The 65836-nt window shown below is 43.4% G+C and overlaps 1 protein-coding gene across 2 annotated transcripts; it reads right to left on the reverse strand.

The window, feature by feature from the left end:
- Positions 1-26554: 26554 nt before the first annotated feature.
- On the reverse strand, positions 26555-54158 carry USP18 (ubiquitin specific peptidase 18). Of its 2 annotated transcripts, XM_022577103.2 has the most exons (11): positions 53771-54156; positions 45228-45335; positions 43981-44077; positions 42366-42511; positions 37194-37273; positions 36785-36931; positions 36334-36429; positions 35731-35898; positions 31211-31342; positions 30697-30746; positions 26555-28811 (listed from the first exon to the last, which is right to left on the reverse strand). In XM_022577103.2, the coding sequence occupies exons 2-11, from the start codon at positions 45229-45231 to the stop codon at positions 28766-28768; spliced, it is 966 nt and encodes a 321-aa protein (XP_022432811.2). In that variant the 5' UTR covers positions 45232-45335; positions 53771-54156; the 3' UTR covers positions 26555-28765. The 2 variants fall into 2 exon arrangements, with proteins under 2 accessions (XP_022432811.2, XP_022432812.2); XM_022577104.2 differs by lacking the exon at positions 31211-31342 and having other exon boundaries at positions 53771-54158.
- Between the last annotated feature and the right edge of the window lie 11678 nt (positions 54159-65836).

Below are 65836 nucleotides of genomic sequence, written 5' to 3' on the forward strand. Positions count from 1 at the left end.
AACATAGGAGCACCCCAATACCTAAGGCAAATACTAACAGCCATTAAAGGGGAAATCGACAGTAACACATTCATAGTAGGGGACTTTAACATCCCACTTTCACCAATGGACAGATCATCCAAAATGAAAATAAATAAGGAAACACAAGCTTTAAATGATACATTAAACAAGATGGACTTAATTGATATTTACAGAACATTCCATCCAAAAACAACAGAATATACATTTTTCTCAAGTGCTCATGGAACATTCTCCAGGATAGATCATATCTTGGGTCACGAATCAAGCCTTGGTAAATTTAAGAAAATTGAAATTGTATCAAGTATCTTTTGCGACCACAACGCTATGAGACTAGATATCAATTACAGGAAAAGATCTGTAAAAAATACAAACACATGGAGGCTAAACAATACACTACTTAATAACGAAGTGATCACTGAAGAAATCAAAGAGGAAATCAAAAAATACCTAGAAACAAATGACAATGGAGACACGACGACTCAAAATCTATGGGATGCAACAAAAGCAGTTCTAAGAGGGAAGTTTATAGCAATACAATCCTACCTTAAGAATCAGGAAACATCTCGAATAAACAACCTAACCTTGCACCTAAAGCAATTAGAGAAAGAAGAACAAAAAAACCCCAAAGTTAGCAGAAGGAAAGAAATCATAAAAATCAGATCAGAAATAAATGAACAAGAAATGAAGGAAACGATAGCAAAGATCAATAAAACTAAAAGCTGGTTCTTTGAAAGGATAAACAAAATTGATAAACCATTAGCTAGACTCATCAAGAAAAAAAGGGAGAAGACTCAAATCAATAGAATTAGAAATGAAAAAGGAGAAGTAACAACTGAAACTGCAGAAATACAAAAGATCATGAGAGATTACTACAAGCAACTCTATGCCAATAAAATGGACAACCTGGAAGAAATGGACAAATTCTTAGAAAGGCACAACCTGCCAAGACTGAATCAGGAAGAAATAGAAAATATGAACAGACCAATCACAAGCACTGAAATTGAAACTGTGATTAAAAATCTTCCAACAAGCAAAGGCCCAGGACCAGATGGCTTCACAGGCGAATTCTATCAAACATTTAGAGAACAGCTATCACCTATCCTCCTCAAACTCTTCCAAAATATATCAGAGGGAGGAACACTCCCAAACTCATTCTACGAGCCCACCATCACCCTGATACCAAAACCAGACAAGGATGTCACAAAGAAAGAAAACTACAGGCCAATACCACTGATGAACATAGATGCAAAAATCCTCAACAAAATACTAGCAAACAGAATCCAGCAGCACATTAAAAGGATCATACACCATGATCAAGTGGGGTTTATTCCAGGAATGCAAGGATTCTTCAATATACGCAAATCAATCAATGTGATACACCATATTAACAAATTGAAGGAGAAAAACCATATGGTCATCTCAATAGATGCAGAGAAAGCTTTCGACAAAATTCAACACCCATTTATGATAAAAACCCTCCAGAAAGTAGGCATAGAGGGACCTTTCCTCAACACAATAAAGGCCATATATGACAAACCCACAGCCAACATCGTCCTCAATGGTGAAAAACTGAAAGCATTTCCACTAAGATCAGGAACAAGACAAGGTTGCCCACCCTCACCACTCTTATTCAACATAGTTTTGGAAGTTTTAGCCACAGCAATCAGAGAAGAAAAGGAAATAAAAGGAATCCAAATCGGAAAAGAAGAAGTAAAGCTGTCACTCTTTGCAGATGACATGATACTATACATAGAGAATCCTAAAGATGCTACCAGAAAACTACTAGAGCTAATCAATGAATTTGGTAAAGTAGCAGGATACAAAATTAATGCATAAAAATCTCTGGCATTCCTATACACTAATGATGAAAAATCTGAAAGTGAAATTAAGAAAACACTCCCATTTACCACTGCAACAAAAAGAATAAAACATCTAGGAATAAACCTACCTAAGGAGACAAAAGACCTGTATGCAGAAAATTACAAGACACTGATGAAAGAAATTAAACATGATACAAATAGATGGAGAGATATACCATGTTCTTGGATTGGAAGAATCAACATTGTGAAAATGACTCTACTACCCAAAGCAATCTACAGATTCAATGCAATCCCTATCAAACTACCACTGGCATTTTTCACAGAACTAGAACAAAAAATTTCACAATTTGTATGGAAACACAAAAGACCCCGAATAGCCAAAGCAATCTTGAGAACGAAAAACGGAGCTGGAGGAATCAGTTTCCTGACTTCAGACTATACTACAAAGCTACAGTAATCAAGACAGTATGGTACTGGCACAAAAACAGAAATATAGATCAATGGAACAGGATAGAAAGCCCAGAGACAAACCCACGCACATATGGTCACCTTATCTTTGATAAAGGAGGCAGGAATGTACAGTGGAGAAGGGACAGCCTCTTCAATAAGTGGTGCTGGGAAAACTGGACAGCTACATGTAAAAGTATGAGATTAGATCACTCCCTAACACCATACACAGAAATAAGCTCAAAATGGATTAAAGACCTAAATGTAAGGCCAGAAACAATCAAACTCTTAGAGGAAAACATAGGCAGGACACTCTATGACATAAATCACAGCAAGGTCCTTTTTGACCCACCTCCTAGAGAAATGGAAATAAAAACAAAAATATACAAATGGGACCTAATGAAACTTCAAAGCTTTTGTGCAGCAAAGGAAACCATAAAGAAGACCAAAAGATAACCCTCAGAATGGGAGAAAATATTTGCAAATGAAGCAACTGACAAAGGATTAATCTCTAAAATTTATAAGCAGCTCATGCAGCTTAATAACAAAAAAACAAACAACCCAATCCAAAAATGGGCAGAAGACCTAAATAGACATTTCTCCAAAGAAGATATACAGACTGCCAACAAACACATGAAAGAATGCTCAACATCACTAATCATTAGAGAAATGCAAATCAAAACTACAATGAGATATCATCTCACACCAGTCAGAATGGCCATCATCAAAAAACCTAGAAACAATAAATGCTGGAGAGGGTGTGGAGAAAAGGGAACCCTCTTACACTGTTGGTGGGAATGTAAATTGATACAGCCACTGTGGAGAACAGTATGGAGGTTCCTTAAAAAACTACAAATAGAACTACCATATGACCCAGCAATCCCACTACTGGGCATATACCCTGAGAAAACCATAATTCAAAAAGAGTTATGTACCAAAATGTTCATTGCAGCTCTATTTATAATAGCCCAGAGATGGAAACAACCTAAGTGTCCATCATCGGATGAATGGATAAAGAAGATGTGGCACATATATACAATGGAATATCACTCAGCCATGAAAAGAAACGAAATTGAGCTATTTGTAATGAGGTGGATAGACCTAGAGTCTGTCATACAGAGTGAAGTAAGTCAGAAAGAGAGAGACAAATACCATATGCTAACACGTATATGTGGAATTTAAGAAAAAAAAATGTCATGAAAAACCTAGGGGTGAAACGGGAATAAAGACACAGACTTACTAGAGAATGGACTTGAGGCTATGGGGAGGGGGAACGGTAAATTGTGACAAAGCGAGAGAGAGGCATGGACATATATACACTACCAAACGTATGGTAGATAGCTAGTGGGAAGCAGCAGCATAGCACAGGGAGATCAGCTCGGTGCTTTGTGACCGCCTGGAGGGGTGGGATAGGGAGGGTGGGAGGGAGGGAGACGCAAGCGGGAAGAGATATGGGAACATATGTATATATATAACTGATTCATTTTGTTGTGAAGCTGAAACTAACATACCATTGTAAAGCAATTATACTCCAATAAAGATGTTAAAATGAAAAAAGAAAAAAAAATAAAAAATAATAATAATAAATAAAGAAGTCCACAAAAAAAAAAGAAAGAAAATGATACCTATCTTTCAGCTCCCCCATTTCTGAGAAGTATAAAATCTATAATTTATTATTACCAAAGGGGAAAGGTGGGAGGAGGGATAAATTAACAGTTTAGGATTAACACATACACACTGCTATGTATAAAATAGATCATCAACAAGGAACTACTGTATAGCACAGGGAACTACACTCAATATTTTGCAATAACCTATAAGGGGAAATAATCTGAAAAAGAATAGATATTTTTATTGACATCGTCTATCAATGACAGTTAAAATGTAACCTAAGGGAAGCCGATGGTGAGTGCTTCTGACCCTGAAGACTTCAATCATCTAAAGTTTGGCCTCTGCCTACTTCCCAAGGCCCTTAATGAACATACGTGTAGCCGTAGCTTAAAAAATTCCCCAGTTTGGGGTTCGGGGAGACACTGATTTGGAAGAATCCCTGGTGTTCTCCTTACATGCACGGGACCCTTCCTACTGCTAAAACATGCCTGTCACACCCAGAGGATAGCACACCGTTTGATTGGGAAGAGTGTGGAAAAGGCATCTCATCTCCTCATCTCCTGGTGCTCGGGTTCACCCCTCCAGCGTCTTTCCTAACAATCTCCCCACATGGGGATGTCAGCACTGTCAACATCCTGTTGCACACAGTTTGGAATTTGTCCAGAGGATGAAGCAGAAGGAGGAGGAACAATGAGAGACAAGTCCTAGGTGTTCGGACAGGCACATGTCACTCTAATTTCCAATCAGGAAGACGAATTGACCAAAGGCTAGGATTGCCCATGGAAACAGAATACGGCTCGAGGAAATCCCACTGTTTTGTGGCCAGTTCCCATAAACACAAGTTGAAAAATGGAACTCAGGGGCACTAAAATTCGCGAAACTGCAGAGTTGAAAATATCTATCACTGAAAAATGTCTTGAGGAAAGTCACAGAAAAGGACTTGTAAGCAAGGGAGAATGGCAGGAAAGGGATTTGAAGAGGTAGAAAGGACTCGCCATTAAGCACAAGAAAAGGGGCTGAACATTGCCAACCATGCAGTTGGCCAAAAAGGGTGTATGCGTTTTTTCTGAATATATTCAAGAAAAGGGCATACACCCTTTTTAGCCAACCAAACAGGTGGACACTGGAAATCAATACTACAAAAGGTATCACTTTGCATCAGTCAGAATACCCATCCTCATAAAGTGTAAACACCAGAAATGCAGGACAGGGCGAGGAGAAAAGGGAGCCCTGTGAGGCTAATAGTGGAAATGTAAATTGCCAACGGCCACTCTGGAGAAGTGTATTGCGTTTACTAAAGCATCTAAAAAGTGAGCTACAGAGCATAGGGCACTTGCACTCATGGGCGTATATCTTGGGAAAAACAAAAATCGACAGGTCACAGGCACCCCAATGTTTACCGCCTCTCTGTTTAAAAGAGCCTCGACTTGGATGTAACCTAAATGTCCCTGGAAGAAAAAAATGGATAAAAGAGATGTGGAACTTATGTAAAGTGGAATATTACTCAGCCCGGAAATCAATGAAATAAGGCCAGTTGCAACAACTCCAGAGGAGTTACGTACGATCATTCTAAGTGACATAATTCAAAAAGAAAAAGACAGATATCATAAGATATCACTTAAAGGTGGAATCAAAAATGGCTACACATGAAATAAATTACAAAACAGAAACATAGTCAAATATGTAGAAAACACACATAAGGCTTCTAAAGGGGAAAGGTGGGGAGGGATGAGGCATTATCCAGGAGGTTGAAATTAGCAAAGATACTGTTCCAAATACCAAATTGATAATCGACAAGGCCTACACGGTACCTCAAAGAACTGCACTCAGCACACTCAAGTCACCAGAAAAGAATATATCCAACTGGTAAGAATCTGAAAAAGAATTTATTGATGTCTCTCTGTACGTGAATCAAGTGGATGTACAGCAGCAAGAAACAGAGCATTGGAAATCAGCTGTAACCAATATAGTAATAAATTTTAAAAAATAAAAGACAGTGAGACAGAGAAAAATTCTTACAACTTTTGCTCAGGGGCTGTGATGCAACATGGATTGAACACATCTAGACCCACAGCAGGATGAGACATAAGGCTGGAAACTGTTCGCGCTAGAAGAATTAGTGAGGTTGGGTGAGGAAATGCAGACTCTTTAAAGTAATACTGCCTGGTACCCATTCCATGGGTCTCAAATCTGCAGGTTCAAGGGAATCTTCCTACAGCTAAAACATGCATGGGAAACCCAGAGGATGGTACACTGTGTGATCGGGAAAGGTGTCTAAAATACACCTCATTTTTCATCTCCTGGTGCTCGGATTCGCCATTCCAGCCACTTTACTAACAATCTCCCCACTTGGAGAATCAGCGCCTTTAACCTCCTGTTTCGCACAGTTTGCAATTTGTGCAGAGGATGAACGGGAAAAGGGGGAACCAATGAGAGACTAGCTGTAGGGGTTTGCACGGGCACATGTCACTCTAATTTCCCATCAGGAAGAAAAATTAACCAAAGACTCAGCCTGCTGCCCCGGAACCAGAATAGGACCTGAAGCAATCCTGCGGTTTTGCGGCCAGCTCACAAAAAAGCGACTTGAAAAAAGGAGCTCAGGGGCACTGCAATTCACAAACCTGCAGAGTTATAAAGGACAACTATCGTCCAAAAATATATTGAGGTAAGGCTGCGAAGAGGACTTGAAAGCGGGGCAGAATTGCAGGAAACCGATTTCAGGAGGTAGACTGGAATTGCATTTAAAACATATGAAAAGAGGCAGAACGTCGACAATGATGCACTTGGCCAAAAAGGGCGTATGCGTTTTTTCCTGAATATATTCAGGAAAAAAACGCATACGCCCTTTTTGGCCAAGCAAGCAAGCAGGCAATGCAAATCCGCACAACAAAGAAGTCTCACTTCCCACCGTTCAAAAGGGCCATCTGAAAAACCAGAAATGCAGGACAGGCCATGGAGAACAGGGAGCCTTGTTACGCTGATGGGCGGGGTGTAAATTGCCGAAAGCCACTCTGGAGAAGTGTATGGTGTTTCCTAAAACATCTAAAAAAACAGAGCTACAGAGCATAAGGCACTTCCACTCACGGGCGTGTATTTGGGAAGACTAAAAATCAACAAGACACAGGCACCCCAAAGTTTAGGGCTGCTCTGTTTACAAGAACCTCGACTTCGGTACACCTTAAGTATCCCAGGAAAGGGAACAATAGATAAAGAAGTTGTGGTACTTACGTACAATGGAATATCACTCAGCCATGAAATCAATGTCATAAGGCTAGTAGCAGCATAATGAGTGGATTTAGGTATGATGATTCTAACTGAAATAAGTCACACAGAAAAAGAAACTTATCATAAGATATCACTTATAGAGGGAATGTAAACATCGCTACACATGCACTGAATTTCAAAACAGAACAGAGTCACACATTTAGAAAACACACTTATGCCTGCTTAAGGGGAAATGTGAGGTGGGGTGATGCATAAAACAAGAGGTTAGGGCTTCCCTGGTGGTGCAGTGGTTGACAGTCCGCCTGCAGAGGCAGGGGACGCGGGTTCATGCCCTGGTCTGGGAAGATCCCACATGCTGTGGAGTGGCTAGGCCCGTGAGCCATGGCCGCTGAGCCTGCATGTCCACAGCCTCTGCTCAGCAAGGGGAGAGGCCACAACAGTGAGAGACCCACGTACCGCAAAAAAAAAAAACAAAAAAACAAGAGTTTGAAATTAGCACAGATACCTTTCTATAAACCAAATATGTAATAGACAAGACCTACTCCTTGCTCAATGAACTGGACTCAACACCCCCTATTCACCGCAGAAGAACATATCTGACTACTAAGAATCTTAAAACCTATGTATTGATATGTCGCTGTAGGTGAATCAAGTGTGTGTAGAGCGGCATAAACACAGCAGTGAAAATCAGCTAAACCTTATTTTAAAAATAAATTTCAAACACAAAGACAGTGAAAGAGAGAGAAATTCTTACAAAATTCGTTCAGGGGCTATGATGCAACCCAGACTGACCACATCAACACCCACAACAGGATGAGACATAAGGCTGGACACTCTTGGGGCTGAGAGGATTGGTGAGGTTGGGTGAGCAAAGACAGACCCTTTAAAGTAATTCTGCGTGCTACCCATTCCATGGGTCCCAACTCTCCATGTTCAAGGGAATCTTCCTACAGCTAAAGGATGCATGGGAAACCCAGAGGATGGTACACCGTGTGATCGGGAAAGGTTTCTAAAACGCACCTCATTTTTTCTCTCCTGGTGCTCGGGTTCGCCATTCCATCTGCTTTACTAACAATCCCCCCACTTGGAGAATCAGCACCTTTAACCTCCTGTTTCGTACAGCTTGCAATTTGTACAGAGGATGAACGGGAAGAGGGGGAACCAAAGAGACACTAGCTGTAGGTGTTTGGGCAGGCACACGTCACTCTAATTTCCCATCGGGAAGAAGAATTAACCAAAGGCTTAGCCTGCCCCCCAGAACAAGAATAGGGCCTGAAGCAATCCTGCGGTTTTGTGGCCAGCTCACAAAAAAGCGAGTTGGAAAATGGAGCTCAGGGACACTGCAATTCACAAAGCTGCAGGGTTATAAATGATAACTATCCTCCAAAAATATATTAAGATAAGGCAACGAAGAGGATTTGAAAGCAAGGCAGAATTTCAGGAAACAGTTTTCAAGAGGTAGATTGGACTCACCTTTAAAGCACATGAAAAGCGGCAGAACTTCGACAATGATGCAGTTGGCCAGAAAGGGCGTATGCGTTTTTCCTGAATATATTTAGGAAAAAAACGCATACGCCCTGGCCAACAAAACAAGCGGGCAATGCAAATCAGCACTACAAAGAAGTCTCACTTCGCATTCATCAAAAGGGCCAACCTGGAAAAGTGTAAAAACAAGAAACACAGGACAAGTCATGGAGAAAAGGGAGCTGGGTTACGATGATGGGAGGGGCGTGTAAATAGCCAACGGCCACTCTGGAGAAGTGTATGGTTTTTCCTAAAACATCTAAAAAACAGAGCTACAGAGCATACAGCACTTCCACTCTTGGGCATATACCTAGGGAAAACCAAAAATCAACAGGTCACAGGCACCCCTACGTTTAGTGCTGCTCTGTTTAGAAATGCCTCGACTTGAGTACATCTTACATGTCCTTGGAAGGAAAAAATGGATAAAGAAGATGTGGTACTTATATACAACGGAATATTACTCAGCAATTAAATCAATGAAATAAGGCCAGTTGCATCAACTCGTGGAGGCTGGGATACGATCATTCTAAGTGATGTAAGTCAGACATAAAAAGAGACTTATCATAAGGTATCACTTATAGATGTTATCTAAAAATGGCTGCACATTAACTCAATTACAAAACAGAAACAGAGTTACACATTTAGAAAACACACTTATGGCTGCTAAAGGAGAAAGTTGGGGTGGGGTGGTGCATAAACCAGGAGATTGAAATTAACATAGATGCGGTTCCAGAAACAAAATAGGTAGTCGACAGGACCTACTGTATAGGTCAAAGAGCTGGACTCAGCACACTGTTGTCACCGGAAAAGGATATATTAGACTGGTAAGAATCTGTAAAAGAATTTATTGATGTCTCTCTTTAAATGAATCAAGTGGATAGATGTAGAGCAGGAAGAAACACAGTATTGAAAATCAGCTATACCCCATTATAAAATTATATAACAAGAACAAAAAAAATAAGACAGTGAGAGAGAGAGAAATCTTACAAAATTTGTTCAAGGGCTGTTATGCAACCTGGACTGACCACATCTAGACACACAGCTGGATGGGACCTAAGGCTCTACACTCGTGGGTCTGAGAGACTTGGTGAGGATGGAACAGCAAATGCAGCACTTTTAGAGTAATATTGCCTGGCCCCCATTCCATGGGTCCCATATCTCCAGGTGCAGGGGACCCTTCCTACAGCTAAAACATGAATGGGACGTCCAGAGGATGGTACATCGTCTGTTCAGGAAGAGTTTGGAAAAGTCACCTCATCTCCACTTCTCCTGGTATTCGGGTTCCCCAGCTCCTTTCCTTAGAGTCTCCCCACTTTGGGAAGGCAGCACACTCAACAGCCGGTTTTACACAGCTTGGAATTTTCCAGGTGAAGAAGGGGAATGGGGGGATGAATGAGACACAAGCCCTAGATGTTTGGACAGGCATATGCCACTCTAGTTTCCTAATCTGGAAGAAGAATTTCCCTATCATTCAGGTGCTCCAGTAACCGGAATGAGTCTGTAGAAATCCTGCCCCTTTGTGGCTGCTTCCCTAAACAACAAGTTGAAAACTGGTGCTCAGGGGCACTGCAATTCACAAACATGCAGAGTTGTAATTGGCACCTCTAATGGAGGCATTTCTTGAGCCAAGTATTCGTAAAGGCCTTGTAAGCAAGGCAGAATTGCAGGGAAGGGATTTCAAGAGGTAGTTTGCACTCGCCATTAAAGCACATGCAAAGCTGCTGAACATCGCCAATGATGCAGTTTGCCAAAAAGGCCGTATGCGTTATTCCTTAATATATTCAGGAAAAACGCTTACTCCATTTTTGGCCAACAAAACAGGCGGGCAATGTAAGTTAATACTACAAAGAGGTATCACTTTGCCCCAGTCAGAATGGCCAAGCTCACAAAGTGTAAAACCTGAGATGCAGCACAGGGCGTGGAGAAAAGGGAACCCTGACAAGCTGATGGTGGGAATGTAAATTGCTAACAGCCACTGTGGAGAAGTGGGTGGTGACTCCTTAAAAATCTAAAAAACAGAGCTTCAGAGTATATGGCACTTCCACTCCTGGGCCTGTATCTTGGAAAAAATGTAAATTGACAGGACCCAGGCACTCCAAAATTTATGCAGCCCTGTTTACAAGAGCCTCTACTTGGAAGCTACCTAAACGTCCTTGGAAGGAAGACTGGATAAAGAAATTATGGTAGATATGTACAATGGAATATTACTCAGCCATGAAATGAATGAAATAAGGCCATTTGCAGCCCCTCGGAAGGACCTAGATACATTCATACTAAGTGTCATAAATCAGACAATGATAAATATCATATGATATTACTAATCGGTGGAATCTAACAATTGATACAAAGGTACTATCTTACAACACAGAAACAGAGTCCCAGAATTAGAACACAAACTTATTGTTACCAAACTGGAAAGGTGTGTTGGAGGCATAAATCATGAGGTTGGAGTTAGTATATACATATTTACAGAGAGAAAACATGTAATCAACATGGACCTGCTGTAGAGCACTTGGAACTCTTCTCAACACTCTTTAGTAACCTCAATGGGAAAATAATTCTAAAAAGAATATATAGTCATCTCTGTATAAGTGAATCATGTTGGCGTATATCAAAAATGAACACAACATGGTAAATCAACTATACTCCATTATAAATTTGAAATTAAATTACTGGAAAGAAAAATGATCACTAAATTCGTTTAGTTGCAGTGAACGTGCTAGTGTCACATCCATGGACACAGACCCAATTTGGTCCCAAGGCTGGACTGTTGCAGGCCTGAGGACCTCGGGAGGATATGCCAGCTAATTCGCCCCCCTTGAACATGTAGTACCTGGTCCCCTCTGCATGGGATCACAATCTCCAGATCTAAGTGTGCCCTCATACTAATAAACCAACCCTCTGACACCCAAAGGATGGTGGACTCTCTGGGCTGGATGACATTTAGAGAATCACCTGGTCTCAACATATCCTAGTGTTTGGGTTCCGACCTCAGACTCCTTTTTTAGGGTCATCCCACTCAACAGGTGATTTTGCAGGGGTTTATACTTCTTCGGGGCATGAAGGTTAAGCGGGAAGAAGGAATGGGACAGAAGCCCTTACATGTTTGGTCAGGCACATTCCACTCTAATTTAAAACCCAGGAACAGGACTTTCCCTACATCTAAGGTTGTGTCAGTAACCAGAGAGGGACAGTAGAAATCCTGCCGCCTTCTGTTTCCCATAACAACAACTCTCAAACTGGACCTTATAGGCACTTCATATTCACAATGCCTGGGGAACTGTAAATGACAACAGCACTCAAAAAATGTCTCGGGGTAGGTAATCGAAATAGACTTCAAAACAAGGCAACCTTTCAACAACCCTTTTTCAAGGGGTAAATTTTACTCACACTGTTCAAAAAAAAAAGCACATATGAAGATGCTCACCATTGCTTTATGTTAGACAAATGCAAATCAGATGTACAAAGAAGTATCACCTGGAACCACTCAGAATAGCCATCATCACAATGTCTACAAACAAGAAATGCTTCAGAGGGTGTGGAAAAAAGAGAAACCTACTAATTTTTTTTTTAATTTGTGTTGGGTCTTCGTTGCTGCACGCGGCTTTTCTATAGTTGCAGCAAACGGGGGCTACTCATCGTTGTGGTACGCAGGCTTCTCTTTGCAGTGGCTTCTCTTGTTGTGGAGCACAGGCTCTAGGCACACAGGCTTCAGTAGTTGTGGCACGTGAGCTCAGTAGTTGTGGCTCATGGGCTCTAGAGCGCAGACTCAGTAGTTGTGGCGCACAGGCTTAGTTGCTCTGTGGCGTGTGGGATCTTCCTGGGCCAGGGCTCGAACTTGTGTCCCCTGCACTGGCAGGTGGATTCTTAACCACTGTGCCACCAATATTATGCTATTGGTGGCAATGCCAATTGGTAACAGCCACTATGGAGCACAGAATGGAGGTTACCAGAGCAAGGGGAGGCGGGAGGGATAAATTGGAAATTGGGATTGACATATACACACCACTATATATAAAAGAGATAACAAATAAGGGCCTACTGTATAGCAAAGGGAACTCTACTCAATACTCTGTAATGACCTGTATGGGAAAGGAATCCAAAAAGGATTGGATATGTGTATAAGTGCTTCACTCTGCTGTGCAGCAGAAAGTAACACAACATTGTAAGTCAACTATACTCCAAAAAAATTGAAATTGAAATGAAATGAAATAAAATAAAATAAAAATAAAATAGAGCTACCAGATGATACAGCAAGTTCACTCCTGTGCGCATATCTGGAGGAAAGCATAAATCGAAAAGACACAACTTCCCCAATGTTCACTGCAACACTCTTTACAATAGCAAAGACATGGAAGCAACCAAAATGTCCATCAACATATGAATATAGGTAAAGAATATGTGATACATATATATAATGAAATATGACTCAGCCATAAAATAGAAGAAAATATTGCCAATTACAGTAACATGGATGGACCTAGAGATGATTGTACTAAGTGAAGTAAGTCAGACACAGTAAGACAAATATTGTATGATATCACTTCTAGGTGGAACCTAAAAATTGATACAAATGAACTAACTTACAAAACAGAGGCAGACTCACAGACTTGGAAAACAAACTTATGGTTACCAAAGGGGAAAGGTGGGGGGCAGGTAGAGATAAATCAGGAACTTGGGGTAAACATACGAATACTACTATATATAACATAGATAAGCAACAAGGACCTACTGTATAGCACAGGGAACTCTACTCAATATTCTGGGAATACCTTTATCAGAAAAGAATCTGAAAAAGGATGAATATATGCACATGTGTAACTGAATCACTTGCTGTGCAGCTGAAATGAACACAACATTGTAAATCAACTATACTCCAATAAAATTTAAATTACAAAATAAAGAAAATCACCTACATTTCAAAAGAAAAAAGAATTCTCATATATTTTTATGGCTTGATAGCTTACTTTTTCAGTGTTCAATATTATCCCATTCCCAGAATATATTAATACTATATCATTTCATTTACCTATTGGAGAACACCTTAGTTTCATTCACATTTTGGCAATATTGAATTAGGTGCTATAAATATCCATATGCAGGTTTTCGTCTGGAAGTGTGTTTTAAACTACTTTCAGTAAATATCCATGAGAACACTTGCCGGATTGTACAGTAAGGGAATGTTCAATATTATAGCAAGTGTCAATCAGACTACCAAAGTAGCTGTATTATTTTTCATTTCCACAATAACAAATGACATTTCCTGTTGTTCCACATCCCCTACAGAAATTGTTCTTGTCATTGTTCACATTTTAGCCATTCTAAGTGTTACATAGTGGTATGTAATTGTATTTTTAATTTGCTTTTTCATGGCAGCATGTAATCTGGATTATTCTTCTGTATACTTGTATGCACAGTATCTATTTTCTTTGGTGAGGTGTCCATAAAGTATATTGGTCCACATTTTATTTAGGCTGCTTTCATTTTTTTCTACCCAATCTGTATTTGTTTTATTTATTTTCATGCCTTATTGCATTAGCAAGGACTTGGAGTAAAATATGGAAAAGAGTCAAGAAAGGGGACATCCTTCCTTTTACCTGAACTTAGTGGAAAAGCTTCATGTTTTTGACCATTAATCATGACGTAAGATAAAAATTTCCTGTAGATCTTTGTTATCAACTTGAGAAAGCTCCAGTCTATTTCTTTAACTGAGAGTTCTTATGACGAATGGGTGTTAAATTTTTTCAAAGGTCTTCTGAATCTATTGATATGCTAATGATTGTCTTTAGGGTGTTGATATGATGGATATAATTATTTGATTTTAGAATGTTGAACCAGACTTGCATACCTGGGATTATTCCCTCTCATTCATGATATAAAATTCTCTCAAAATATTGTTAATATTTTGTTGAGGATTTTTGCATTGATGTTCCTGAGAGCTATTGCTCAGTCTTCTTTACTATTCATATGTTCCTCGAAATTTGGATGTTGTGGATTTAGTGTCAGACATTCATTTGGGGGAGATTCTCAGTCATTTTTTAAAAAATATTTTCTGTTCTTTGTTATCTTTTTTCTCCTCCTGCTATACCCATTATGTATAGGTCACAGCATTTTCATTGTTCCACAATTATTGATTACTCTGTTATGTTGATTTCTTTCCTGCCCATTTTCTCTTTTCTTTTGAGATTTAAAGGTTTCTCTTGATATGTCACAGATATTTCTCCTCAGCCAGCTCTTTGTCTGCTAAAACAAAATATGAGAGACTTGGTATTTTATAAACAACAGAATATTTTTGTTTTCTCATAATTGCTGAGGCTGAAAAGTTCAAGAACAAGTTACCAGGGGCTTCCATGGTGGTGCAGTGATTAAGAATCTGCCTACCAATAAAGGAGACATGGGTTCAAGCCCTGGTCCGGGAAGATCCCACATGCCATGGAACAACTAAGCCCGTGCACCACAAATACTGAGCCTGTGCTCTAGAGCCCACAGGCCACAACTACTGAGCCCATGTGCCACAACTACTGAAACCCACACGCCTAGAGCCCATGCTTTGCAACAAGAGATGCCACCCAATGAGAAGCCCGCGCACTGCAACAAAGACCCAACGCAGCCAAAAAATTAATTAATTAATTTTTTAAAAAAGAACAAGTTGCCAGCTGACTTAGTGTCTGGTGAGGGACCAATTTCTGGTTCATAATGTAGGCCTTCTCGCTCGGCAGTGAAATAATGTAATGGGCATAAGATCTTCTGTGTGCTACATTTATTAGGTCACTAATCCCATGTTTGAGGTCTCTGGCCTCATGACCTTACCACCTCTCAAAAGCCCCACCTCCTAATACCATCAACATGGGAGCTGGGTTTCAAAATTTTAAAATTAGAGGTACAAAATGTTTACACCATAACAGGGACCACAGAGTTAACTGATTTTTCCTTTCATGTTAAAGGTTTGCACATTTATATTTATTATATAATCCCAAAACCCTTGTTTTTTTAAGATTCTTTTCCTGTATACGCCAGTACAGACCACTGAGTACAGTTCCCTGTGCTATAAAGCAGGTCCTTATCAATACTTATCTATTTTATATATAGTAGTGTGTATATGTCAGTCCCAATTTATCCCTTCCCCACTTATCCCCTGGTAACCATGTTTCTTTTCTATATCCATGACTCTATTTATGTTGTGTAAATAAGTTCATTTGTACCTTTTTTTCTTTTTTAGATTCCTCATATAAGCAATATCCTATGATATCTGTCTTTCTGTGTCTGACTTGCTTCACTCAGTATAACAATCTCTAAGTCCAACCGTGTTGCTACAAAACCCTTAATTGTTAAGGATAACTCTCAATTTTTTCCAGTATCATCAGCAATTCTTTTCGGCAGACATGTGATAACACTTTTTAAACAGGGATATTGAGACCAAGCCTCCTGACCTGCAAACAAACAAAACATCATTCATATAGTGAAAAGTTTGCACATCAAAGGATGAAAGCACTAGGTCTAAATCCCTTTGCACCCGCACTGCTGACAGTGGGCAGAGGAGTTTGACTCACTAATCTTCCTTACGTGCACTTCTTCCTAATGGGGTATTCCATCTAAAACTTATAAGAAGCGGGAATGCATCATGGAACACACCAATCTCTACTACAGATTCTGAAGCAGCAAAAAAAAAAAGAAACATGATGAATCCATCCAAATGGTTCTGTCCACATTGTTACAGTAGTTTCCCTCGCACTGTCAACCCTTTTCAAACCCTATCACTTGAACCTACTTTCATTTTTTTCAACAAAAGTAATGTTAATCTGAAGTTACACGCTCCAGTAATATCCCTTGTGCAAGGAGGTACGGATTTGAGGAGCTATGGGAGGCTATCATGAGAGGTTGCCTAGAGTAATTAGGACATTTTATTTATGTTGGCTCTTCTCCCTAAGATGTCTGCTGTCCTCTTCTTTTTGTAGCTACTAGCATTGAGAAAGTGACCAAGATAAGGCCCTTCTCTTTTACTGCCCATGAATGCAGCTGTGATTAACCCCACAGACCTTGGTGCTTCCAGAATCCCCTGAACCTACTGACCTTCCATGCATGGCATGACATAGATAAGGATGGTGACGTGTATATTTGTATAGAGCATGCTATAAAATTTTTGACTCTTCCCTTCCTCATAATTCCAAAGAATAGATTTCTTTGGATTTCTGCTTAATGCTGCTGGAGTTTGTACATAAGTTGAGAGAGGTATCAGGGCACACCAAAAGAGAGGGTAACTGCACAGAAAATACAAGCAGGTACATTTCTGTGTCGTTTCAAGCAGCTCATTTGCTGTATCAACCATGGTGACATGCTGAGCCTTCCTCTTTCTACTAGTAGTACAGCAAACATAAAGGATATTTAGGCTGCTTGTTTTATCCCCACCTCTCTCAATTGACCTGCATTCACATATAGGACAATGAAGGGCCCTTTCTACCATCTTAACCAATACTTGAGAACTAGAAAATGTCCAGATTTTTCCGGGGATTATTTTCACATTCCCTAATCAGGACTATGAAGGAAACTTACCTATTGTGTTTAATGAAGTCATATCTCTGACGGCATCCCATCATCAACAAACTGGAAAGAAATATGGTCTTAGATTTTACCATATTTGAAATTCCAATATTTTAGCCTGACACGTTTTTGGATTTTAGAAAAAAATATTTTAAATGAGACAAAAAATCATTTTTATGACACAAAAAGACAGCAATAATTTTATATTTTTATCTATTCCACTTGCACACAAAAATCTCATGGGGTTATGTAAAGCAGTCCTGTTTGGTGTTGTGCATGATGCAAGTATGGATTAAAACAGGGATCTTAAGCTTCAGTCACCTGAAACTTTTAAAGTAGGATGCAAGCAATACTGTCCAACATTTGAACAGAGCAAGACACTGTCTTTATTTGTCAGGTAATTAATCTGTCTTTTGCCCCAAGGAGAGAAACAACTGGCACCTTCCATCAATGTGTTGTACAAAAATCTTTGAACAGAGAGTGCAAGCAGAGGCTGATACAAGATGTGAAGAAAAAAAAATGAGAGACTCCTGTGGCATTTTCTCCTAACTTATTGTAATCTCCCATTTAAAATGTGGGAATAATCAATCTTCTGAGGAAAAAGGCCCAAGGAAGGTTTTTGCTTTTGTGGAATAATGGGATGACTAAAAATTTCAGGAGGCAAGAAGAATTAGTGAGAATGACCATGAGAAATCAGAGAAAAGTCAGATCCATGGATGAAGTGATCTTTACCTCTGTGAATCAATGAGAAGTAGGAGCAAATGTAAAGAAAGCTGAATACAACATTTTCTGAATAAATGTAACCTTTCAACTGTCATAGAAAAATTAATACTCACTATGATACGACATATTTAGTTTAGAAAGTTAACTTAAATTTAAATCTTAGAGGAAGAGGGGGAAGATGGTGGAAGAGTGAGACGCGGAGATACCTTCCTCCCCACAGATACACCAGAAATACATCTACACGTGGAACAACTCCTACAGAACACCTACTGAACGCTGGCAGAAGACCTCAGACCTCCCAAAAGGCAAGAAACTCCCCACGTACCTGGGTAGGGCAAAAGAAAAAAGAATAAACAGAGACAAAAGAATAGGGATGGGACCTGCACCAGTGGGAGGGAGCTGTGAAGGAGGAAAGGTGTCCACACACTAGAAGCCCCTTCGCAGGCGGAGACTGCGGGCAGTGGAGGGGGGAAGCTTCGGAGCCGCGGAGGAGAGCACAGCAACAGGGGTTCGAAGGGTAAAGCGGGGAGATTCCCGCACAGAGGATCGGTGCTGACCGGCGCTCACCACCCCGAGAGGCTTGTCTGCTCACCCGCCGGGGTGGGCGGGGCTGGGAGCTGAGGCTCGGGCTTTCGTCAGAGCGCAGGGAGAGGACTGGGGTTGGCGGCGTGAACACAGCCTATAGGGGTAAGCGCACCACAGCTAGCCGGGAGGGAGTCCGGGGGAAAGTCTGGACCTGCCGAAGACGCAAGAGACTTTTTCCTCCCTTTTTGTTTCCTGGTGCGTGAGGAAAGGGGATTAAGAGCGCTGCTTAAAGGAACTCCAGAGACAGGCGCAAGCCGCGGCTGACAGCGCGGACCCCAGAGATAGGCATGAGACGGTAAGGCTGCTGCTGCCACCAAGAAACCTGTGTGCAAGCACAGGCCACTCTCCACACCTCCCTGTGCAGCCCGCCACTGCCAGGGTCCCGTGATCCAGGGACAACTTCCCCGGAAGAACGCACAGAGTGCCTCAAGCTGGTGCAACATCACGCAGGCCTCTGCTGCCGCAGGCCAGCCCCGCACTCCGTGCCCCTCCCTCTCCCTGGCCTGAGTGAGCCAGAGCCCCCGAGTCAGCAGCTCCTTTAACCTCGTCCTGTCTGAGCGAAGAACAGAAGCCCTCCAGCGACCTACACACAGAGGCAGGGCCAAATCCAAAGCTGACCCCCAGGAGCTGTGCAAACAAAGAAGAGAAAGGGAAATCTCTCCCAGCAGCCTCAGGAGCAGCGGATTAAAGCTCCACAATCAACTTGATGTACCCTGCATCTGTGGAATACATGAATAGACAACGGTTCATCCCAAATTGAGGAGGGGGACTTTGAGAGCAAGATTTATGATTTTTTCCTCTTTTTGTGAGTGTGTATGTGTATCCTTCCGTGTGAGATTTTCTCTGTATAGCTTTGCTTTCACCATTTGTCCTAGGGTTCTATCTGTACATTTTTTTTTCTACTTTAAAAATTTTTTTTTCTTAATAATTATTTTTTGTTTTAATAATTTTATTTTATCATTATTTTATTTTCTTTTATCCTCTTTCTTTCTACTTTTTCTCCCTTTTATTCTGAGCCGTGTGGAGGAAAGGCTCTTGGTGCTTCAGCCAGGAGTTGGTGTTGTGCCTCTGAGGTGGGAGAGCCAAATTCAGGACACTGGTCCACAAGAGACCTCCCAGCTCCACATAATATCAAACGGCGAAAATCTCCCAGAGGTCTCCATCTCAACACCAACACCCAGCTTCACTGACCAGCAAGTTACAGTGCTGGACACCCTATGCCAAACAACTAGCAAGACAGGAACACAATCCCACCCATTACCAGAGAGGCTGCCTAAAATCATAATAAGACCACAGACACCCCAAAACACACCACCAGACGTGGACCTGCCCACCAGAAAGACAAGATCCAGCCTCATCCACCAGAACACAGGCACTAGTCCCCTCCACCAGGAAGCCTACACAACCCACTGAACCAAACTTAGCCACTGGGAACAGACACCAAAAACAACGGGAACTATGAACCTGCAGCCTGCAAAAAGGAGACCCCAAACACAGTAAGATAAGCAAAATCAGAAGACAGAAAAACACACAGCAGATGAAGGAGCAAGATAAAAACCCACCAGACCTAATAAATGAAGAGGAAATAGGCAGTCTACCTGAAAAAGAATTCAGAATAATGATAGTAAACATGATCCAAAATCTTGGAACTAGAATAGAGAAAATGCAAGAAACATTTAACAAGGACCTAGAAGAACTAAAGATGAAACAAGCAACGATGAACAATACAACAATGAAAGTAAAAATACTCCAGAAGGGATCAATAGCAGAATAACTGAGGCAGAAAAACGGATAAGTGACCTGGAAGATAAAATAGTGGAAATAACTACTGCAGAGCAGAATAAAGAAAAAAGAATGAAAAGAACTGAGGACAGTCTCAGAGACCTCTGGGACAACATTAAATGCACCAACATTCGAATTATAGGGGTTCCAGAAGAAGAAGAGAAAAAGAAAGGGACTGAGAAAATATTTGAAGAGATTATAGTTGAAAATTTCTCGAATATGGGAAAGGAAATAGTCAATCAAGTCTAGGAAGCACAGAGAGTCCCATACAGGATAAATCCAAGGAGAAATATGCCAAGACACATATTAATCAAACTGTCAAAAATTAAATACAAAGAAAACATATTAAAAGCAGCAAGGGAAAAACAACAAATAACACACAAGGGAATCCCCATAAGGTTAACAGCTGATCTTTCGGCAGAAACTCTGCAAGCCAGAAGGGACTGGCAGGACATATTTAAAGTGATGAAGGAGAAAAACCTACAACCAAGATTACTCTACCCAGCAAGGACCTCATTCAGATTTGATGGAGAAATTAAAACCTTTACAGACAAGCAAAAGCTGAGAGAGTACAGCACCATCAAACCAGCTCTACAACAAACGCTAAAGGACCTTCTCTAGGCAAGAAACACAAGAGAAGGAAAAGACCTACAATAACAAACCCAAAACAATTAAGAAAATGGGAATAGTAACATACATATCGATAATTACCTTAAATGTAAATGGATTAAATGCTCCCACCAAAAGACACAGACTGGCTGAATGGATACAAAAACAAGACCCATATATATGCTGTCTACAAGAGACCCACTTCAGAACTAGAGACACATACAGACTGAAAGTGAGGGGATGGAAAAAGATATTCCATGCAAATGGAAACCAAAAGAAAGCTGGAGTAGCAATTCTCATATCAGACAAAATAGACTTTAAAATGAAGACTATTAGAAGAGACAAAGAAGGACACTACATAATGATCAAGGGATCGATCCAAGAAGAAGATATAACAATTGTAAATATTTATGCACCCAACATAGGAGCACCCCAATACCTAAGGCAAATACTAACAGCCATAAAAGGGGAAATCGACAGTAACACATTCATAGTAGGGGACTTTAACATCCCACTTTCACCAATGGACAGATCATCCAAAATGAAAATAAATAAGGAAACACAAGCTTTAAATGATACATTAAACAAGATGAACTTAATTGATATTTATAGGACATTCCATCCAAAAACAACAGAATACACATTTTTCTCAAGTGCTCATGGAACATTCTCCAGGATAGATCATATCTTGGGTCACAAACCAAATCTTGGTAAATTCAAGAAAATTGAATTTGTATCAAGTATCTTTTGCGACCACAATGCTATGAGACTAGATATCAATTACAGGAAAAGATCTGTAAAAAATACAAACACATGGAGGCTAAACAATACACTACTTAATAACGAAGTGATCACTGAAGAAATCAAAGAGGAAATCAAAAAATACCTAGAAACAAATGAAATGGAGGCACGACGACCCAAAACCTAAAGCATGCAGCAAAAGCAGTTCTAAGAGGGAAGTTTATAGCAATACAATCCTACCTTAAGAATCAGGAAACATCTCGAATAAACAACCTAACCTTGCACCTAAAGCAATTAGAGAAAGAAGAACAAAAAAAACCCCAAAGTTAACAGAAGGAAAATCATAAAGATCAGATCAGAAATAAATGAAAAAGAAATGAAGGAAACGATAGCAAAGATCAATAAAACTAAAAGCTGGTTTTTTGAGAAGATAAACAAAATTGATAAACCATTAGCCAGACTCATCAAGAAAAAAAGGGAGAAGACTCAAATCAATAGAATTAGAAATGAAAAAGGAGAAGTAACAACTGAAACTGCAGAAATACAAAAGATCATGAGAGATTACTACAAGCAACTCTATGCCAATAAAATGGATAACCTGGAAGAAATGGACAAATTCTTAGAAAGGCACAACCTGCCAAGACTGAATCAGGAAGAAATAGAAAATGTGAACAGACCAATCACAAGCACTGAAATTGAAACTGTGATTAAAAATCTTCCAACAAACAAAAGCCCAGGACCAGATGGCTTCACAGGCGAATTCTATCAAACATTTAGAGGAGAGCTAACACCTATCCTTCACAAACTCTTCCAAAATATATCAGAGGGAGGAACACTCCCAAACTCATTCTACGAGCCCACCATCACCCTGATACCAAAACCAGACAAGAATGTCACAAAGAAAGAAAACTACAGGCCAATACCACTGATGAACATAGATGCAAAAATCCTCAACAAAATACTAGCAAACAGAATCCAACAGCACATTAAAAGGATCATACACCATGATCAAGTGGGGTTTATTCCAGGAATGCAAGGATTCTTCAATATACGCAAATCAATCAATGTGATACACCATATTAACAAATTGAAGGAGAAAAACCATATGGTCATCTCAATAGATGCAGAGAAAGCTTTCGACAAAATTCAACACCCATTTATGATAAAAACCCTCCAGAAAGTAGGCATAGAGGGACCTTTCCTCAACACAATAAAGGCCATATATGACAAACCCACAGCAACATCATCCTCAATGGTGAAAAACTGAAAGCATTTCCACTAAGATCAGGAACAAGACAAGGTTGCCCACCCTCACCACTCTTATTCAACATAGTTTTGGAAGTTTTAGCCACAGCAATCAGAGAAGAAAAGGAAATAAAAGGAATCCAAATCGGAAAAGAAGAAGTAAAGCTGTCACTCTTTGCAGATGACATGATACTATACATAAACAATCCTAAAGATGCTACCAGAAAACTGCTAGAGCTAATCAATGAATTTGGTAAAGTAGCAGGATACAAAATTAATGCACAGAAGTCTCTGCCATTCCTATACACTGATGATGAAAAATCTGAAAGTGAAATTAAGAAAACACTCCCATTTACCATTGCAACAAAAAGAATAAAATATCTAGGAATAAACCTACCTAAGGAGACAAAAGACCTGTATGCAGAAAATTATAAGACACTGATGAAAGAAATTAAAGATGATACAAATAGATGGAGAGATATACCATATTCTTGGACTGGGAGAATCAACATTGTGAAAATGACTCTACTACCTAAAGCAATCTACAGATTCAATGCAATCCCTATCAAACTACCACTGGCATTTTTCACAGAACTAGAACAAAAAATTTCACAATATGTATGGAAACACAAAAGACCCCGAATAGCCAAAGCAATCTTGAGAACGAAAAATGGAGCTGGAGGAATCAGGATCCCTGACTTCAGACTATACTACAAAGCTCCAGTAATCAAGACAGTATGGTACTAGTACAAAAACAGAAATATAGATCAATGGAACAGGATAGAAAGCCCAGAGACAAACCCATGCACATATGGTCACCTTATCTTTGATAACGGAGGCAGGAATGTACAGTGGAGAAGGGACAGCCTCTTCAATAAGTGGTGCTGGGAAAACTGGACAGGTACATATACAAGTATGAGATTAGAACACTCCCTGACACCATACACAAAAATAAGCTCAAAATGGATTAAAGACATAAATGTAAGGCCAGAAACTATCAAACTCTTAGAGGAAAACATAGGCAGAACACTCTATGACATAAATCACAGCAAGATCCTTTGTGACCCACCTCCTAGAGAAATGGAAATAAAAACAAAAATAAACAGATGGGACTTAATGAAACTTCAAAGCTTTTGCACAGGAAAGGAAACCATAAACAAGACCAAAAGACAACCCTCAGAATGGGAGAAAATATTTGCAAATGAAGCAATTGACAAAGGATTAATCTCCAAAATTTACAAGCAGCTCATGCAGCTCAATAACAAAAAGTAACAAAAAAACAACCCAATCCAAAAATGGGCAGGGCTTCCCTGGTGGCACAGTGGTTGAGAGTCCGCCTGCCGATGCAGGGGACACGAGTTCGTGCCCCGGTCCGGGAACATCCCACATGCTGCAGAGCGGCTGGGCCCGTGAGCCATGGCCGCTGAGCCTGAGCGTCCGGAGCCTGTGCTCTGCAACAGGAGAGGCCACAACAGTGAGAGGCCCGCATACTGCAAAAAAAAAAAAAAAAAAAAGGCAGAAGACCTAAATAGACATTTCTCCAAAGAAGAAATACAGACTGCCAACAAACACATGAAAGAATGCTCAACATCATTAATCATTAGAGAAATGCAAACCAAAACTACAATGAGATATCATCTCACACCGGTCAGAATGGCCATCATCAAAAAATCTAGAAACAATGAATGCTGGAGAGGGTGTGGAGAAAAGGGAACCCTCTTGCACTGCTAGTGGGAATGTGAATTGGTACAGCCACTATGGAGAACAGTATGGAGGTTCCTTAAAAAACTACAAATAGAACTACCGTATGACCCGGAAATCTCACTACTGGGCATATACCCTGAGAAAACCATAATTCAAAAAGAGTCATGTACCAAAATGTTCATTGCAGCTCTATTTACAATAACCATGAGATGGAAACAACCTAAGTGTCCATCATCAGATGAATGGATAAAGAAGATGTGGCACATATATACAATGGAATATTACTCAGCCATAAATAGAAACGAAATTGATTATTTGTAGTGAGGTGGATGGACCTAGAGTCTGTCATACAGAGTGAAGTAAGTCAGAAAGAGAAAGACAAATACCGTATGCTAACACATATATATGGAATTTAAGAAAACAAAAAATGTCATGAAGAACTTAGGGGTAAGACAGGAATAAAGACACAGACCTACTGGAGAACGGACTTGAGGATATGGGGAGGGGGAAAGGTGAGCTGTGACAAAGCAAGAGAGAGGCATGGACATATATACACTGCCAAACGTAAGGTAGATAGCTAGTGGGAAGCAGCCGCATAGCACAGGGAGATCAGCTCGGTGCTTTGTGACCGCCTGGAGGGGTGGGATACGGAGGGTGGGAGGGAGGGAGACGAAAGAGGGAAGAGATATGGGAACATATGTATATGTATAACTGATTCACTTTGTTATAAAGCAGAAACTAACACACCATTGTAAAGAAATTATACCCCAATAAAGATGTTAAAAAACATAGAATACCTAAATAAATAAATAAAAGATATCTGCATCCAGCCAGTTCTCTTCAAGGAAACCAGAAGAGATTTATCTAAAGTATACAAAGCAAGCAAGGTAACATTTCACTACGAGCTGGAGCTTTGACCCCAAACACCAGTACAGAACTCCAGTGGCTAAGCCAAGCTAAGTGGAGGACTCATTTTTCCAATATCAGACAGGCCTCTGTATCCTCTGTTCAAAGAAGATCACAAGCCACTCTGTTATTTCCACCCTGAAGTCCAATCAAGCTTTTATCAATCTATCAGAGCCAAAGGAAAGAAGGAGAGAAAAACAGAGCAAGTTTGCCCCAAACCTGGTATGAAAGGACAGGACTCCCAGATGGGAACCCCCTCCAACATCTTACCTAACCATGGAATTGTCCAAAAAGACTGTATTCACACGCACACCAACTTCTAACCCCCCACAGTTACTCCACCCACTAGCAATTACAACTAGAAAGAAATGTTAAATTTTTGCAACGTAAAGTAATAATACTAACGAATAAATTAAACTCAAGCAACAGACTGGGGAGAAATATTTGCCACATATGTAATAGATTAAATTATTATCCAAAATAAATGAAAACTCCTATGAATCAGTAACAAAAATGTAAAATACTACAACAAGGACAGAGTATGTAATAGGAAATTCATATAAGAGATACAGATGGTTAATAAACATATGGAAAGATACTCAATGTATTAATCTGTAAATTAAATCTGATCTAATTTAATCAATAATGAGATTTTTAGGGCTTCCCTGGTGGCACAGTGCTTAAGAATCCGCCTGCCAATGCAGGGGACACAGGTTCGAGCCCTGGTCCAGGAAGATCCTACATGCCGCGGAGCACCTAAGCCCGTGCACCACAGCTACTGAGCCTGCGCTCTAGAGCCCACAAGCCACAGCTACTGAGTCCACGTGCCACGACTACTGAGCCCGTGTGCCACAAGTACTGAGCCCGCAAGCCACAACTGCTGAATCCCACGCACCTAGAGCCCACGCTCTGTAACGAGAGGCCACTGCAGTGAGAAGCTCGTGCACCGCAACGAAGAGTAGTCCCTGCTCGCTGCAACTAGAGAAAGCCCACGTGCAACAACAGACCCAACGCAGCCAAAAATAAATAAATAAGTAAATAAATAAATTTATTTTTTAATGAGATATTTAAAATCTATCAGACTGACAAAAATTAAAATTTACTAAGTAATTGGTGTTAATTGGAGTCAACTTGGCAATGCCTACCACAGTTTTAGACACTCATGCCCTTTGATCCAGTACTTCCACCAGTACTGAACCTGCAGAATATTTACTCATGCACAAAAATACATCTAAAGGTGTTCATTCGCTCTGCATTTTAAATAGTGAAAAAATGGGAATGCCCTCAATATTTACCAATATGGGAATGGGAAAAATATAGTGTATCTATTTATGGGTTAAATGTAACAATTTAAAAGAATATTATCCATCTGTATGCAGACTTGGAAATTTTCCTAAGACATTATTAAGTGAAAAAAAAACAATGAGCAGAATAATTTGTACAGTAGAATTTATGATGTAAGAAGTATTTGTATCTGCTATATACACGTATGCAAATGCCTAGAAGGAGGCCTAGAGGGATATACACATTTTACTACTCTGAATAGTATGCCCTACAATTCCTATCCACTTGGAATCTCAGAATGTGTGAACTTATTTGGAAATAGAGTCTTTGCAGATGTAATCAGACAAGTGAAAATGAGGTCACGCCAGATTAGGATGGGCCCTAAGTTGTGGCTGGTGTCCTTACACTAAAACACACAGGGAAGACGGCCACGGGAAGACAGAGGTAGAGACCAGAGTGACCCAGTGACACGCAAGCAATGACAGGCAGGGCCGTACCACCAGCTGCCAGGAGAGAGGCCAGCCAGACTCTCCTTCACAGCCTCCGGAAGGAACCAGCCCTGTGGCACCTCGAGTTCAGACTTCTGGCATCCAGACTGTGAGAGAATAAAATTTCTCTTGTTTTTAGCCAAGCACTTTGTGATAATTTGTTACGGCAGTGCTGGGAAACGAATACACACCTGTTTAACAATGTTTACGTCTCAGGAAGAGGTTCTATCGATATATTTTACAGTGAGAATTTATTCTTGCATGGCTAATTTTTTGCCAATAAAAGTAAAATAATAAACCACCCACATTTCACGTTGGAAGTTTTGGCCCCTGCCACTTACCAAGTATGAAACCTGGAGCAAGTTGTTAAACATGTGAAGGACTCAGTCACTTCATCTGTAAGACGGGGCTGTCCACATACTCACCTCCCAGGTTGGTACGGATTCTCCCGGGACCCCCCCTCACCATCCATGTTCTTCCTCTAACGTGGTTCCAGAGACTGTGAACGCCCTTCCACCCACTCTGCCATCCTGTCTCTAATCCATGTCGCCAGCCCTGGCAAATCCATTTTACGAAAACACCACTAACTGTTCCTTTCCTTTTTGAACCCTTTCCAAAAAAAAAGAAATTCCTCATTACTTATTAAATTAAACCCAAACTTCTGAGGCTAGATCAAGACCTTCTACATTCTGAGCCCCACTTCCCTTCCATCCAGGGGTGTGGATGACCTTTGGACCTTGAACCTTGCCCTTTCAAGCATGCCACTGGGTATGCTTCTCCCTGTAAACTGTCCTCACTCTAAGCCCCATTTCAGCCTTCAGGCTCCTCCCACGGCCCCCAAACAAGAGAAATTTCACTTTCCTTTGAATTCCTGTAGCCCTAACCCTTAGTATAACCCCATTAAACTAAAAACTCCTTTTGAGAGAAAGAACTTTATTCATTATTGTGTCTGGCACACCATCTCACGGAGAGTAGGTGATCAATACATATTTGCCAAATAAATGAATAACAATTACAAAGCACTTGAGTTTTATGTAATTGATACAGGTTCTAAAATTTTTTAAATTATAAACAGAAATGATATACAGTCAGTACCAACCAGTACAGTAACCTTAGCTGTAAAATATGGAAATAGTTCCCTACCACTGCCCCTTGCCACCTGACTGCTCCCTGCTACCAGTGCTGGCCTGGTTTCTACTCCCCTGGGAGCCCCTGGGCTCCACAATCTCCCAGCTAAAGGACCACCACCTTGTACAGCAGGAGTACTCCAGACCTGATGCAGCCATGGGGCCAGGGTCCACTGGTGGAAGTATCCACTCTGACTGATCCAAACCTGCACAGTGTCACTGTTAAGTATTTTGATAACCACCACTGATAATAAATAAAGTTTAATTAAACAATTTCAAAACAGTGCCTCTCCTCACTGCAGAATATCTTAAAAGAGTCTGCAGATCCAGGAACAGAAAAGGAAAATGATACTCTGTAGGTCTCTGAAGGTTTAGGGTACATCCATTAGGAATCAATCTTCACGTAAACCAGAAGATATGCAGTTTCCCGCCTAGGAAGAAAACAATTGCAACAGCGTCACAGAAATGAAACATTCATAGTTAATTAATACATTATTAATTCACGATAGGACACCCGTCAGAAAACTTTCCAGGTTATTGGATCAAGTCTTCATATCCATCAACTTAGAGGGGACAAAACTGGTGACCTGGGAAAATAACTATTATTAAGCTGCTAGTTAACGTCTCAATCAGGGGTTGACAAACTATGAGCCTGTGAGCCATATCCAACCCTGTTTTTGCAAATAAACATAACTGGAACAAACCCACGCTTATTCACCCACGTATCATCTGTGGCTGCTTTTGTGCTGCAGAGGCAGAGTTGAGGAGTTGCGACAGAGACTTTGTGTCCCAGAGGCTGAAACATTCACTCTCTGGCATTTTACAGAGAAAGTCTGCCAAATCCTGGTCTAAATAATGGGTTATCGGGACCTCCCTGGTGGTCCAGTAGTTAAGAATCCACCTTCCACACAGCGGTTAAGAATCCGCCTGCCAGTGCAGGGGACATGGGTTTGAGCCCTGGTCCGGGAAGATCCCACGTGTCACGGAGCAACTAAGCCCGTGCACCACAACTACTGAGCCCACGTGCCACAACTACTGAAGCCTGCGCGCCTAGAGCCCATGCTCTGAAACAAGAGACGTCACCAAGATGAGAAGTCCGTGCACCGCAATGAAGAGTAGCCCCTGCTCGCCACAACTAGAGAAAGCCCATGGGCAGCAAGGAAGATCCAATGCAGCCAAAAATAAAAGTAATTAATTTAAAAAAAAAAAAAAAGAATCCGCTTTCCAATGCAGGGGACATGGGTTCGATCCCTGGTCAGATAACTAAGATCCTGCATGCCGCAGGGCAACTAAGCCTACACGCTGCAACTGCTGAGCCCGCATGCTCTGGAGCCTGCACGCCGCAACTAGAAAGAAGCCCGTGCGCTGCAATGAAAATCCCTCGTGCCACAACTAAGACCCCATGCAGCCAAATAAATAAATAAATATTTTTTTAAAAAATAATAATAATGGGGGATCACTGACAACCAAAAGGTGACAAAGAGTGGGCATCTAAGGAGATGCTTAGAAGAAAAGGAAGAGAAGACAAAAGGTACAAGGTGGAGGCGGGGAGGATTCCAAGCACGAATTTCACCTAATTCATTAGTTTCCAAGTGAAGGCCTACGTGTGCAGCTGGGGTCATCCCGCACATCATGCTTAGTGTACAATGTCACCTCTAAGCTTAGCAGGAAAAACTTACAAAGTCTCTGCTTTACCTTCACCCAGCTTTTTTCTCTCCAGCTTCCCCTCTGTAGTTATTGATTTTTAACAATTTAGTTATTGTTATTTACTACATGCAAGCCACTGTACCAGACAAAGAAGGAGGAAAAGAGTGATCTTTGCCTCCAAAAAGTTCATGGTTAATGTGAAAGAATGTTATGTAGGCGAACACTTACAGAGCAGTGGGATCCTTGCTGTAAAGGAGGTGAGCTCCAAATGCAGGGAAAGCATCTGAGAAGCTCCTACAAACCTGCCTGGATGCTGCTGGGAAGCCTTTACAGAGCAGGTGGGCACGAGCAGAAGTACTGAAGCATGAGAGGGGGGTTGCCGCAGTGACAAATTAGGAAAAGGCAGCACAGGCCGGGAACAGCCCGCGCAAAGCCACGCACAGCGTGATATTTGGGAGCCACTTATACTTCAGTACTGTTGGAGTCTAAGCTGCAGGAAGAGCAGTGTGGTGGGTGGTACTGAAAGATGAGGCTGAGCAGTATTCACTAGGGGGCCATCCAAAGGCGAGTGGCAGCTGAGTCCATGAGCGTTTCATAGAGCAGCTAGCACCCTATACTGCTCAGGGTGTGTGAGCGCGTTGGGACCCCACCACCCCAGTGCTCTCTCACCAGCGGTAGCTGTGATCTCCATAGGTACACTGGACGTCTTCCCAGGACACCTGGAAGCACAGAGACAGACAAGGTGAAGCGGCCCTCCCTCACTCACCCAGACAAACCCACCCCCGTTACACCCATGACCTGGATCACCTAGTGACAGGTGCCATGGGTATGAAGTTTCTTTAGTACACTGTCCCTCTGTTTAAACTTGGTGTTGACGAGCCAAGATTTTCTAACTCTTTCTGACTCTTCTTGCTTTCAGTAAGCTTCCCCCAGAGCATGAGGCTACAGGGCACTGAGCCTAGAATCCCAAAAACCTAGACACTGAGCTAAGTGGAGTAGCAGAACGCTGTAAACCAGACAGGGACTCCATGCAGAAAAGGGCTTCAAAGCCCACAAAAGGCCACACACACAGAGAACAGGACCACAGCGTGTCTGGGCCTTGAAGGTCCATCTAGTCCTGGCTCAGAACTTATTAGAGGTGCAGAATCCAGGGCAAGAGGCAATTCTGGAGGATGTTTCTCACCCAGCAAACGTTGGAGTCGTTGAAGCAGAACCATTTTCCATTCACAGAACTCCGGACATAAGCACAGTAGTGACCAAAGTCAGCCTTCCCCACATGGGCAATCACAGCGAAGAGTTCATACTGTCCCCCACGCTGAAGGACACAAGGACAAAGAGAGCCCCATCATCCCTCCTCTTCTGACCATCGTCTAGGAGGAGGAAACTACTTCATCGTGCCTTTGCTCATTCAGTGCCTTTCTCTGCCAGGCACTGGTGCTTCCAGGGCACTAGAAAACTGTCTTTGACCTCAAGACTCACAACTAATTATGCCAGAGCTGTAATCCCATGTTTTATACCAGATGCATTTATTTGGAGGTAAATTTGGGAAGAACCACTTTTTGCTCCAAAAAGGAGAAGGAATGACCTGCTGAGGAAAGCTCCCAGAGAAGACGTGCTTGAACTGATCCTGAAGGGTCATCATGGCACACGCGTGATGGAGTATGGACCAGGAACTGTGGCTGCCCGGTGGGAACAGAACAGTGCACCCGGAAATGCAGCTGGGGGTGCTGGGAGCCATGGGATTAACGTCCACAAAGGCCAAGTCAGGAATCAGAACTTTATCCCGAGCAGCGGGAGCCGTCGGAAGGCTTTACGCAGGGGAGCAACATCATCGGATTTGTGTTTGAGAAACACTGAAATAACGTGGTGTGGAAAATGGACTGAGAGTTCAAGTGAGGCAGAGCCAACGGGACAAGTTAGGGAACCACGATGGCACGAGGAAGAAGTGTTGAGAGCCCAGCCCTTACCCCCGGGATCAGCCAGTAAACGATAATAAGCATTATTAACACAGCAATTACTAGCTGACTGCCAGCACCTGGCCAAGTCTTCCCATGCATTGTTCCATTTAACATCCACAGCAAACCTGTAAACTGGGTGCCAGCATAAATCCTACTTTGCAGACGTGGAATCTGAGCTCAGGGAGCAGAGTAATTTACTCAAGGGTCAGAGCTCATAAAGAGAAGAGGTGGGAGTTTAACCCAGGCCTGCCCGGCTTCGAAGCCCAAGCTCTCGACCCCTATACTGAGGAAGTGAGGGTGAACGTAGAGACGAGGGGACAGATTTGTGCAAAGTTAAGGAAAAATAATAAGTTCCCTTGCAACTGATGGATATGGTGGTGGGGGAGCAAGTAGGGGGCACTACAAGGATGAACCCCAGATTTTTGGCTTGGAAATTAGGAAGACGCTGCTGCTATAAGGTCACACATGGAACAGGGGTGTCTGGGGATGAAGACAGTGCATTTGGGGACCGTGTGACAGCACTGAGTAGGAGGTGGACACACTGTTTGGAGGTCAAGAGTGAGACCTGAGCAGGAGACAGGGACTGGAAGTCTTCAGTTTGAGGTGATTGAAACCATGAGAATTAATGAGATGACATTCAAAAAATGGGAAGAAAAAGGAATGGAATTAAAACTAAATACCAATAAAAATGGGCAGGAAAGGATCCAGCAATGGAGAAAGAAACCCCAGGAGAGAGGCCTAGAGTAGGCAGACTTTGAAGGAGAATAGGATCAATAACAGAATATCACAAAAAGATCAAGTAAGGGAAAGGCCAAAAAGTATTCACTAGGTTTGGCAGTAAGTCTTTCTACTCCCTCAAATCTTAGCAAGTCAAGATAAGAGAGAATTCTCTGTGAAAAGACAACAGTGGCAAGAGAGAGAGTTTTCACTGATTGTGAGCAAGATCTCCACGTGAGTTGGGAAAATTGTACTTGTTTTCTCAACACAGTCAAATAATATCCCTAACCTGAGACTTTGAAACAAGATCGTGAAGGGGACAGGATGAGGGTAGGACAAACGAAGCTTAGTCCTCCAAACGGGAGGGCTAAAATCATTCTCTATTCTCACGTGGGGATGTTACACTGGATTTTTTTTTTACATCTTTATTGCAGTATAATTGCTTTACAATGGTGTGTTAGTTGCTGCTGTATAACAAAGTGAATCAGCTATACGTAAACATATATCCCCATATCCCCTCCCTCTTGCGTCTCCCTCCCGCCCTCCCTATCCCACCCCTCTAGGTGGTCACAAAGCACCAACCTGATCTCCCTGTGCTATGCTGCTGCTTCCCACTAGCTATATATTTTACATTTGGTAGTGTGTATATATGTCAGTGCCACTCTCTCACTTCGTCCCAGCTTACTCTTCCCCCTCCCCGTGTCCTCAAGTCCATTCTCTACGTCTGACTCTTTATTCCTGTCCTGACCCTAGGTTCATCAGCACCTTATTTTTTTTTTTTAGATTCCATATATATGTGTCAGTATACGATATTCGTTTTTCTCTTTCTGACTTACTTCACTCTGTATGCCAAGACTCTAGGTCCATCCACCTCACTACAAATAACTCAATTTCATTTCCTTTTATGGCTGAGTAATATTCCATTGTATACATGTGCCCCATCTTCTTTATCCATTCATCTGTCGATGGACACTTAGCTTGCTTCCATGTCCTGGCTATTGTAAATAGTGCTGCAGTGAACATTGTGGTACGTGACTCTTTTTGAATTATGGTTTTCTCAGGCTATCTGCCCAGTAGTGGGATTTCCAGGTCATATGGTAGTTCTATTTTTAGCTTTTTAAGGAACCTCCATACAGTTCTCCATAGTGGCTGTATCAATTTACATTCCCAACAGTGCAAGAGGGTTCCCTTTTCTCCACACCCTCTCCAGCATTTGTTGCTTGTAGATTTTTTGATGATGGTCATTCTGACTGGTGTGAGGTGATACCTCATTGTGGTTTTGATTTTCATTTCTCTAATGATTAGTGATGTTGAGCATCTTTTCATGTATTTGTTGGCGATCTGTATGTCTTCTTTGGAGAAATGTCTATTTAGGTCTTCTGCCCATTTTTGGATTGGGTTGTTGGTTTTTTTGATATTGAGCTGCATGAGCTGCTTGTATATTTTAGAGATTAATCCTTTGTCAGTTGCCTCATTTACAAATATTTTCTCCCATTCTGAGGGTTGTCTTTTTGTCTTGTTTATGGTTTCCTTTGCTGTGCAAAAAGTGCAGGGCAATCTCTGGATCTAACTCTCAGTTCACGAGAAATACCAGGGCTAGAGGAGTATGTTAAATAAGACCCGCCAGCCAATTCTGGATATACATTTAAAAAAACCTTCAAGCAAATAAATTTCAAGGAAAAGAAAAGGAGGAGAAGCATCAAAGAAACTTAACCTGAAGAAGAAAGAAAGGCAAGGGGGAGGGAGGGAGGAAACAAAGGTAAGCAAATACAAGTGTAGACTTTATTTGGCTCTAGATTCAAACAAAGCAAACAACTTACAGGACAGTCAGGGAAATCCAAATATTTACCGGCTATTAGAGGATATTAAAGAATCATAAGATGGACTTGGTCATGTTTGGAAAAAGAGTGCTTATTCTTTAGAGAGACATAATGAAATGCTTACAAATGACATGTATGGTGTCTGGGATTTGCGTCAAAATCATCCAGTAGAGGTTTGGAGAGAGAAGAGGATGGGGTGCAGGTGAAGCAAGAGTGGCCATGAGTTAGGTAACTGTTTAAGCCGTTGGTGGATGTGGAGATTCATTCTATAATTCCTCACAAGTCTTTTCAAGAGGAAAAAAATTTTTAAGATATATTTCATTAGGTAGGCTGTGCAAGTGGAAATAAGGAAACTAGAAGGAAAGAAACTGAGAATCCTATGAAATGTACATGCCCTGAACAGGGAAGGAGCCACTATAACACGCTGTCAGGCCTCAATGTTTAAAAAGCCATGGTTCTAGAGCATGGATAGTAAACCGCCCAGTGGAACAAAACAGAAAGTCCACAAATGGACTCACATCTGTATAGGAATAAATGTAGCATTTTAAACCTATGGAGAAAAGACATTTATGTCACTTTTTTCTCAGAATTTCCCAACAATTCATTAGCTCAAGACAATTGAATCCAACTTGACTCTGAATCAATTTGGCCCAACGTGCTGGCTGCTTTCTTATTATCCCCAAGGTAAGCATAAGCTGCCGGAAGTAGAACGTTAGGCTGGGGCTCTATTTAGAACCCAGGGTGCTGTGGTTACCTGTGGCTACGTAAGCACTGCACATCCTATTTAAAAGGAATGTTCTGACTTATGGGTTCCTTCCCTCATTGCTGTGAGGTAGATGAGTACAAATCTAATCATCAGAAATAAAGTCTTTTGAATCTTAAAAGAAATGCAACGGCCAACAGCAAATGTTGGTGGCAATGTGAGGCTAACAGCCCATCACTGTTATTCGAGAGACTCGGGTTCCCATCATTAAACTCCTTTTTTGAAAAACAAGTGTTTCTTGAGTGTATGAATATGTTTCTATGAATCATACCAAGCCATTGGTGACCGTCCCTCCCTCTGTGTCCCGACCTCGGCCACCGGAGAAGAGAAGGATGCTCAAAATGCATCTCTGGTGATCTTGATGCCAATCATCTAAGGGGAGGGAAGACAACCAAAGGACGGGGTGTCTTACGTGGGGGGTGAAAGGGACACGAGGGGCCCTCACCTGCTCCTCAGCAGCGCAGGGCTCTCCCTCCATCTCAAGGAGCTTATTTAGATCCAAGTTCTGGGGGAAACACAGTGAGTGGCAGATTTTTTCTGTCCGCAGATTTTTGCTGGAGAAACGCATGAGGTGGATGGTCAATGTCTGGGGCAGGTGGGTCAGTGTCAAGACCTGGAAAAAGCAAAGTCACCGTGGAGACGAGTCCCAGGCACTTGAAACAGGTTGATTCCGAGAAACACCAGGGCCGATGGTATGTTCTTCTTCCAGAAAAGAAGGGAGCGGAATGGAATCACACGGTAAGGGCCCCGCCTGCTGGATCTGCTGGGCCTCCCACAGAAGGCTCAAGAAGCCCAGGGCTCTGCCCAGGAACCCAGGGGAACTACGGGGTCTGCTCCCCTCCCAGGGGAGTCTGGCCCTGAGGGGAAAACAGCCCCCGCTCTTGTGCCTTCCCCCGTCCGTCTCAGTGATGGGGTCCGAGGAGCGTACCCACAGCCCTGGAAGTCACAAGCCCCAGGATCCCCAGCCTGAAGGGATTCCCTCCCTCAGTGGGAGGCCCCCAAGGGGAACCCCAGACGGGCCAGAAGCACCCAGTTTGGGAGCAAGTACCTGCTTCCAGCAGGTCTTCTTCTCACAGTTCCCACAGAAGCACTTGTCCTCGCTGGACAGCTCCCTGGGCTGGAAGAAACAGCGGAGGGCGTCCTCCTGTCCCAGGGGAGCAAGGGAAAGGCAAGGTTATTACCTTCTGGGTACAACCCCTCACCCTGCCGATGAGCTTAAGCTTCTCTCCTCATTTTCCCCAGGTCCCCTAACATCCACCCCAGCGTGGTACATGTGCCAGGGTCTCAGGAAAGACCTACATTTTGGAGGAAGCAGTGAGGATAAGGGGCCGTAGGAGGAGAAACGTTTTTTCCCCGCAAATGAAAGGAGAACTTAGCCAGAGCCATGCAAAGGAAGCGGAAATGATTTTTTAAAAGCCAAGGGTGGATTAAAGAAGGAAGGGGGCACCAGAAGCTCTGGGCTGTGTGGGAACAGAAAACTCCCCACAAGGACCCCTCACCAGTGTTTTCAGGGGCTTTGAATCCATGTCGAAAAGAGAGACAGGGAGGGTCAGCATGCTGCTGCTTCTGTCACTCTCCATGGTACATCCAAGGCAAATGAGGGACTCCCTCACGCGAATGGCATAGAGGGCCTGCAGCCTCGCTACCTGCAAAAGGGAGGGGGAGGAGGATGAAGGTGCAGAGAAAGCCGCGAGTAAGCAGGTCCGGCCAAGCTCCAGCGCTGGAGCCACCGCACACAGCTCCGGAAGGGCAGCCGCTCTCCGCTCGCTCACAAAGGCGTAGAGAAATCACAGCAACTGCACTATGCAATCGTGATAAGCATTTTACATGCATTTCCCCTTTCAATCCTCTCTACACATCACATGGACAGCATCTTCACCTTCTGAGCTCTCTCGTTCTAGGACTTACCAAGTCCACATCTGTGATTTGGTCTTTAATCAGGTTCCAGACTGTGAGGTAGAGCTGGGCAGCATCATGCTGGACAAACACTGGCCAAAGAGAAAAGTAACGCCCAGGGTGAGGACCCAGGGACACCTGTCCTGCCCTCCTGCCCCAGCTACCTAGATGCATGCGAACACTCGTCACGTTGCCTTTCCCCGCTTTCAGGCTAAGTTTCCACAGGATGTTCGGTCATAAAAATGAAAGATAAGCTTGGTATTGATTTTGAGAACTCCTTTTAAAACTCAAAGTCCAGCCCCACTGCATCACACAAGTCTTCTGTCCTCTGAGTTGCCACCCACCCCTGCTGGCCTCCGCTGGGGAACCCAGCTACACAAAACCAATAGTCAGTGGTGGATTCTCTCCTATGTCCCTGCCAAGCCTCCAACTGGACTCATGTGGCCACTGACTTCTCTATGCCTCTCCGTATTTTCTTTATTCACTCCCCTTAAAATTGAGCAGTTTCCCAACACTAATACCTGACCCAGGTCTTCCCCAAAGGCGTACGGGAGAACAAGAAGGGAAATAACCTTCTCAGTGATAGAGGGTGCTAGCAGAGAGGAAGCAGGAATAAGCCATGAATCCTACACACGTGAACATCAGGCTACAAGCGGTGCACAGGGGTGAATGAATCCATGTTCCCGAGTTGCAAAGACGTTGCAAGAAAAGGTATTAAACATTCATATCTGCCATCTCAACACCATTTCCTCCATGATACTTATCACAATCTGTACTTAATGTTTTGGGGTTGTATTTTGTTTTGGCCTGTGTCTCTCCTCTAAACTGTCAGCTCCATGGAGGCAAATACTCTGTCAGTCTAATTCCCTTACCAGCTCAGTAACTGGCACATAATAGGTGAACATTACATATTAGTTGAATGGTTAATTAATCCACATTCCAAGCTAATAATCCCAAACTGTAGACAAGCAGCCTGGTAGCAGGCTGCACTGATGCAGTCTCCAGGGAATTATTTTCAGAAGGCTGTCCACCACACAGGACATAAAGGGAGTCGCGTCAGCTTGCCACATAGAGCCACCTTGCCACATCTGACCATCCCAGAACCAGGAGTCCCGATTCATCTAAGAAATACAGGGATGCTTGCCCAACGCATAACTTCCTTCACACCTGCTACGTGCAAGGCATTGCAGAGGCCAGAGAAAGTTCCTATCCCCAAGAAACCTATAGTCTAGTGGGAGGCAAGTATCCATGTACTCACAATTCAAAGAAGAATTTAGGGCCTTCCCTGGTGGCACGGTGGTTAAGAATCCACCTGCCAATGCAGGGAACATGGGTTCGAGCCCTGGTCCAGGAAGATCCCACATGCCGTGGAGCAACTAAACATGTGTGCCACAACTACTGAGCCCACGTGCCACAACTACTGAAGCCCGCATGCCTAGAGCCCGTGCTCCGCAACAAGAGAAGCCACCACAATGAGAAGCCCGCGCACCACAAGGAAGAGTAGCCCCCGCTCACCGCAACTAGAGAAAGCCCGCACACAGGAACGAAGACCCAACTCAGCCAAAAAAAAAATAATAATAATAAATAAATTTATTTTTTAAAAAAAAAGAAGAAGAAGAATGAGAAAAATTCCCCAGGTGTACAAACTGCTATGGAAAGCTAAAGAAAGGTGACATACAACTAGGACAGTGGAGTGCGGGTCTCTGTAAAAGCAGGATGCCTGCTTTCACCACTTCTATTCAACACAGTACTGGAAGTTCTAGCCAGAGCAATTAGATAAGAAAAGAAATAAAATGCATCCAAATTGGAAAGGAAGAAGTAAAATTACCACTGTTTGCAGATGATATAATCTCATATGTTAAAAGACTCCACGAAACAAAGCTTTTAGATCTAATAAATGAAATTAAAAATATGATACAAAATCAACACACAAAAGTCAATTGTATTTCTATACATACATGAACAATAAACAATTTGAAAATGAAATAACACAAACAAATCCATCTATAATAGCTTCAAAAACAATAAAATACTTAGGAATTAACTTAACCAAATTGGTAAAAGAGTTGTATTATGAAAACTACAAAACACTGCTGAAAGAAATTAAAGAAGTCATAAATAAATGGAAACACATTCCATGTACATGGACTAGAATATTTAATATTATTTAAAAGTCAATACTACCCAAAGCAATCTACATATTCAATGCAATCCCTAACAATATCCCAATAAGATATTTGCTGAAATAGAAAAACTCATCATAAAATTCATATAGAATCTTAAGGGACCCCAAAATGCCAAAACAATTCTGAAAAAGAATAACAAACTAGAGGACTCACACTTTCTCATTTCAAAACTTACTACACAGCTATAGTAATCAAAACAGTGTGGTACTGGCATAAGGACAGACATACAGATTGATGCAATAGAATAAAGAGTCCAGAAATGAATCCTCACATGTATGGTCCAATAATTTTTGACAAGGGAGCCAAGAGTATACAGTCGGGAAAGGATAGTCTCTTCAACAAATGATGCTGGGGAAACTGGATATCCACATGCAAAGAAATGAAGTTGAACGCTTCTAACTGCATATACAAAAATTAATTCAAAACAGATCAAGGACCTAAATGTAAGGCCCTAAACAATGAAATGCTTAGAAGAACACATAGGACAAAAGCACATGACCTTGGATTTGGCAATGACTTCTTGGATGTGACACCAAAGGCACAGGTAACAAAAGAAAACATAGAAAACTTCAACTTCATGAAAATTTTTAAAATGTATGCATCAAAAGACAGTATCCCCAGAGTAAAAAGGCACCCCACAGAATGAGAGAATATATTTGCAAAGCATATATCTGATAAGGGATTAACATCCAGAATATATAGAACTTTTAAACTCAACAACAAAAATAACCCAATTCAAAAATGGGCAAAGAACTGGAATAGATATTTTTCCAAAGAAGACATACAAATGGCAGTAAGCACATGAAAAGATGCCCAGCATCACTAATAATTAGGGAAATACAAATCAAAACTACAATGAAGGGCTTCCCTGGTGGCGCAGTGGTTGAGAGTCTGCCTGCCGACGCAGGGAACGTGGGTTCGTGCCCTGGTCCGGGAAGATCCCACAGGCTGCGGAGCAGCTGGGCCCGTGAGCCATGGCCGCTGAGCCTGCGCGTCCGGAGCCTGTGCTCCGCAACGGGAGAGGCCACAACAGTGAGAGGCCCGCGTACCACAAAAAAAAAAAAAAAAAAAACTACAATGAAATACTACCTCACAGCCCTTGCAGCTACTTCAGACCCCCTGCAGCTCTCTCCAAGGATGGCACAGTTATCGAGGTCGTGGACCCCAGCAGCCTGAGCCAATGAGATATCACACCCACCCAGACCCAGAGCCACCACAAGCCTCACACCACTACACCTGGATCACAGCACACCCCAGCTGCAGGTGAAGGTCCTTCTTAGCAAAGTCCCTACACAAGTCTACAGGGATCATGGACAATCAGGGAAACATGATACCACCAAAAGAAACAGTAAACTTCCAGTAACTGAAACCAAAGAAATGGAGATACCAAACTGTCTGAAAAATAATTCTAAATAATTGTTCTAAAGATGCTCGGAGAGCTACCAGAGAACACAGATTAACAATTTAAATAAATCAGGAAAACAATACAAGAAAAACAGAAGTTCAACAAAGAGATAGAGAACATAAAAAAGAACCAAAGGGCAATTTTGGAGCTAAAGAATATTGAACTGAAGAATTCAACAGAGAGCTTCAAAAGCAGACTGGACCAAGCAGAAGGAATCAGTGAACTAGAAGGCAGGTCATTTGAAACTGTCCAGTCAAAGGAGCAAAAAGACTGAGAAGGATTGAAGAAAGTCTATGGGACTCCATTAAGAGAAACAACCTACACTTCAATGGAGTCCCAGAAGAAGAGAGGGGAAAGGGGGCCGAAAACTCATCTAAAGAAATAGTGGCTGCAACTTCCCAAATCTGGGGAGAGATTTAGACATTGAAGTTCATGAAGCTCACTGGTCCCCAAACATATTCCCTTTGAACAGATGTTCTTCAAGACACATCATAATACTGTCGAAAATCAAAGACAAAGAGAGATCTTAAAAGCAAGAGACAGGAAGTTTATCACCTACAAGGGAACCCTCATAAGACTATCAGCACATTTCTCAGCACAAACCTTACAGACCATGGGAAAGTGGGATGATAGGGCAAGCAATGAAAGGGACAACTGCTGATAAAGAAAACTGTATCCAGCAACACGGTCCTTCAGAAATGAAGGAGAGACAAAGGCTTTCCAGACAAAGAAACACTGAGAGCTCATCACCACTAGACCTGCCTTACAAGGACAGCTGAGAGGAGTTCGTCAAGCTGAAATGAAAGGATGCTTGTTGTAACAAGGAAAGAGGCTGAATCAATTCAGTGGGAAAAGAGTAGTATTTTCAACAAATGGTGCTGGAACAATTGGATGCCCACATGCAAGAGAATGAAGTTGGACTCCTATCTCACACCATTCACAAAATTTAGCTCTAAGTGAAACATGGATCTAATGTAAGAGCTAAAAGTATAAAACCTAGAAGAAAACAAAGGAGAATGACTGCTAATGGGTATGGGGTTTCTTTGGGGGGTGATGAAAATTTGCTAAATTTAGATTGTGGTGATAATTGCACAACTCTGTGAAATACTAAAAACCTCTGAATTGTACATTTTTAATTGACTGAATTTTATAGTATGTGATGTATATTTCATTAAGGCTGTTAAAAAAAAAACTAAGCTATTTAAGAGTTTCCTTTTGTAGAACATGGTTTCTCCTTATGAATCCTTTATTCTGTTTCCCTAGAATCCTTTACCTGCAGTTGAATCAGCTTTGAGGAGACTCTTAGGCTTACTTACTCCACTGGGAGGCAGAAAAAGAGTGAGTGTGGAAGTAATACATGCATAGATAACATCAGTGCTGCACCTGGAAGATGGGGGTTCCTTAAGATATCTCACATCCACACACGTGCCTCCGACACAAGGGTTTCCTTCCTGTTCACTCACTGAGCCTCAGTCCCCCTCCTCTCCTCTCCTCTCCTCTGCTTCCCCCTCCCGTGTCCCCTCCCCCTCGCGCTCCCCTCCCTCTCAGAGCACCAGGCCAGGAGTCCGAGCTCCTGGAGGAGGACCGCCTTACGTGGTACACTGTACATCTGGAGACAGTAGGCCAGCCCCATGGGTCGCACCGCTTTCTCCCGGCTGTCCTGCATCTTCTCCAGCAGCAAGAGCAGCTGGAAGGGGACACTTCTCCTCTGCTCCGCAGCTCCCCTTGGCACTGTCATCCTGCCGAGTGAGAACAGCCACGAACCTCCCTGTCCCCACGGTTCCCAGTGCCGGGGGCACACCACAATCACATGGGAGAACTTTCAAAAATCTCACGTCCAGGCCACTCTGCAGACTAACTACATCAGAATTTCTGGGGGGGGGGCCCAGTTACCAGGATTTTTAAGTTTCCTAGATGATTTAGACATATAGACAAGGTTGAAGAGCTACCGTGTTAGCAAATCAGCTATAGGGGAGTATCCTCTCGAGAGGGGAATCAGCACAGCTGCGGCCTCACCCCTGTCCCCACTCTGCACGGCAGTCACACCAAAACGAACGGCAGGTGCAGTAGGTCCTGCACCCACAGCAAAATGGCCAGTCTGAAGTTCTCCAAAGGCCAAAAGCAAGTATGACCTAGGCCCTGGGAAGGGCACATAAAGGAATGGCAGTGTATCTTGGCAATGGTTTGTTTAATCACTGGCATCTCTCAACTGCCCATGCCCATGGAAGGGGAAAAGGAGAAAGCAAAAGGCAGAAAAGAATGAGTGATAAAGTTTATGTATGTGAACATATACATATGGGCATGGTGCTTGAGTTCCCAAGGAAATTTGCCTGTCAGTCCTGGCGGAGTCTCAGCATGTCTCTGCAGAACAGGTTGAGAAGAAAGAAGGGTTCTCGGGCTTCCCTGGTGGCACAGTGGTTAAGAATCCGCCTGCCAATGCAGGGGACACAGGTTCGAGCCCTGGCCGGGAAGATCCCACATGCCGCGGAGCAGCTAAGCCTGTGCACCACAACTACTGAGCCTGTGCTCTGAAGCCCGCAAGCCACAACTACTGATCCTGTGCGCCACAATTACTGAAGCCTGTGCGCCTAGAGCCCGTGCTCCGCAACAAGAGAAGCCACTGCAACGAGAAGCCCGCGCACCGCAACAAAGAGTAGCTCCCACTCGCCGCAACTAGAGAAAGCCCGCGCACAGCAACGAAGACCCAGCGCAGCCAAAAATAAATAAAAATAAAATAAAATAAATTTTTAATCATTAAAAAAAAAAAGAAAGAAGGGTTCTCACGATGTGTATACTGTGTGAGTGTGGATGTGTTTCATTTGAGAAAAATCAATAGACTTATAGACCTGCCCGTTGATTAGACACTGGCAGGGTCCCCACTTCCTTTTAACCAAGTCAGTGGCTGCCAATCTGGCTACACTTTAGAATCACCTGGGGAATCTTTTGAAAAGTACGAATGCTTGGGCCCCACCCTAGACACCCACTTAGGCCCCAAGTGGAACCAAATATCTGGGGGTGGGATCAGCATTTACATTTTTTAAAAACCATCTTAGATGATTATAGTATATAGTCTAGATTGTGCAAAGCAAGATCTTTTCTCTGTTAGCTTTTGGAAGTAGACTTCTAAAAGTCCAAACCACTGTGAATAACTGAATAATTGACAACATAAAATAATATACACATTTATCCGCCTGAACAATTGCCTTACCTCTTCAATATCTTGGTGAATTCCACGTTCATAACGAACACCTGGATCAGGGAGTTAAGGCAGCAGGTCTGCCCAACGTTGTGTAAACCGACCGGGCCTATGAAGAGCAGAGGGAAGATACTGAGGGAAGCTCTGCCACAGAATTCAACGAACACCAAACACTCCTCTAGACCCTCCTAAGGACATGAAATTCTGTAAGGTACTCCCAGAGGCACAAAGAATTCACTAAGGAGCTTGGAAACAAATTGGAAAGGAGAGAGAAACACGAGCCTCTGCAAAGTGAATTAGCAGCAGAAGTTTTAACAGTCTGTTAGGAAAAGAGAGGCCACAAGGAGGTATATCACTCGTTGTCAAACTTATAACCCAAGCAACAGTAAGAGCAAAGGAAGAGAAACCTTACAGACAGTGCATTGGGGAGAACTAGGGGCCCTGCCCACCCAAGCTGTCCCTACAGAGCTGGCTCACAGCGGGCATCTACGGGCTCAGGGGCGAGAGTCATCTCCCAGGCAATCTACTCTGGGCCCCGGGGGTAAGGCCCCTGCCCAGGCCCTACCAGGTGGTGGAAGGGAATCAGAAGAAAGCTCTGGGGGAGATCCACCTCATCTAAACTCACCTTGAGAGGCTGGAAACCACAAGGAACTTACGAGGATGTGAGAAAACCAAAAGGTAGTATTTCTCTGACCCACTAGCAACCAACCTCCCCTTTCCCACCCAACCTTGGGCTCCGCAGACCCCACAAAGTGTGTAATTTAAGAGGGAGGGAGTCCACTAATCTCAGAGCTCCCAGGGAAAGGGCTCTGGTGTACGAGCTGGGGCAGGAAGAACGTAAGAATCCGTGGTCAGCAGGAACCCAGTCAGCAGAAGCACCTTGTCACCAGACACACTAGCACCTGGGGGAAGGCTGGGGGCCACGACATGCCAAGCACAAGATTAAAGCAGCTTCCACAACAACCTCATTATTCTTCCCGACAATCCTATGGGCTCAGGAGCATAATCATCCCCATTTCACAGATGCAGAAGTGGAGGCACAAAGAGCAGCAATCGTCAACCACAAAACTCTACGGTCCAGCGGACAAGCAAAGCATTTCTGTGCAGTCAAGAGAGAAGACTGGGGTTCTCGGCCCATTGGGAGCCCGGGCTCGGGGCTCCCTGTGTCTCTTCCCATTGCTGCTCCCGTCCTTCTCCTAATGGGCTTTGCTGAGAAACGCTGAGACAGCCAAGACCGGCCTAGGGACCCGGAACCATACCCATCAGCAGTCACTCCAAGACTCCCGGACGGCAGCTGCAGGGCGTCTTCAGGACGGTGCGACCTCACTTCCGGGAAGAGCTCTCATGAGCCGGCCTTGGCCGGACCTCTGTGAAAACACACCGCAGAGGAAAGGATGAGAGAAGGGGAAGCATATCCATGTGATCAGTTCTGATCCCCAAGAGCCAGGCTTGGGGGGAGATCAGTGTCTGGGGAGACTGGCCCGCCAAGCTCTAGGGCGAGAAACGACAACTCAGTGAGACTCCGTCCCCTTGGTCCCTCATTCCCACTGTGTCCTCATTGGGACCCACGGCCCCAGCCTCTGCCCTGGGCTCTCTGTTCTGGCAAATGGTTCAACATTCACCAAGGGGTCCAGACCAAGACACCTGGGTCTCCCTGTTCCTCACTCCCAGGCCCTCCACTGCCTGAAGGCTGCTCAAAGCCCTCTCCTTGCTGTCCACACGCTGGCCCCAAGGAAGCCCGTCCTGGCTCCTGGGGAAGGGGCTGCTGTGAACACCCACACGTGTTGTACACAGGGCCGTTCAAGCAACTGGGGCTGGGAACAGCTATGTCTGCCTGTAGCGGGAGGTGGTGACCACACACACTCCGGCGGAACAGGAGCCCTTCCCCAGGCCACCGGGTGTTGGTGGTCGACGGCCCCCAGCTGAGGCCCCCTCCAGAATTCACCCCAGTGAAGAAAGCTGGCCCGGTCCCTATCCAGAGTCTGGGCGATGAGGGGGCCTAAGGGCCTTACCACCTGCCTGAAGGGTCACCCAGCCCCCGAGCTCCCCTTAGCATTGGCTGAAGCCTCTGTCACAAATTTTGGGAGTTCAAGTCCTCCGTTTGCCCACCCTGCTGTGCTCACCCTCTGGGTGTCGTTCCCAAGGGTGCTCCCCAGCAGACCTTCCCCATGCACAGCTCAGCTGGGACTACACCGTCAAAGGAGGGCAAATCAATGGCAGGGCCTTGAGTCTATTGAGCTTTCTCAGACAAAACCCACACACACAGGGTATAGAGACTTCTTCTCAACGTGCTCCACCAAGAAATGCTGAGACTCAGCCAGGACTGGCTGGCGAATGTCCTTGGGAACCCAAACACCACGCCCATATGTATATATTCACATACATAAACTTTCTGACACATTCTTTTCTGCCCTGGGCTTTCTCCTTTTCCCTTGCATGGGCACAAGCAATTGAGAGAGGCCTGTAATCAAATATCCTTGTTATAATGTGAAATGGAAAAAGCAGTATATTTTCAACCGTTTCACAGTGATGCCTGATGTAGCAACAGAACATTGCAGAATATTCTGGCTGTCTTCAGTTTTTTGCAGTTATAAAAAACTGCAGTGAACATTTTTAGGTATAAAACCTTTTTCTACCTATGTGATTTTTCCTCAGGCAAACCAAAGGTCATGGACACAACAAAACTGCAGCTATAAACCAGGTCATGTTAACCAGAATCCAGTCTTCCTGGCAACACAGGCTTCAGCCTGTGAATTCTCCCCAGGTGTGTGGGAATCTCAGGAGGAGTCTCTTGTGTTTTGGAGCGAGGTCACAACCACCATACCCTGTCCCTACCTGCCCTGGAGTGCCCACTGGTGTCTGCAGGGCACTGCGCGACACAGCAATCCATGCACAAAGGTTCCCTCGTATCTACAAGCAGGGCCTTCACATGGAAGTGGGATACAAGCCCAGTCCTCCCACTGCCTCGTGCCTTTTCATTTCACCAAGTTCTTCAGCTTTGCGGGAAGCCATCTCTCCCCAGGTCTCAGGCCTGCCCCCGGGTCTAAGCTTGGGCACAACCCATGCTGTTTCTTCAATTGCTCCTCTGTCCCCGTGCAAATAAACCTGTGGCCTTCAGATACAACCAGACACTAAATCAATGTCTAGGAGAGGGGCCTCCCTGGCGGTCCAGTGGTTAGGACTTCGCCTTCCAATGCAGGGGGTGCGGGTTCGATCCCTGGTCGGGGAGCTAAGACTCCACATGCCTCGCGGCCAAGAAACTAAAACATAAAACAGAAGCAATATTGCAACAAATTCAATAAGGACTTTAAAAATGGTCCACTTCAAAAAAAATCTTTAAATATCTAGGAGATATTCTTTTTTTATATAAATTTATTTATTTATATTTTTATTTTTGGCTGCATTGGGTCTTTGTTGCTGAGCGTGGGCTTTCTCTAGTTGCGGTGAGCAGGGGCTACTCTTGGGCTACTCTTCGCTGTGGTGCACGGGCTTCTCATTGCGGTGGCTTCTCTTGCTGCGGAGCACAGGCTCTAGGCACACGGGCTTCAGTAGTTGTGGCACACGGGCTCAGTAGTTGTGGCTCGCGGGCTCTAGAGCGCAGGCTCAGTAATTGTGGCACACGGGTTTAGTTGTTCCATGGCACATGGGATCTTCCTGGACCAGGGCTCAAACTCGTGTCCCCTGCATTGGCAGGTGGATTCTTAACCGCTGCGCCTCCAGGGAAGCCCTAGGACATATTCTTAAAAATATAATTACAAGGTCACAGTGTACGAAGTTTAAGGCTCTTAATATACGTAGCTAAATGACCTGCCCCCATCTGTACTCTAGCCAGTGGCTCAGAGGCCCGTCAGGATTCAGTGGTTTAATGAAGTGACCTAAGTTTACTGATATTCACGAGGGCAGGGTTCGTGGGAAAAGTGAGTCTGGATCTGAGTTTATTAAAGAGGAAAGGGTATGGTTTAAAATAAGGGGCACCTTGAGGCAGGGCAGGTGTTATGCAAAAAAAGCCCAGGGGTCTGGGGGAGAAGGATGTGGGGAAGAGTGTGCAAAGGGCTGTGAGCAGACCTGCACAGGTGAACCCAAGCCAGGACTGGAATAAAATGTAGACATTCCAGAATTTTAGTTTTTATAAAAAGTAAGTGGTCACTAGTTGGTCAGGGAAGTGCAAACCTTGACCATAATGAGATACCATTTTACACTATTCAACCGGCAACAGTTAAGAATTCTGATGGAACCAAGTGTTGGAGGGGATGTAGATAAATAGGGTCTTTTATATACTACTAGGGGAGGGTGTAAAATGGTACAGTCGCTTGGGAAAACAACGTGGCATCATCTTGTAAAGTTAAACATTCAATTAACTTCAACCTAAAAATTCAAAAGAGAAATTCTTACATGTGTCCCTGGAGACATAAACAAGAATGTTCATAGCAGTGCTGTTTGTGCAGTAAAAACATGGAAACAATCCAAGCGCTCGACCCAAATGTCAGAAGAGCGGGTACGTGAGCTGTAATAAATTTACACAATGAAATAATATTCCTCAGTTGCACCTGAGTGAACATGTCACAATAGGGTGAATCTTAGAAACGCAATGTTGAGTCAAAAGGCAATTCTTAGAAGATAAGATCTAGTATTTCGTTTTGTAGATTCAAACTCAAGGAAAATGAGACACTACGCTATTTAGGCATCAATGTGCATGTGTGACAAGGATTTTTAAATGGATAATGAAGATCAAAAAGACCAGGCCAAGGACTTCCCTGGTGGCACAGTGGTTACGACTCTGTGCTCCCAATGCAGGGGCAACCTAAAAATTCAAAAGAGAAATTCTTACATGTGTCCCTGGAGACATAAACAAGAATGTTCATAGCAGCGCTGTTTGTGCAGCAAAAACATGGAAACAATCCAAGCGCTCGACCCAAATGTCAGAAGAGCAGGTACGTGAGCTGTAATAAATTTACACAATGAAATAATATTCCTCAGTTGCACCTGAGTGAACATGTCACAATAGGGTGAATCTTAGAAACACAATGTTGAGTCAAAAGGCAATTCTTAGAAGATCTAGTATTTCGTTTTGTAGATTCAAACTCAAGGAAAATGAGACACTACGCTATTTAGGCATCAACGTGCATGTGTGACAAGGATTTTTAAATGGATAATGAAGATCAAAAAGACCAGACCAAGGACTTCCCTGGTGGCACAGTGGTTACGACTCTGTGCTCCCAATGCAGGGGGCCCGGGTTCAATCCCTGGTCAGGGAACTAGATCCCACGTGCATGCTGCAGCTAAGGAGCCCGTGAGCTGCAACTAAGGAGCCCGCCTGCCGCAACTAAGACCTGGAGCAGCCACATAAATAATAAATAAATATTAAAAAAAAACAAAAAAAGACCAGGTCATTACCTCCAATGGACAGGCAGAGGGATGAGAGAAGTAGAGAGCATGTAATCGCCAGTAATGTTCTAGTTTGGGGGGAAGGGTTTCATAAGTGTTCATTTTATCATTAATTAGTTAATTAATTAATTGGAACTTGGAGTCAAGGCCAGTGGTCTGAGGCAAACAGACATGGTCTAATGCGGGTGTGGAGTCATTCTCTGCCAAGAGCACGCACAGAGCCCAGCAGTGAAGGCACAGCTAACTCAACTGCTGACAGATCTGAACCACAAATCACTTCCAGGACTTTCCCCAACAAGCTCAGTTTTAATTGACTAGAGAAGTTCTTAAGGCAGATGCCCTTAGAGCTCTCTCTCCAGTGAGAAAAGCAGAAGCCAAACCAGGCATGGGAATGTCGGCACTGCCCCCTAGTGGATACATGGGAATGTCCCGGTGGACGTGGGCTGAAGACAGACTGCCAAGGCTGGTACCAAGTAAACAGACAGGAGCACACACTCAAGGACAGATAATAAAAGACCTAAAACGAAAACCCTGAATCATACCGAAAGACCAGTCGTTCCCACCTACTGCCAGAGCACTTAATGATAGTGGCATTGCATCCAAATGCATGCTAAACGTTGTATGAAGACTTACATTTTTCAGATGAAGTAGAAAAGTACCAAAGCGTGGCTTCACTTTATTATTATTATTCATCTGAGATCTGCTCCTTGGCCTCAGCCTTTGAAAGGCCATCCACCAAACGCCCACCTCAGTCCCCTTCTGGTGTCCCTGCGCTGGTACACAATCAAGTGATCACTTTGGTTACCACCCCATGTGACCAGTGTAACAGAAAGGGGGGGGGGTCACTTGGATTAACTGTTAATATCTGAATATCCAGTTGCAAATGATCCACACAACTTAGGGTAGAAAATCTCATATATTGTACTTTGTATGTTGAGATATAAAAGCATAATTTTCACTGCAAAAGAAAGATGCTGCAACAGTGAATGGTCTGGGCCATTATATGCATAAAATTATTTTTAAATCTTAAAAAAGGAAAAGAAATTAATACATATAGTAAAGAGAGAGTAAGTTTGCTAAACAGTTTATAGAGGATATTATATCTTTTTTGGCTTACAACTTTATTAAATTTTAAAAGTAATTGAGAATAACAGAGTTAGACTGTATCAAGTCTAACAGAGTTAGACTTTGCAAAATTTTTTGGTATGCCAGCCTTCTCATAATATTAAACAAAATAATCTTTAAGAATTGTATTTAAATTTTAATTATTAATCCCAATTAAGCCATGAGTCTTTCAAGAAAAAAACCCTATTTGCAAATTCTTCACATCTTGTGAAGATGAATTAAAACCAGAACATCAACTTTACCACTTATCATGAGGAGGAAACGTATCTACAAAAAAATCAATAATTAAATCATCATTCAATCCAGGTGTGATAAAGAATATAAAAAATCTGAAAAGAACCAAAGCACCCAAAACACAGCTTGTTCTCACTAGTCAAACTTCAAAAACCACAGACTACACACGTGAATCAAGCACACTGCTCTTTGTAATGTTTGGTCTCCTTATGGAGGCTAAAAACTGTTGTTCAAATGATGGCTTTAGATTGTCACTCAGTTTAATAGTTGGAAATAAAACTCTCAACTTTTGACAGTTACCCAAACTATGAATCCTAGGGACAACATTGCTCTGGAAAATACATTCCTAAAAATAATTTTCCTGAATTATATTCCGCTGTGCGCACACACACACACACACACACACACACACACAAAACAGTGATAGTTTTAAATGTGCTACTTCTATATCATGTATATCAGGCATCTGAACAGGCAGAAACAACCAGAGCCTCTTTTAAACAGAACAGTGGGTTAATGGTGAGTTCGGTCAGATTCTCTCCTTGCAAGTCTGATTGAAGAAATATCTATAGACTGGAAAACCAGTTTTTTAAATGTCAATGCCATACAGTTGTCATCAACAGTGGAACAAAGAAGATGAAGGCTATGAATGGTTTGGGAATCACAGACTTTAGTCAGGGCTGACTTGGTGAGTACACAACCTGTGTAGCTGCCCAGACTTGCACTCAGAAGACCCCGGCTTGGTTTAATGCTCTCCTGTTGCAGTCCTGAAGTTCTTCACAATTGTTTAATAAGGAGCCCCAAGTTTTTACTTTACTAGGGGACCTACAAGTTATGTAGACTGTCTTGTATATAGTGTTTTGTTCACATCCTTCAGTATGCGTACAGGAGGGTAATTACAGCACAGAAGAATGTAACAAGAAATCCTGGTCAGAGGAGAAAGACGGGGAGACGGTTTCATCATCCTTCATCCATCATCCTTTGGAATAGTCTCGTCAAGTACTTATGTGAGATGTTCAAACACTATGGGGTAGCAGACACTATGTGTTTAAAGGGCTACTAAGACAGTAACGACCATGGGGTTGGGGGCGGGGAAAGCCCTAATGCTGTAGTTTTCAGAACTTAGCACCTGCAGTTTGTTCACTAGAAACTACTGAAGTAACCACACTAAAAGTCTTCTTGAGAATCCAAATATTTCTCATGCGATAACTGCTGTAAGATCCTCCCGTTCTACAGTCCCAGTGATGTGCTGAAATTACCGTGCATTTAAGCAAAGGTGAGGGGCAAATGGCCTCAACTGTAACCAAACACTGAGTCGAACACTCAGCCCTTTAGTGTTCTGCCAAAAGGTGTAAAAGCTTTCCTGAATGCAGAGATTTTCAGTGTGTTTTCTCAATTAATGGCTACTAAGAGTTCAGTTCTTATCTGAAGGGGAGCTGGGTCCTCAATTTTTTTCTTTTGTTCTGCTAAAATATTGGCAACCACTGGTCCAGCATCTTGGAAGCAGGTAGGCAGGTCTCTGGACCTGCAGCAACAGCATCACCTGAAGTTTGTTAAAAAGGCAGGATTGGAATCTGCCTTTTGACGAGATTCCTAGGTGACCTACGCAAGCATTAAGGTTGAGAAGCTGTTCTAGACAAGCACTGACCAAGCTCAGGCTGCAGGGGACTGGCCCCCGGCATAGAGGATTTACTGCAGACAAGCTACCTTCAGGTCATTTCATGAAGACTGTTTTCAGTTCAGTCCCAGCGTTGCTCTCCCTAAAGGTGCATGATTCCCGGCTGCTTTATTTCCATTTAAGGGGTCACCAGTGAAGACCTCTTGGTGTTACTTGTGCAGAGAGATCTTTCAGTCCGGGTACACAGCAGCAGCCAGCTACTGGGAGTGGACACTGCCACAGCCAGCCTGGACGACCACTTGGCAACATGTACCGCAACCTTGAAAATGACCCCAGTGGACGCCTGTCATTTCTGCCAGCCCAGTGCCCCACCTTTTGGTAGCATACTCACCTCTTCTTTACAAACACTATCTCCACTTTCAGAATATGAGTACTGGGTGGAGCCCACACGCACAGTCTGGCTCAAAGGCCTGGCCACTCAGGGCCCAAGGTGACTGTTTCAGCAATGGTCACGTGACCCGCTCAGGGCTGATCATAAAACGCCCCTTTTTAAGGCGTTTTAAGCCAGAAGAACATAAATCAGACCATCTTTTCCACCACAGGAAGAAAAACCACCAGCCCAGGAAAAGAGCCAATGACACAAGCCTCACGGTGTTCTAAATCCAACCCATCACGGCAACGACAGATTCAGACCTCATTCTTAATCATTCGTGTGTGTTTCTCAAGTGATGGTAATGTGCTGGGCACACAGATTAGAACACTCCAGATGAAACCCATTTTCCCCTTTGCAAGCTCATCATTGTGTAAAAGTGCCCAAACTGTGCAACACATTTCTTTTTAGTGAAAATACAAAAAGCGGTTTCTTTTTTTTTTTTCAGTTCTTTGATAGTGATCCAAAAACCAGGATGGGTCTGTGCACCTGTATTAGTCCGATTTGGACGAGCACATTAGATCACCTGGACGTCTAGGCCTGAACCGTCCGCCTCACTCTCACAATATAACAGCAGAAAGAAATGTTTTAAATATTTGCCTCTTTTTTGAGCAATTTCAAAGTATAACTACCTCAGTGCTGTAAAGCATGAAGTTAAAGGCTCTGCTTTAGTTTTCAAAACACTTTGAACCCAGATTTTTCAGGGGTCATAGAATAGAGTTTTAGGTTTAAAGGTCTAAATTTAGCTTTCTTCCAGGAAAAGAGGGAGACGGTAGGAGGCGGATTTTGCAATTTCTTCTTTAATTAAAAACAGTCGTGCAAAAAAAGTCCAAATAAATATGTCAGCGTGGGAAATTTTCACTGATCTAATATACGTATTAACGAATACAGACCATTATTATAATTCGCTCAGCCCCAAAAAAATCCCATAATTATCCACGTGGCATCTGAGCACAGCCCCGTTGTGCCTTCCCTGGAAAGAAAGCCTCCAAAAGTATCACCAAACTTGCCTCAGGTGCAGCGAAGAGTCAGACCCGCGCTGCTAAGTTGGATGAGGGAGAAACTCAGCAACCGCGTCCGGTCCTCCAGGCAGCGGCGTGGCGGGCGCTGCGGGCGGGGTGAGCGGGGCCCCGTCTGTCCCCACCTAGGTCCCCAAGTCTAGGTCCCCAAGTCTGTCCCCGCACCTCTGTTCCCACCTCAGTCCCTGCGCCTCTGTCCCCGCGTCTGCCTCCGCGCCTCTGTCCCCACCTCGGCCCCCGCGTCTGTCCCTGCGACTCTGTCCCTGCGTCTATATCCCCACCTCGGTCCCCGTGCCTCTGTCCCCAAGCGCCGGGCACCTCTGTGCCAGCACCTATGTCCCCGCCTACGTCCCCGCCCCGCCCCGCCCCAACGCGCCGCCCAGCTTTCGTTTCCTGCGAACCGAAAGCGAAACTCAACCGAGGCTTCGCCTCAAGGGCCCAGCGTTTCGCCCCGGCGCACCGAGCAAGTGCAGCTGAAGCTGGTTTCGCGTTTAAACGTGCGCGCACTTTGCGTTACATGCCCTTTCCCAGCGGCTCCTAGAATACGCAATTCTTTTGACATTTGAAGATCCTCGTAGCAATTAGGGGGCGTCTTACAATCGTTTGGCATTTCGTAGTACACGTGGCAGCATGTTTTTCTTTTTTAAAGACATAATATAATTTCTTAAATTGGGTATCTTAAAATCGATGTAGATTCGATGTAATACGGCGCATGGGTACCAAGCCGTTATCCTATCTTTCTGCTCGGAGGGGAGGACCCGCTGTGACGCAGAGCAGTTGGGGAAAAGAAAGTGAACTGCGTCTTGCTGCTTAGAACCTAACTAACATACACTGGATCCCAGAGAAATGCCAGGCTCGCTTCTAAACTCTAAACCTGATTCAATCTATGCAGCAGTCTCCTGATGTAGGCCCTATTTTTATCCCAATCCTATAGGAGGGAATATTAAATTTCAAAGAGGTTAAGTGACCTGCCCAAGGTCACGAGATTACAAGTGGTGGAGCCAGGATTCCAGAGGGGTCTTAACCTTCGGCCTTAACCCCCCACTGCCACCACCTTGACTTTAATTGCACCCCTTCATATGAAATGCCAGTTCTGTGAAGTCAGGGGCTCACCGGGTGGGCATGCAGATAGGTTAAGGTTCAAAGAGGGATGGACAACTTGCACACGTGAAACTCTTGTTACCTCTTTAGAACGCACTTCACGTGTTTAGACCCATGGGGTGGCAGCAGAAGGGTTGTCTGCCAGGGGCCTCAGACACCCTGCTGGACAGTGGTAGATTTGTGCAGGGAAGCAGAAGGGAATCTCCTCACAAATGTTCAGCCTTTCGGAAAGCCATCCACCGGCCAGGTGTGAGGGTGAGAGGCTTCAGAAACCCAAAGCTGCCGGGGCCTCACTGAGGCTGCAGCAGGTCTGCAGTGAGGTATCCTGTTCACACTGTCCTGGTGTGAAGATGTACGTAGCATAACGCGTCTGTTAGAAGCTTGAACAAGGCACATGTATCCGTGCTGCATATACCTGTCGGTGTGCATGAATGCACGTATACCCTGCACATAAGCTAAAGCTCCCCTTCCCTGCTGTCGGAATGGAAAGCAGGAGAGAGCACCGCAGGGCACGTCCTCTCCAGACTGGGGGTGAGTGTATGCAGCCCGTGCTTACACAGGTGCAGTGACTGCAGAGCAATCAATATAACCAATATCACCCATCAGTAAACAGGAGCCTCAGGCCCCTGAGGCGAGGGCATGGGGAGAGGGTGTTGTAAATTAGGTATAATTTCTAAGTACTTTAAGTCAGTAGAATTCTAGGGAACAGTTGTATCTGCCTTCAGTGATTCTTAGCAGATACTACTTGTAGTCAATCAGTTCATTCTATTTGAATCTTGGTAACGCAGTGGAGCAAAGGAATTGGCATTGCTGCCCGGGTGTAGCATGGTCAGGGTCAGTCTCGGGGCTGGAGACCGGACTACACAATGTAAGAATCCATAACAATTATTATGAGGCCTGAGCAAGGGTGTTGGCCCCCAAGTAGGGTGAGAAGGATAATTGGAACCAGATTTGTCACCATCAGAGAGGCCAATGGGGGAATGAACCCTACTGTGTTGAACTGGAATGGGAGTTAGTATGGACTCATGATTTCAGAATGTTTAGAAAGATAGGCAGAGAAACAAACAGAGCGGTAACCGTGTGTATGCATAACTGTGTCCCCAACTCTGTCCACTGAGAAGGCCTGGACCAGTGACACCCCAATAGCATTGTGCCCATCGAGCGCCCAGATTTTGGCTTCTAATTGCCGTTCTCTAGTTACGGGAGCCAGAGTGCTTAGAGAAATTGTTGTTTTCAGGGTTAAGTACAAGATGAGCCTAGGATGCCTTGTTTTGTCAGAAAGTAAGAAAATGCTCAAAGAATGATGAGGACGTGTCAAAAGGACATGGAAGCCAGCTGGAAGGCACTCCCATTGGCCCAACCTAGAACAATTTGAGCATCAAAATAAGTGACAAAACGGACAGATTATAACTCACTAGATAAAATAGGAACTCACTGTCCACACCAATAAAAATAAATAGTTGAATAAGCTCCAAGTTTCATGAGGAACAGAATATTTACACAGTTTTAAAACACTTTGCCACCAAACACATACTATTAATTACTAATATTATGCACATGTAATATTACATTATACTTACAATTAATGTAAATGTTAATTACAAATGGGAAAAGAAGTACTTTCACTGGACACCATCAGTGATGGGAAATGGAGTTATGTGCCATCTGTTAGGATGAAATTGGAGGAACACAGCATCACTTCTGAGATGCTCCTGTAAAAATACACAACCTGAATCCATCCATGAGGAAGCACCTGACTAACCCAAACTGAGGAACATTCTACAGAACAGCTGGCCTGTAATCGTCAAAAGTGTCAAGGTCATAAAAATCTTTTTTAAAAGGCTTGAGAAACTATTCCAGACCAAAGAGATAATTACAAGCAGATGCAACAGGAGAGCCTGAACGGGATCCTTTTGCTATAAAGTACAATATTGGGTCAGCTGGTATAACCTGAATGGGGTCAGAGGACTAGGTAGCAGCAGCCTCACACGAAGGCATTAGGAGAAATGAAGCACCATGCGGAAACTTACTCTCAAATAGTTCAAGGAAAACAAGGTTTGTACTTTTCTGTAAGTTCAGCACTGTTTCAACATTTTTTAACGTAAAAAAGTAATATGGGTTGGTGTTTTTTTCTGAAGTCTATTAAAAAGATTGTGCTCTTGGAGAGCATTAGTTGAAAGATTTCTGAAAACCTTGCCAGAAAGAGTTTAAATTGAAACTGCATAACACCTGTTTCAAAAGAAAGTTTGGGCCCCGAGTAGTTCACACAGTATTTCTGCCTATTTAGGAATTTTTTTGGGTGGTGGGGGACCGCACCCCGCAGCATGTGGGATCTTCCCCGACCAGGGATGGAACCCGGGCCCCCTGCATTGGGAGTGCAGAGTCTTAACCACTGGACCACCAGGGAAGTCCTGAGATATTTTTAATGTCACTGAAATTCTCAGCAGCTGGATTTCTTTCTCTTTATCCTTTTTTTTTTTTAATTGGATGTATGAGGCAAGAAGCCACACCTTCTGCCTCTCTTGAAAATTCTGCCTAAAAACTTGCTCACAGAAGAAGGCGCTTGACGGCTTTATGGGATAACCTAGTTCTCCTTCACGGGGGAAGCTGCTTTAGAGAAGTTATGTGTCCAAGGTGAGGAGCAATTTATAGAACCTGACACTAATTTTTGCTCTACGAAAAGGGAAAGTGGTGTTTTAAGAAAAAGAAAAGGAAAACAATGACTAATAAAGTTCACTTCTCTGCAAACAGGTGGTTCTGTGTGACCTGTCCGCCTCTTCCCTCTGCACAACTCCTGCCCATTTTCCTCTCTGCATTTTGTCAAGATATGCCTTTTTATTTTAAATTTTACTTTATTTTGTAGGGTTCCAAAAACAACTAATAAATTTGCCTTTAAGGTGTGTAGATCGAACCTCCCCCACAGGATTCATCTGGGTGAACAGACACCTGAGAAGGAGGGCTGGGAGTAAACAGAGCAAACAGGTCTCAGGGCAGCACCGAAACAGCCTGTGGCTTGGCGTCCCTTACCATCCCTGGTCATTCTCTGTCCTCTAGTGATTTGTTGCCTTAATGGAGAACTCTTTTTAAATTAAATAGTTTATTTTGGGACTTCCCTGGTGGCGCAGTAGTTAAGAATCCACCTGCCAACGCAGGGGACATGGGTTCAAGCCCTGGTCCAGGAATATCCCACATGCCACGGAGCAACTAAGCCCGTGTGCCACAACTATTGAGCCTGTGTTCTAGAGCCCGTGAGCCACAACTTCTGAAGCCTGCACGCCTAGAACCTGTGCTCCACAACAAGAGAAGCCCCCTCAATGAGAAGCCCGCGCACCGCAACAAAGGATAGCCCCCGCTCAGCACAACTAGAGAAAGCCTGCGCTCAGCAGCGAAGACCCAATGCAGCCAAAAATAAAAAATAAATAAATTTTTAAAAAAACGTTGTATAGGGGAATTCCCTGGCGGCCCAGTGGTTAGGACTCCATGCTTCCACTGCAGGGGTCACTGGTTTGGTCCCTGATGGAGGAACTAAGATGCCACAAGCAGTGGGCTATGGCCAAAAAAAAAAAAAAAAAAAAAAGTTATACAAATGGAATGACACAGTATGTAGCCTTTGGGGACTGGCTTTTTTTCACTCAGTTTAGCTCTCTAGAAATCCATCCAGGTTGTTGAGTGTATCAAGAGTTTGCTCATTTTTATTTTAATGGACCACTGTTTGTTTATCCATTCATCTGTTGAAGAATATCTGGGTTATTTCCAGTTTTTGTCTATTACAAATAAAGCTGCTATTAATAATCATATGTGACTTTTTTGCACGGACATAAGCTTTTCTTTTTCTGGCATAGTTGCCCAGGAGAGCAATTTCTAGGTGGTAGGATGGTGTATGCTTAATTTTTAAGAAATTGTCAAATTCTTTTCCGGAGTGGCTATACCATTTCACATCCCCACCAGCTGTCTGTAAGTGATCCAATTTCCCTGCATCTCTGCCAGGATTTAGTGTTATCAGTGTTTCTCATTTTAGCCATTCTGATGGGTTTATAGTAATATCTCATTGGGGTTTTTCATCTAGTTTTAATGTCTCTTCAGTTTCCTTTCCTCTGGGGTTGACCTTTTACTGTCCTACATGACACTGGCATTTTTAAAAAGTACAGGCCTCTTGTTTTCCGGAATGTTTCTTAATTTGGGTTTGCTGGCTTGTTTCCTACTAATATGATTCAGGTTCCACATGACTGACAGCAGTGCTGTGTACATGACGTATCCTCTGTGCCTTAAGTCAGGATCCACCCGATGGCCATTTGTCTTGTTTTTGGCGATGATAGCTTCCATCACTTGATTAAGACGGTGTCCACCAGATTTCTCCACTATAAAGGTAATCTCCCTCCCTTTAATTAACGAGTCATCTGACAACAGATACTTCGAGAATGTGTAAATATTCTTTAACCCATGAGAACTCTAAAAACTTTGCACATGAACACTCCATCCAAACCTCTGAACAAAGAGACTTGATTAAAAAAAAAAAAAAAAGGGTAGAAGTGGGGGGAAAAAAAACAGAGACTTGACCAAACTTTAACACAGCTTCTAGCAGCAAAGCCACATCCTTGGGACACCCAGCCCTCTCTTGAGTTTCTGTCTGGAAAAGCCTCAGGGCTGTCAAAATAATTTACAGTTTGTTCTGATACCGGATGGTAGGCCCCGACCTCCATTTCTCAGAGCATTTACTCAAAAGGGCTCACAATTGTGAATCCTTTCTCTGTCCCTCCAAGATGTATTTGTATCTCCTTCAGCTCAGGAGCGTCTTTCTCAAATACCTGAAAGCCATTCCTTTGCGATGCAGGCCTCTGTCCCCAGTCTCTGTGGCGACAGAGCCCTCCCTTGGAGCACAGCCAGCAGCAGACACAGCTGGCCTGGTCACACTTACACTGACCAACCCTCTGTGACTTCTCATTTGAGCCCCCTCCCTACACCCTCATTCTCCCCTTGAAACACCCAGTCACCTTTGTGCCAATCAGAAGGGAGTTCAGCTCTTTCCCCTACTGTCAGCAGTTACTGAATAAAATCTGTTTTCACCTCTTAAACTAATAGCTGGCTTTGTTTATCTTTGATACCCAAGAACCTTCCACCTAGTGGTTTTAGCTTCCCCTAGTGATTCTGTCATGCTTCTCCTTTATTAGTCGGCATTCTACTAGAAAGAAGACCTTTCTCTTCTCCCCCTCCGCTCTGCTTCTTTGTTCCTTCATATTATACTCAATGTGTGCTGCCTTTATTAACTGTGGTGCTCAATTGGCCAGTAGGAGCTCTGTCAGACTGGCTCCTGTGTCTTTATGACATGTTTTCCATCATTTTTTGAGCACTTCTTTACCTTCTGGCACAAGATGTTCCAGGTTCATCTTGTACTTTTCCCGATTCAGCCCTGAAATCAGCCAGTTCTCCAATGAGTCATAATTCCTTTTAGAGGGGAATGGTATTTAGAAACCAAGATACAAGCACTAGATGTTCTCATTGCTATGGGGTGTCATTGCTGCTAGGTCCTTTCAATGGCAGAGCTAAAAAAAAAAAAAAAAAAAAACCAAAGAAGCAAACATGAGGAACTTCCCTGGTGGTCCAGTGGATAAGAATCCACCTTGCAATGCAGGGGACGCAGGTTCAATCCCTGGTCGGGGAACTAAGATCCCACGTGCCACGGGGCAACTAGGCCCACTCACCACAACTAGAGAGCCCAAGTGCCACAACTACTGAGCCCATGCACTCTGGAGCCGGCACACCACAACTAGAGAAGCCTGTGATCTGCAACTAGAGAAGCCTGCACGCCACAACTAGAGAGAAGCCTGCACACTGCAACGAAGAGCCCACGCACTGCAACGAAGACCCAGTGCAGCCAAAATTAAAAAAAAAAAAAAAAGAAGCAAACAGGAGTTCATACTGAAGACTCCAATTTACAATATGATCCACTATCACAGGGCTGTTCTTTGCTCTATCCCATTCCATAATTGTATATTCCTTCTTCCACAGTGAGAACTCTGGTTCCCATTAGCATGAATCTATTTCTTTCTTTGCTCCATCTGACAACACATACACCGTAGTTTGAGAATAGCTACACTACCTACCAACAGCAAACTTACTAAGTTCAAGATATTTTTTTCCATTCTTTATATCTTTACACAGAAGATATATAGTCAAAATACTGTGTTCAGTACTGTGGATTTTATTTTTCTTCTATGCGGTTATGGTGCCCATTTGATACACAGTTCAATGTATTTGTTTCTGGTGATGTAGTTTCAGGATGCCATGGGTATCCCAGGTGTCTCTGCTATGGATAAGAGTACAGGAAAATAGAACAAGATTACCATCAAAAAATGACAAGGGCCATTTGAGCAAAGAACACATTGAGCTTATGGTCCAAAAGCTAAGAAGTACAAAGCTGAATATGAGAAGCAGAGGAGCAGATGGCTTCCAGAAATCCACCTGAGTTCTGTGCATTCAACATGAAAGCAAAGGTTGAAGATGAGAGACTCAAAGGCAAGATCAAAGATGAGGACAAACAGAAGATTCTTGACAAGTATAATGAAATCATCAACTGGCTTGATAAGAATCTGACTGCAGAAAAGGAAGAACTTGAACTTTGGCAGAAAGAGCTGGAGAAAATTTGCAACCTCATCATTATCAAGTTGTAGCAGAGTGTGAGAGGAAGGCCTGGGGCTTCCTGGGTGACGGAGCTCCTCTTCCGGGCCCACCTTTGAAGATGTAAGTGAAGCCAACCTGAGCATAGATAATTCAGCCCTGTTCCACGGTAAAAAAAAAAAAAAATTGAAGGAGCCAAATTCACAACAAATCCAGTGACAGTCTTAAGGTTGAGCTATTGAGCAATTCAATACTGTACTGAATTACTGGCTTTCTCATTACTTAGGGAATATGTGCACAGGGAAAGGAAATAACATTGCATTTTATTAACATGTTGTAAAATGCAATGTATTAAATAAAATCTGTATTTACAATCAGTGCCCAGAAAAGCTTATTAAAAAAGAAAAAATTGTTTGGTCATGCCAGAGTTTCAAAAGGAAAAAATTGCTGGGTGAGCTCAACAGAAGAGAGATGACAGGAGAAAGAATCAGTGAATTTGAGGATTGAACAATTGAAATTATCTAATATTAACAACAGAGAGAAAATAGACTGAAAAATGTTAGCAGAGCCTCAGTGGCCTGTGGTACTATAATGGAAGATCTAACATTCACTGAGCTCCAAAGAAGAGAAGAAAGTGTGAGGCTGAAAACTATTCAAAGATATGACAAGCTGAAAATTTCCCAAATTTGGCAAAAGGCATAAATCTGCAGATTTAAGAAACTGGGTGGACTCCCTAGATAAGGCCACAGAAATCCACATCAATATACATTGTAGGACTTACCAGGTGGTGCAGTGATTAAGAATCGCCTGCCAACGCAGGGGACATGGGTTCTATCCCTGGTCCAGGAAGATCCCACATGCCACAGAGCAACAAAGACCATGCGCCACAACTACTGAGCCCGTGAGCCACAATTACTGAGCCCATGTGCTGCAACTACTGAACCCTGTGCGCTGAGAGCCTGTGCTCTGCAACAAGAGAAGCCACCGCAATGAGAAGCCCGTGCAACGCAACGAAGAGAAGCCCCTGCTCGCCGTGACTAAAGAGAAAGCCCACGTACAGCAACAAAGACCCAACGCAGCCAAAAAATAAACACATAAATAGATAAAATAAAATTACTTTAAAAAAATAGACTGATGGAATTCCTAATAACTGAACCACGGTTGAATTCCTGGAATAAATCCTCCTTGGTTGTGCTATATTTTTTAACATGGTATGGACTCTGCTAACATTTTACTAATGTTTTTTGCACTGCCATTAATACAAATCTTGGGGTTTGGGGACTTTTTTTTTGTTTTTCGGGATGTTTTTTGGCCACACCACATGTCATGTGGGATCTTAGTTACCCAACTAACGATGGAACCTGTGCCCCCTGCATTGGGAGTGCGGAGTCTTAACCGCTGGACCGCCAGGGAAGTCCCTGGCATTAATACAAAAGATCACTTCATGTGTTTTTATTTCTCCCCACTGCAAGATAATAGAACCTGCTTGGAGAGACAATGTCCTGTCTCACTAACCATGAGCCAAACAAACAGCCTTACATTTTAGACTCCAATGTCTAAGCCCCAAATGCAATATGTAGAAGGTCACATAGGGAGTTTCATTTTGCATAGTCATGAAAAAAATGTGGATAAGTGACGACTCACCTTAGCTCTTGGGGGTTCTGTGTATATGGGAAGGAAGGATGAAATAAACTCTACAAAATTTAACAGTATCCGTATTGATATCCTCCCATCTTGCCCCACTCACTCTCTCACCTTCACCCCTAAAGTGGTCGACATCATAAATTTGTCACAAGACCTAAAAATAAAAAACTAATTATAGCACTGGGGTTTTTTGTTTTTTAATGTAGGCAGTTTAGACTGAGAACTTAAAAAGGGAAGTTTTTGGGAATTCCTTGGTGGTCCAGTGGTTAGGACTCTGCTTGCACTGCAGGGAGCATGACTTCGATCCCTGGTCAGGGAACTAAGATCCCTCATGCTGCGCAGTGTGGCCAAAAAAATTTTTAAGAAGGGAAGTTTTTGATTCCTTTAGTAGACTGGCATTGTAATAGGAAAGACAATTGCATGGCGTTGATCCAGTGACCCTTAAAAATTCAGAATGGTGGGGTTAGTGGCAATTTTGTATTAAAGTTAAATGCCAATCAAATCACTGATAGAATCAGCAGTTTGGAGAAAATAAATATAGAAACGTGCTATCCTTTTCCTCAGTGGGTTCTTTTTGGAACCTAAGCTGTTTGCGCTCAAAGGCTGGAGATCTGCCCCTCTTGCTGAGAAGGACCCAGACTGCAAACACTGGGGTGAGGAGTACATATGAATATGCATGTGGATTTCACTAGATACTATGTTAACTACGGGCTCTCCTAACTCCTGGGGTAAAATAGTAAAAAGTAAAAAAGACTTTTTTTTTTTATCGGTAGAAATTACTTAGGAATCCTTCAGAGATGGCATTAGGATTCAAGAAACTGGATAACCCAGGCTAAAGCCCAGTGAGCTAAACAAGCTGCCTACCACGGGCCGTGGCCCAATTCTGGCACCTGCCAAACTTACTTTACCGTCTTAAGAAGTCTCTAGCCAATCCCGTGCTGGAGAATTATGAAGCTGCCTTTTCTTGGGGGAAGATAGAGAATCATCCACTTTCCTATTCACCCTCTTTCTAGGGATGCATTTCTCCAGTTCTAAAATTCAATACTCCTGCTTCGTGAACAGAGATAAAAGCCAGCAGGGCTAGACGGGCCCAACCCCATGATCGGACAGGGACTCAACCAAACAAGGGAAAATGGAAGAGAAAAAACTGGGGGGAGGGCTTCCCTGGTGGCGCAGTGGTTGAGAGTCCGCCTGCCGATGCAGGGGACACGGGTTCGTGCCCCGGTCCGGGAGGATCCCACATGCCGTGGAGCGGCTGGGCCCGTGAGCCATGGCCACTGAGCCTGCGCTTCCAGAGCCTGTGCTCCGCGGTGGCAGAGGCCACAGCAGTGAGAGGCCCGCGTACCGCAAAAGAAAAAAAGAAAGAAACTGGGGGGAAATACATCCAAGGCCCTAAAATATCACCCCTCAAACTCCCCCTTCCCCCTACCTCCCAGACGTCACCTCTGTGACTTTGCCATTCGTATTTATTTTAACCTAATTCACATAGATCTAGAGGGAAGGAAGACACTGTAGGTGATTCCTCCTAAACCCTGGTCTCGGGGGTCTGTTACTCTCTCCCTAATTAGGTCCTAGTTCCACACTCGGGAAGTCCTTCGAGGCTTATCTGAAACCCATGGGTAGGTCTCTCACGTCTGTCAGAGGGGAAATGCCCCTTCCTGAGATGGGCCACAGCTCCTGACCCCAGTTCTCCGCACAGCTGGGTCTGTCCCTGCAGCCCCTGCGGGACTTGGTGAGGCGTGACCTCGGGCAAGGGGGTCCTGATGGGCAGAGATCTGGACTCCTCCTCAGCGCCACCATCTCCTTCACAGAAGAGCAAGAAAGTGTGGTCTCTCCGAAAACAGTCCTCGGCGAGTGGGTAGCATCACTTCCTGCCTGGTCTTCCTTTCCTTGGAACATTTTATTCTATTTTTCTCGGGGCCTCCAAGGAATACAGAGTAGAAACATGTAGGGAAAGTCCACAGCTGACGAGCTGTACATTTAATGCACAGGGACCTGCTACGGGCCCGACCCTGGGTGTCTTATCAGTAGTTTAATCAGAGTAGCCTTTTGATTTTTCCAAAAATCCTACCGGAGCTGCCAACTTCAGGGAAGAGATGCATTAATTTGTCCTCTCCTTTGTAATAAATGGACTTTGCTTCTCCCCACCCTTCATTTTATGAGGCAGCAGTTGGAACCGGACACAAACACCAACGGTGGAAAGAGGGCGGGGTAGCCGAGAGAACAGCCTCTTGGCCCCCGCCCTTTTGTGTCTCCAACACATAAACGCCCTACACCTCAGCTTCTTCAACCATAAAATGAGAAGAATGTCCATTTTGAGATGGTTGGGGTTAGAGATAAGGTATATGTGTATATAAAGCATAGTAGGTGTTCTGCTTAAAACCTTCCAAATTCCACACAGAAATGCTGTGTTTCACCTAGAGAAAACCTAAGCTCCTTACGTCCTGTGCAGGATTAGCCTAAGTGTGCCCTGCACTCCGCATGGCTCTTGGCCACACCCCTCACCTCCATCCTCCGGGTACCTTCACCTCCTCCCTGCTCTTCACACACCCACCCGGCGTGCTCTGACTCCGGAACCTCCGCGGTGGCTCTGAGCTGCACCCGGGTCTCCACGAGGCCTCTTCTCACCTCACCACCCACTTCTCCCATCACTGCTTTTTCGCTTCACAGCACTGAACACTGTCTGGAATGATCCCA

This window comes from Delphinapterus leucas, chromosome 11, assembly GCF_059928025.1.
Source record: "Delphinapterus leucas isolate spDelLeu-1000000601 "Yukka" chromosome 11, BTC_Dleu_Yukka2, whole genome shotgun sequence".
NCBI classification, from domain to species: Eukaryota; Metazoa; Chordata; class Mammalia; order Artiodactyla; family Monodontidae; genus Delphinapterus; species Delphinapterus leucas.

Excerpts from the sequence above, each read along its gene's own strand:
- USP18 (XM_022577103.2), bottom strand. Across the intron at positions 37,274-42,365 it reads CCAGATGTACAGTGTACCAC|TGTTTGTCCAGCATGATGCT; the intron begins GTAAGGCGGTCC and ends CTCTTTGGCCAG. Across the intron at positions 36,430-36,784 it reads CAAAGCCCCTGAAAACACTG|GAGGACGCCCTCCGCTGTTT; the intron begins GTGAGGGGTCCT and ends CCCCTGGGACAG.